Genomic DNA, 71,673 nt, shown 5'->3' with positions numbered 1-71,673 from the left:
GACAAGGAAGATAGCGACGATGGATACCCCCAAGTCAATTCCACCCCGATGATTTTTGCTGATGTTGAAAGCAAAAGTCGATTGAAAGTCATCAACCGAGAGGTGAATATGGTTGCTCCGGCGACACCAAGTTATTTGAAATGGTCTCAGACTGCCATCACGTTCGACCAGTCCGATCACCCAACGCATATTGCCACCCCTAGGAGGCAAGCTCTGGTGGTCGACTGTAACACCCCGGATGTAACTTTCCCAATTTGTACTCCAACTCTTGCCGTTTCCGGCGTTAAGTTATTTTATTTTCTCGGGTTCGGGTTTTTGTCTCCGTGTGTTGTTGTCGTTGTCATGCATCTCATATCATGTCATCATGTGCATTGCATTTGCATACGTGTTCGTCTCATGCATTCGAGCATTTTCCCCGTTGTCCGTTTTGCATTCTGGCGCTTCGTTCTCCTCCGGTGGTCATTTCTACCTTTCTTTCGTGTGTGGGGATTAAACATTTCTAGATTGGACCGAGACTTGCCAAGCGGCCTTGGTTTACTACCGGTAGACCGCCTGTCAAGTTTCGTACCATTTGGACTTCGTTTGATACTCCAACGGTTAACTGAGGGACCGAAAAGGCCTCGTGTGTATTGCAGCCCAACACCCCTCAAATTTGGCCCAAAACCCACCAAAACCCTCTCCATCTTCTAGAGCGTTCGATTACGATCGCGTGGCCGAAAACCTCACCTCATTTGGACTCTCCTAGCTCCCGCTATGCCTATAAATAGGTCCTCCTCGAAAAATCCGGATCCCCCTCGTCCAAAACCCCTAAAAAAATCATCTCCGCGCCGGCCGAACACGTCCGTCCGGGCCGGACGCTTCCGCCGCCGCCAACCAGCCGCCGCCACGTGGCCCAGGCGAGCCCCACATCACCGCCGCCGCCCGAGGCCCGCCCGAGCCCGCGGGAGGCCCTCCCGGGCCCATCGACCGCACTGCCCCGTGCCTCCTTCTCCTCCGACGCCGTCCGCCACACCCGCGCCCCTCCCCGGCCGGATCTCGCCCCGGCCACCGCGCAGCTCGCCGGCGCCAGCGCCGCCGCGCGCCCCTCGCCGCCATAGCCGGCCGGAGCCGCCACCCTCGCTGGATCGGGACGAGAGGGGGCCGGATCCGCCCCTTCCCGGCCTCCCCATCGACTTCCCTCGCCGGAGCCGCCGCCACCTCGCCGGATTTCTGCCTCGGTTCGCGCCCCATCATGAAACCCTAGATCCGGAGGTCGAGATTCTACTAAGTCCCCGATTTTTCCAGTTTCAAGTGCCTATGTTCATCATGCCGTAACTTTGCATCCGTAGCTCCGATTCATGCATATAGCATATCAAAATGTTCATCTCAGAGAGTACATCATTTCATTCCATTGCATCATTTTCATTTGAGTTCATCTTGATGCCCGAAATGCTGTTAGAAGAGTGCTACCTGAGATAATTGTCAGACCTGATGCTCCATTTAGATATTTGTCATTTTTGTCATGATTATTGTGTGCATGATGTGCCCATGAGTTCTACATATGTTTTGTTAAGGGTTTTGCCATCTTTCCAGAGGTGCAACCCATGTATTTTTCTGATGTGTATGGTGACTAGCACAAGCTTGCAAAGTGAGGCACTTGGTAATGCTGATTTCAGGGACTTAGCATTTCCACTAAGTCCTTGACCTGTTTATCTCATATGGCCATATGTTCATGTTGTTTCCTAGTGATCCGTGCCTCTTTTGAGGATGATCAGTAAGGATGTTTTGTTAATATTGTATTTCTCTATCCATCCATGCCTTTGTTTGCATTTATGGAGCACCCTAGCTTGAGTCAATTGAGCTCTACTTTTGCTACTTTGTGAATCTGGGCAGATTGCCAACTTGTTTGCAACTTTGCCGATGATGTTGTAGTTGATCCATGCATGCTATGTTATTGTTCTTGCCATGTCTAGCTTGCATTTTGTGTATTCTTGATGGGTGTATGCTTAGTTTGTCATGACTTGCTCCGTAGTGAGGGCATCGAGCTCGTAAACATGCCTACTTGAGATCTGTTTTCAGCATGCTCCAGTTTTCACTAAGTCTGTGATCTGATTATGTTTTTGCTATGTTCACATGCTTGCAATTGTACTTTCTGATCCCTTTTGGCTCAAGGTCACTAAGGGACTTTTGTTAAGCTCTTTGAGTAGCTCCATGCCATGCTTTATGTTGCCATGTTCAGGTCCTGTAGCATGTAGTTTTGATGCTCCAAAGAGTGCTACCTGATCTAAAATTCCAGACAAGTGTTGATTTCATTAAGTCTGAAATCTGTTTGCCATATGCATTTTTGCCATGCTTGTTTGAACCTGATAATGGATGAATTGGCTGTAGCTCAGTGCTAGACTTTTGTTAAGAATCTTATATGCATCCCTGCCATGTATTTTGTTGTCATGTTTGGGTGTTGTAGCATGTTCATTTCGTTGCATTTAGATGGCTACTTGCTGTAAATCGCAGACCGGTGTCATATTTGAATCGCTTGCCATTTCCAAACCGTAACTCCGATTCCGACGTTCTTTATATCGTTTTTAAGCGATTTCATCTCATCTTTCCAGTGGCACACTTGGATTCCCAAGTTGAAGCCAGGTTCATGCATCCCTTGTCAAATCTTGCATATGCATCCCGCATCGCATCCCGCATAGCATACCATCCTTGCATCACATTGTTTGATCCTTGCACGTGGTTGATTGTGTCCTTGTTGCTTGTTTGTCTTGTTTGGGTAGAGCCGGGATACGAGTTTGCTAACGAGGAGCCCGTTGAGTTTGCTTTCGAGGATCCAGTCTACTCTGACAACTGTGCAGGCAAGATGATCATACCCTCGAAATCACTACTATCTTTGCTACGCTAGATTGCTCGCTCTTTTGCTATGCCAATGATACGATGCCTACCACTTGCTTTCAAGCCTCCCAAATTGCCATGTCAAACCTCTAACCCACCATGTTCCTAGCAAACCGTTGATTGGCTATGTGACCGCTTTGCTCAGCCCCTCTTATAGCGTTGCTAGTTGCAGGTGAAGATTGGAGGCCGTTCCTTGTTGGAACATTATTTTACTTGTTGGGATATCATTATTTTGCCATGTTATCTTAATGCATCTATATACTTGGTGAAGGGTGGAAGGCTCGGCCTCTCGCCTAGTGTTTTGTTCCACTCTTGCCGCCCTAGTTTCCGTCATATCGGTGTTATGTTCCCGGATTTTGCGTTCCTTACGCGGTTGGGTTATAATGGGAACCCCTTGATAGTCCGCCTTGATTAAAGCTTTTCCAGCAATGTCCAACCTTGGTTTTACCATTTGCCACCTAGCATCTTTTCCCTTGGGTTTCTAGAGCCCGAGGGTCATCTTATTTTAGCCTCCCCCCGGGCCAGTGCTCCTCTGAGTGTTGGTCCCACCGAGCGATGTCCGGGGCTACCAGGGGCAACTCTGGGCTGGCCTACCCGACATCTGCCTCATCTGAGTGTGCCCTGAGAATGAGATATGTGCAGCTCCTATCGGGATTTGTCGGCACATTCGGGCGGTGTTGCTGTTCTTGTTTTAACCTGTCGAAGTGTCTTGAAGAACCGAGGTACCGAGTCTGATCGGAACGTCTCGGGAGGAGGTCTATTCCTTCGTTGACCGTGAGAGCTTGTCATGGGCTAAGTTGGGACTCCCCTGCAGGGATTTGAACTTTCGAAAGTCGTGCCCGCGGTTATGGGCAGATGGGAATTTGTTAATGTCCGGTTGTAGATAACTTGAACCTTAACTTAATTAAAATGAATCAACTGAGTGTGTTACCGTGATGGCCTCTTCTTGGCGGAGTCCGGGAAGTGGACACGGTGTTGGAGTAATGTTTGCGCAGGTTGCTCTCTAGTTTCTCGCTCGCGCTTTGCCTCCTCTTCTCGCTCTCTTTTGCGAATAAGTTAGCCACCATATTTTGCTAGTCGCTTGCTGCAGCTCCACCTACATTTACCCTGCCTTACCTATAAGCTTAAATAGTCTTGATCGCGAGGGTGCGAGATTGCTGAGTCCCTGTGGCTCACAGATTACTATTACTCCAGATGCAGGGCCCGATGATTCCGCTCCAGGAGACGCGTTTGAACTCAAGTGGGAGTTCGACGAAGACTCTCAACGTTACTATGTTTCCTTTCCTGATGATCAGTAGTGGTGCCCAGTTGGGGGTGATCGGGACCGTGTCGCATGTTGGGTTATCTTTTATTTTGGCACCGTAGTCGGGACATGAGTGTTTGGATGATGTAATGTTATTTATGTACTTGATTGACGTGGCGAGTGTAAGCCAACTATGTTATCTCCCCTTTTATTACATATATATTACATGGGATGTTGTGAAGATTGCCTAACTTGCGACATATGCCTTCAATGCGATTATGCCTCTAAGTCGTGCCTCGACACGTGGGAGATATAGTCGCATCGAGGGTGTTATAAGTTGGTAATCAGAGCCTTTCCCGACCTTAGGAGCCCCATTGCTTGATCGTTTTTAGCGGTCGAGTTGTGTCTAGAAAAATGTTTTGAGTCATTTAGGAATTATATATTGGAGAGTTTAGGAATTCTTTTTACTTCTCAGTCTCCTCATCGCTCTGGTAAAGCATCCTGACGTAGAGTTTTGACTCTTCTCTTCTCAAATTTCACTAAAAAAAATTTAGGATCACGCGGGTATCTTGGAATCGTTCTGATGGTTTTATGATGAGGACATTGTCTTGGTGCCTCCTGTCAGGGGTTTTGTGGAAGTGTCCCGGGGAGTTGAGCTCTGAGGTGTTGTCGTCATAATTTTATCGTTGCAGTTCTGGAATACCTGAGTTTAGTACGCCGACATCAAAAATCTCTTTTATGCAGTTCGTTGGTGAGATAACCTCGACGCCACCCAGTACTGGGGCGGGAGTTCGGGAGTATCGCCATAACTTGTGTAACGGATGCTTTTCGAAGGTTGAGGTAGATGGTTTCCAAAGTTTTTCTCGGTTATGTGTTGAAGGATGGATACAGCTGGATGTAGGATTTGCTAGATTTGGGTGAGATATTATGCTTCCCCTGTATCCCCAACACCTGATTGCATAACCGGAAAGGTTCGGGAGTTTCATAGGTGGGAATTCTCATAGCTCTAGTTCTTCTTCCACGGATATTTGTTTTGAGATTGGGATTTCTTACCGATTATTCATTCTTGATCCGTACCTTGTTGATTTATTTCTCTACCTTAATTCTACGTGGCTTCTCAATTTATGGATATGTGACCATTTCAAGAGGAATGCATTCGTTCATTTTGTTCGGATGTGAAGACTATATGTTGCAATTTTCATTTCGTTGGATTCAGCTTCTTTTATCTGTCTATGTGCTAACAGTGGTCAACCTCTTCAGGATTGCTCCCGCTAAGAGCACCAATCAGAATCAGAATCAGGATCCGCCACCACCTCCCCCTCCTCCGGAGGCATGGCAAGCTGTGATGGCCGCAACCAATGCAAACACACAGTTGATCATGCAAATTCTTCAAGAGCGCAATCAAGGCAACCAAGGGAACCAAGGCAACAATCAGAATCACTTTGCTACACTCAACCAGTTCCTTGCTAACGGGCCAAAGACTTTCAGCAATTGTGTTGAGGCAACCGATGTTGACGATTGGCTTGTGGATCTGTGCAAGCATTTCGAGTGCAGTAACGCCAGGCCTGAGGACTTTGTTAAGTTCGCTTCCTTCCAACTCATAGATCAAGCTGCAGAATGGTTCCAGCAGTACAAGGATTCCAGAGGTGGACGTGTTATCACTTGGGATGAATTCCGTCAAGATTTCCAAGCTCATCATATTCCTCAGAGTGTGATTGAAAGCAAGCGTGAGGAATTCCGCAACCTGGAGCAAGGCTCTTTATCTGTCTATGACTACAACAAGTTGTTCCAGAAGCTCGCCCGCTTTGCCAAGCAGGACGTCCCTGATGAGAAGAGCATGATATACCAGTTCAGGGGTGGTCTCAAAGAAGAAATTCAGCTAGCTCTTGTTCTCTTTGAGCCCTTGAGATACGATGAGTTCTACAACATGGCACTGAAGCAAGAGGCCGCTCAGTTGAGGTGTGATGCTTCCAAGAAGCGAGTCAGAGATGTTACTCCTTCTTCCTCTACTCAAGTGGCCAAGCAGCAGAAGTATTGGCTTCCTCCTCCTCCGTTCGGTCAGCCGTATCAGCAGAAGAGCAAAGGTGGCAGTGGTTCTTCCCACCCACCCAACCCTGGCTTTCAGAACAAGACTTCGTCTCAAGCTCCAAGATCAAGTGCTCCGTATCACCGTCCGCTTTCAGAAGTCACGTGCAACAAGTGCCAACAGAAGGGTCACTATGCCAACAAGTGTCTCAACCAGAGGCGTCTTCCCCCTCCTCCTCCTGCCAGATCGGCAAGTACAGCTGTGGTCAAGCATAACCCCAAGTCCGCCAAGGTCAACTTGATGAATGCAGCTCAGGCAGAGGATTCATCAGATGTCATCATGGGTAACCTTCCTGTTAATGATATTCCTGCAAAAGTTCTTTTTGACACGGATGCATCACATTGTTTCATCTCGAGGCCATTTGTTTCTAAGCATGAGTTGCCCTTGCAAGATTTGCCTAGACAGTTATCTGTTGTTTCTCCGGGTAAATTCATGAATGCAAGCGCTATTGCCCCAGATGTTACTATCACGTTGGGCGATTACAAATTTCTCTCTTCTCCGGTGGTTCTTGGTAACTCGGATATTGATCTTATTCTCGGAATGGATTGGCTTTCTAAGCACAAGGCTCAACTTGATTGTGCAGCCAGGCAGATTCAATTGACTCATTCGTCTGAGGATGTAATTGTCTTTGCCGCTCGTGATGATACTATCCGTCTGTTTTCTCTCAATGAGAAGGGTGAACTCGATGCCATCTCGCAAATTCCAGTCATTTGCGAATATCAAGACGTCTTTCTAGAAGAGCTTCCAGGAATGCCTCCGCACCGGCCAGTTGAATTCGTTATTGATCTTGAGCCTGGCACGGAACCTGTGTGCAAACGTCCTTACAAGCTCGGACCTGAAGAGTTGAAGGAGCTGAAGAAGCAACTCGATATTCAAGAGAAAATGGGTCTCATCCGGCCTAGTTCTTCTCCGTGGGGTTGTGGGGTTCTTTTTGTGAAGAAGAAGGATGGAACGGACCGATTTTGTGTTGATTACCGTCCATTGAACAAGAAGACCATCAAGAATAAATACCCACTTCCCAACATCAATGAGCTGTTCGAACAACTCAAAGGTGCTCAAGTATTCTCCAAGCTTGATCTCCGTATGGGTTATCATCAGATTCGAATCCGTGAGCAAGATATTCCCAAGACGGCTTTCAGGACAAGCTATGGTTCATACGAACACACTGTCATGTCTTTTGGCCTCGTCGACGCTCCTCTGATGTTCTCTCGCATGATGAACTTCATCTTCAACGCCTACACCAATGACTTTGTTTTGGTCTATCTCGACGACATTCTGGTTTTCTCGAAGAACAAGGAAGATCATGCCAAGCACTTGCGTTTGGTTCTTGATAAGCTCAGGGAACACAAGTTCTACGCCAAGTTCTCCAAGTGCGAATTTTGGCTTGATGAGGTTCTTTATCTTGGTCATATCATCTCTGCCAAGGGTATTGCCATGAATCCTGAGAAGGTGTCTGCAATTGTGAATTGGGAACCTCCTCAGAACATGAAGCAACTACGTAGCTTCCTCGGTCTCGCAAGCTATTGCCGAAGATTCGTTGAAAACTTTTCTAAGATCGCGAAGCCTCTCTCTAATCTTCTCCAGAAGCACGTCAAGTACGTTTGGTCTCCGGAGTGTGACATTGCTTTCAACACTTTGAAAGAGAAATTGATCACTGATCCAGTTCTGACTCCGCCTGATGAATCCAAGCCGTACGAGATCTTTTGTGATGCCTCTCTCCAAGGTCTTGGCGCAGTATTGATGCAAGAGAAGAAAGTTGTTGCTTATACCTCTCGCTAGTTGAAGCCTAATGAGAAGAACTACCCCACTCATGATCTCGAGTTGGCGGCAGTTGTGCATGCTCTTTTGACTTGGAGACATCTCTTATTGGGAAGAAAAGTGGACATCTTCACTGACCACAAGAGTCTCAAGTACATCTTCACTCAGCCTAATCTCAACCTCAGGCGATCTCGATGGGTCGAAATGATTCAAGAGTATAATCCGAGTATCGAGTATACTCCAGGCAAGGCCAATGTGATTGCTGATGCATTGAGCAGGAAAGCTTATTGCAACAGTCTGATTCTTAAGCCTTATCAACCCAAGCTTTGTGAAGCTTTCCGCAAACTTAATCTGCAAGTTGTTCCTCAAGGTTTCCTCGCCAACCTTCAAGTCTCTCCTACCTTGGAAGACCAAATTCGCCAAGCTCAGCTTCTTGATGCTATGGTGAAAGAGGTGAAGATTGGGATTGCCAAGAGTCAACCCAAGTACAAGTGCTACCGCCTTGATGACAAGGATACTCTCTTCTTCGAGGATCGTATTGTTGTACCCAAAGGTGACCTCCGTAAAGTGATCATGAACGAGGCTCACAATTCTCTCCTCTCCATCCACCATGGGAGCACGAAGATGTATCAGGACCTTAAGCAGGCTTATTGGTGGACAAGAATGAAGCGTGAGATTGCTCAATTCGTGAATGAATGTGATGTCTGCAGAAGGGTGAAGGCAGAACACCAAAGGCCAGCTCGTCTCCTCCAACCTCTTGCCATTCCAGAATGGAAGTTTGACCACATTGAGATGGAATTCGTGACTGGATTTCCAAAGTCCAAGCGTGGCAATGATGCTATATTCATTGTCATCGACAAACTCACTAAAGTGGCTCACTTTCTGCCTATCAAAGAGCCCCACATCGCCACCGCCGCCCGAGGCCCGCCCGAGCCCGTGGGAGGCCCTCCCGGGCCCATCGACTGCGCCGCCGCGCGCCTCCTTCTCCTCCGACGCCGTCCGCCGCACCCGCGCCCCTCGCCGGCCGGATCTCGCCCCGGCCGCCGCACAGCTCGCCGGCGCCAGCGCCGCCGCGCGCCCCTCGCCGCCATAGCCGGCCGGAGCCGCCGCCCTCGCCGGATCGGGACGAGAGGGGGCCGGATCCGCCCCTTCCCGGCCTCCCCATCGACTTCCCGCGCCGGAGCCGCCGCCACCTCGCCGGATTTCTGCCTCGGTTCGCGCGCCGTCGTGAAACCCTTGATTCGGAGGTCGAAATTCTACCAAGTCCCCGATTTTTCCAGTTTCAAGTGCCTATGTTAATCATGCCGTAACTTTGCATCCGTAGCTCCGATTCATGCATATAGCATATCAAAATGTTCATCTCAGAGAGTATATCATTTCATTCCATTGCGTAATTTTCATTTGAGTTCATCTTGATGCCCGAAATGCTGTTAGAAGAGTGCTACTTGAGATAATTGTCAGATCTGATGCTCCATTTAGATATTTGTCATTTTTGTCATGATTATTGTGTGCATGATGTGCCCATGAGTTCTACATATGTTTTGTTAAGGGTTTTGCCATCTTTCCAGAGGTGCAACCCATGTATTTTTCTGATGTGTGTGGTGACTAGCACAAGCTTGCAAAGTGAGGCACTTGGTAATGCTGATTTCAGGGACTTAGCATTTCCACTAAGTCCTTGACCTGTTTATCTCATATGGCCATATGTTCATGTTGTTTCCTAGTGATCTGTGCCTCTTTTGAGGATGATCAGTAAGGATGTTTTGTTAATATTGTATTTCTCTATCCATCCATGCCTTTGTTTGCATTTATGGAGCACCCTAGCTTGAGTCAATCGAGCTCTACTTTTACTACTTCGTGAATCTGGGCAGATTGCCAACTTGTTTGCAACTTTGCCGATGATGTTGTAGTTGATCCATGCATGCTATGTTATTGTTCTTGCCATGTCTAGCTTGCATTTTGTGTATTCTTGATGGGTGTATGCTTAGTTTGTCATGACTTGCTCCGTAGTGAGTGCATCGAGCTCGTAAACATGCCTACTTGAGATCTGTTTTCAGCATGCTCCAGTTTTCACTAAGTCTGTGATCTGATTATGTTTTTGCTATGTTCACATGCTTGCAATTGTACTTTCTGATCCCTTTTGGCTCAAGGTCACTAAGGGACTTTTGTTAAGCTCTTTGAGTAGCTCCATGCCATGCTTTACGTTGCCATGTTCAAATCCTGTAGCATGTAGTTTTGATGCTCCGAAGAGTGCTACCTGATCTGAAATTCCAGACAAGTGTTGATTTCACTAAGTCTAAAATATGTTTGCCATATGCATTTTTGCCATGCTTGTTTGAACCTGATAATCGATGAATTGGCTGTAGCTCACTGCTAGACTTTTGTTAAGCATCTTGTATGCATCCCTGCCATGTATTTTGTTGTCATGTTTGGGTGCTGTAGCATGTTCATTTTGTTGCATTTAGATGGCTACTTGCTGTAAATCGTAGACCGGTGTCATATTTGAATTGCTTGCCATTTCCAAACCGTAGCTCCGATTCCGACGTTCTTTATATCGTTTTCAAGCGATTTCATCTCATCTTTCCAGTGGCACACTTGGATTCCCAAGTTGAAGCCAGGTTCATGCATACCTTGTCAAATCTTGCATATGCATCCCGCATCGCATCCTGCATAGCATACCATCCTTGCATCACATTGTTTGATCCTTGCACGTGGTTGATTGTGTCCTTGTTGCTTGTTTGTCTTGTTTGGGTAGAGCCGGGAGACGAGTTTGCTAATGAGGAGCCCGTTGAGTTTGCTTTCGAGGATCCAGTCTACTCTGACAACTGTGCAGGCAAGATGATCATACCCTCGAAATCACTACTATCTTTGCTACGCTAGATTGCTCGCTCTTTTGCTATGCCAATGCTACAATGCCTACCACTTGTTTTCATGCCTCCCAAATTGCCATGTCAAACCTCTAACCCACCATGTTCCTAGCAAACTGTTGATTGGCTATGTGACCGCTTTGCTCAGCCCCTCTTATAGCGTTGCTAGTTGCAGGTGAATATTGGAGGCCGTTCCTTGTTGGAACATTATTTTACTTGTTGGGATATCATTATTTTGCCATGTTATCTTAATGCATCTATATACTTGGTGAAGGGTGGAAGGCCCGGCCTCTCGCCTAGTGTTTTGTTCCACTCTTGCCGCCCTAGTTTCCGTCATATCGGTGTTATGTTCCCGGATTTTGCGTTCCTTACGCGGTTGGGTTATAATGGGAACCCCTTGATAGTTCGCCTTGATTAAAGCTTTTCCAGCAATGCTCAACCTTGGTTTTACCATTTGACACCTAGCCTCTTTTCCCTTGGGTTTCCGGAGCCCGAGGGTCATCTTATTTTAGCCCCCCCCGGGCCAGTGCTCCTCTGAGTGTTGGTCCCACCGAGCGATGTCTGGGGCTACCAGGGGCAACTCTGGGCTGGCCTACCCGACGTCTGGCTCATCTGAGTGTGCCCTGAGAATGAGATATGTGCATCTCCTATCGGGATTTGTCGGCACATTCGGGCGATGTTGCTGGTCTTGTTTTAACCTGTCGAAGTGTCTTGAAGAACCGAGGTACCGAGTCTGATCGGAACGTCTCGGGAGGAGGTCTATTCCTTCGTTGACCGTGAGAGCTTGTCATGGGCTAAGTTGGGACTCCCCTGCAGGGATTTGAACTTTTGAAAGCCGTGCCCGCGGTTATGGGCAGATGGGAATTTGTTAATGTCCGGTTGTAGATAACTTGAACCTTAACTTAATTAAAATGAATCAACTGAGTGTGTTACCGTGATGGCCTCTTCTCGACGGAGTCCGGGAAGTGGACATGGTGTTGGAGTAATGTTTGCGCAGGTTGCTCTCTAGTTTCTCGCTCGCGCTTTGCCTCCTCTTCTCGCTCTCTTTTGTGAATAAGTTAGCCACCATATTTTGCTAGTCGCTTGCTGCAGCTCCACCTATATTTACCCTGCCTTACCTATAAGCTTAAATAGTCTTGATCGCGAGGGTGCGAGATTGCTGAGTCCTTGTGGCTCACAGATTACTATTACTCCAGATGCAGGGCCCGATGATTCCGCTCCAAGAGACGCGTTTGAACTCAAGTGGGAGTTCGACGAAGACTCTCAACGTTACTATGTTTCCTTTCCTGATGATCAGTAGTGGTGCCCAGTTGGGGGTGATCGGGACCATGTCGCATGTTGGGTTATCTTTTATTTTGGCGCCGTAGTTGGGCCATGAGTGTTTGGATGATGTAATGTTATTTATGTACTTGATTGACGTGGCGAGTGTAAGCCAACTATGTTATCTCCCCTTTTATTACATATATATTACATGGGATGTTGTGAAGATTGCCTAACTTGCGACATATGCCTGCAATGCGGTTATGCCTCTAAGTCATGCCTTGACACGTGGGAGATATAGTCGCATCGAGGGTGTTATATCGACCCAGTGGTTGAAGGCACTCGACTGACCAAAGTCTTGATGGATGGTGGCAGTGGTTTGAACATATTGTATGCTGAGACGTTGAAAGGGATGGGCATTCCGATATCCAGACTCAGTGCCAGCAACATGAGTTTCCATGGAGTCATTCCTGGGAAGAAGGCTGGATCACTCGGCTAGATTGCTCTTGATGTGGTTTTCGATGATTCCAAGAATTACCGCAAAGAAAAGTTGACATTTGAAGTTGTAGACTTCCAGAGTGCCTACCACGCTATTTTGGGCAGGCCGGCTTATGCACGCTTCATGGCCCGACCATGTTATGTGTATCTCAAATTGAAGATGCCTGGCCCCAAAGGTGTGATCACTATTACGGGCAATCATAAGAAAGTGGAAGAATGTTTTCAGAAAGTTTCGAAGATCGCCGATGCTCAGATGGCAGTGGTGGAGTTGCAGGAATACAAGAAGACTGCATACCCGAGTGATTTGTTGCGAGCCAAGAAGCCCGCTACAGAATCAGCTTTTCAGTCGACTGGCGATACGAAGACAGCTCACATCCACCCGACTGACCCCAGCGCTGCTCCAACTCATATCTCGACAACACTCAACTCCAAATAGGAAGAAGCGCTCATCCAGTTCCTCCGTGAGAATTGGGACATCTTCGCATGGAAGCCTTCTGAGATGTCGGGTGTTCCCAGGGAGCTGGCTGAGCATCGCCTAAGAGTCGACTCAAAAGTAAAACCTGTCAAGGAACATCTCCGACGGTCCGCTGTCCAGAAGAGAAAGGCCATTGGCGAGGAGGTGGCTCGGCTCTTAGCAGCGGAGTTCATCCGAGAAATCTACCACTTCGAGTGGCTCGCCAATGTTGTTATGGTCCCCAAGAAGGACAAGTCACTTCGCATGTGCATTGCCTTTAAACATATCAATCGGGCCTGCCCGAAAGATCATTTTCCTCTCCCCCGCATCGGTCAGATAGTCGATTCGACTGCGGGATGTGAGCGACTGTCTTTTTTAGACACCTATTCCGGGTACCATCAGATCCGTCTGTATAGACCTGACGAGATCAAAACAGCCTTCATCACTCCATTCGGGTGCTTCTGTTATGTTACCATGTCGTTCGGCCTCAAGAATGTCGGAGCCACATTCATGAGGATGATTCAGAAGTGTTTGCTCACCCAAATCAGTCGGAATGTGGAGGCGTACATGGATGATATTGTGGTCAAGTCACGGAAGGGTTCCGACCTGCTGAATGACCTTGATGAAACCTTTGCCAACCTCAGGAGGTATGATATCAAGCTTAATCCATCAAAGTGCACATTCGGAGTTCCTGGCGGAAAATTACTCGATTTTCTCGTTTCCGAACGGGTAATCGACGCCAATCTAGAAAAAGTCGGTACTATACTCCGAATGAAAAGTCCTGTGCGAGTGCACGACGTCCAGAAGCTTACTGGTTGCTTGGCCGCTTTAAGTCGATTCATATCTCGTCTCGGTGAAAAGGCATTGCCCGTTTACCGATTGATGAAGAAGTCCGACAAGTTCGAGTGGACTCCTGAAGCTGATGCAGCGTTTGCAGAGCTCAAAGCTCTGCTCTCCACCCAGCCGGTGCTTGCTGCCCCAATCAGTAAGGAGCCTTTGCTGCTTTACATTGCAGCCACGGGACAAGTCGTCAGTACGGTACTTATGGTCGAGCGGGAAGAAGAAGGAAAGGCCTTCAAAATTCAGCGCCCAGTATATTATATTTCTGAAGTTTTGACCCCGTCGAAGCAAAGATATCCTCATTATCAGAAGCTTGTATACGGGATTTATATGACCACAAAGAAAGTTGCTCATTACTTCTCTGATCATTCCATTACAGTCGTCAGCGACGCTCCATTATCAGAGATCCTGCATAACAGGGATGCAACCGGTCGAGTGGCAAAATGGGCGATTGAACTCCTTCCTCTAGATATCAAGTTTGAGGCAAAGAAAGCTATTAAGTCCCAGGCAATCGCAGATTTCGTCGCCGAGTGGATTGAACAGCAGCTGCCAACTCAGGTTCACTCGGAGCATTGGACCATGTTCTTCGACGGTTCCAAGATGCTGAATGGTTCCGGTGCCGGAGTAGTGTTGGTCTCCCCCAGAGGAGATAAACTCAGTTATGTTCTTCAAATCCACTTTGATTCCTCCAACAACGAGGCAGAATACGAAGCACTTATGTATGGGTTGCGCATGGCCATTTCACTCGGCGTCCGTCGCCTCATGGTCTATGGCGACTCAGATTTGGTGGTTAATCAGGTGATGAAGGAATGGGACGTCAGAAGTCCAGCCATGACTGGTTATTGCAATGCAGTGAGAAAGCTGGAGAAGAAATTTGAGGGGTTAGAGCTTCATCACATACCCCGACTGAAAAATCAAGCAGCTGATGATCTGGCAAAAATAGGTTCCAAAAGAGAAGCCATCCCTAGCAATGTGTTTTTGGAACACATTCACATACCATCAGTTTAGGAGGATCCATTCAGTGAAGAGGCCCCGCAGCCAAAAAGCGCCACGGATTCGACTGAAGTTGAAATTCCAGCTGTAGTCGGCCTGATCATTGAAGTCTTGGTCAGCACTCCCGACTGGACAGTACCGTACATTGCATACATCCTAAGGAAAGAGCTCCCAGAAGACGAAGAAGAGGCTCGACAGATCGTCCGACGATCCAAGGCCTTTACAGTCATAAAATGACAGTTATATAAAGAAAGCGCGACTGGAGTCAGTCAGAGGTGTATTACACCAGAAGAAGGTCGGATGATCCTTGATGATGTCCACTCGGGGACCTGTGGTCACCATGCGTCCTCTCGGACCATTGTGGCTAAAGCATACCGAGTGGGATTCTACTGGCCAAGAGCCAATGAAATGGCAAAAGAGATAGTCGACAAGTGTGAAGGATGTCAGTATTACTCCAATATGTCGCACAAGCCCGCGTCAGCTCTGAAAACCATTCCACTCGTCTGGCCCTTCGCTGTTTGGGGGCTGGACATGGTTGGACCACTGAGAACAGGCAGGAGCGGCTTCACTCATGTGCTAGTAGCAGTTGACAAGTTCACCAAATGGATTGAAGCCAAGCCTATCAAGAACCTTGACGCTTGCACTGCTATCAGTTTTGTCAGAGGGTTGATATTCAGATATGGAGTTCCGCACAACATCATCACTGACAATGGGTCAAACTTCGATTCTGACAAATTCAGGGCCTTTTGCGCCTCTCAGGGTACCCGAGTCGACTATGCTTCGGTCGCTCACCCCCAGTCGAATGGGCAAGCAGAAAGGGCAAACGGCCTAATTCTCAAAGGACTGAAACCCCGGTTGATGCGCGATCTCAAGCACGCAGCAGGTGCATGGGTCGACGAGCTTCCATCAGTCCTTTGGGGATTGAGGACAACCCCGAACCGATCGACCGGAAGAACCCCATTCTTTCTGGTCTACGGAGCCGAGGCAGTCTTGCCGAGTGACCTGCTTCACAACGCTCCCCGAGTCGAGCTCTACTCTGAAGATGAAGCAGAACAAGCCCGGCAGGATGCAGTCGACCTCCTGGAAGAAGAAAGAGAAATGGCCATGATCCGATTGACCGTCTACCAACAAGACTTGCGCCGATTCCATGCCAGAAATGTGAAGGGTCGAGCCTTCCAAGAGGGAGACTTAGTCCTCCGAGTGGATCAGCAGAAACCACACAAACTCGCCCCTACTTGGGAAGGCCCCTTCATAGTCACCAGAGTCCTTCGCAATGGAACATACCACCTCTACAATGTTGATCGCCAGATTGATGAGCCGCGAGCCTGGAATGCCGAGCTACTCCGCCCCTTTTGTACTTGAATTCTCACTCGGATGAGATGTAATAAGAAAAAACTCATGTAGTTTATTTTTCAAAGACAAGAGCGTTATAATTTTCTTAGTGATTGTTATCATTTTTTGTTTGTGAATGAAATCCCCCAGTGGGTGGCTTAGCTGCGAATCCGTTTCGCCTAAGTTTGAAAAAAAAATCCTACCGAGTGGAGAGCAGTCCTCCCACTCGGGGGCTTAGCTGCAGTCCAGTACTCGCCTAAGTTCTCTCACTTGAGGACTTAGCTGCAGTCAGGCACTCGCCTAAGTTTGAAAAAATCCTACCGAGTGGAGAGCAGTCCTCCCACTCGGGGGCTTAGCTGCAGTCCAGTACTCGCCTAAGTTCTCTCACTTGAGGACTTAGCTGCAGTCAGGCACTCGCCTAAGTTTGAAAAAATCCTACCGAGTGGAGAGCAGTCCTCCCACTCGGGGGCTTAGCTGCAGTCCAGTACTCGCCTAAGTTCTCTCACTTGAGGACTTAGCTGCAGTCAGGCACTCGCCTAAGTTTGAAAAAATCCTACCGAGTGGAGAGCAGTCCTCCCACTCGGGGGCTTAGCTGCAGTCCAGTACTCGCCTAAGTTCTCTCACTTGAGGACTTAGCTGCAGTCAGGCACTCGCCTAAGTTTGAAAAAATCCTACCGAGTGGAGAGCAGTCCTCCCACTCGGGGGCTTAGCTGCAGTCCAGTACTCGCCTAAGTTCTTCTCTTGAGGACTTAGCTGCAGTCAGGCACTCGCCTAAGTTTGAAAAAATCCTACCGAGTGGAGAGTAGCCCTCCCACTCGGGGACTTAGCTGCAGTCCAGCACTCGCCTAAGTTTGAAACACATCCTGCTTTGCAGCAACAAGGGGCAGGTCGACTACCGCCTCCTCCTTGGAGAGCTTCGCCACAAATACAACACGCACTTCATCCTGCTCTGCAGTAACAAGGGGCACGTCGACTGCCGCCTCCTCCTTGGGGAGCTTCGCCACAAATACAATGTACGATCCATCGCTGACCCGCAAAGACGACGAGGTGCAGGTCGACTGCTACCGTCTCCTTCGGAGCTGCGCCGCAAATACAAAAGTTGTCTCGAATAAAGAACGATTTCCACTCGACGGGGAACGCATAAAGATATTCGATGATAAACCAAGTTCGGATAAATCCTAAAGGTTTCCGGACCATAGATCAAAGTACTCGGGCATTCAGCCCGAAAGAGTTTAACGGTTACAAAAACCACTCGGCATTCCGAGGCAAATTTAAGGTGAGGCATAAAGTTTGTTCACTCCGCAGGAGGAGGGCTGGCAGGCTCGACGAACTCATCCAGGTCGACGCTGTCGGCTATCCGAGTGGCTGCAGCGATGAAAGTCTCCATAAAGTTCGGAAGTCATGTTTCTGGGTGTTGGCGACCTTGATTGCTGCCAGTTTGTCTTGTCGCACCTCCTTGCAGTGGACACGAACCAAAGACAGAGCCACGTCAGCGCCACACCGAGCAGCAGACTTCTTCCACTCCTGCACTCGGTCTGGGATTTCATTTAGTCGAGTCATCAGGGACTCAAGATCATTTTGGAGCACAGCCTCTGGCCAAAGTGCCGGGTCAATCCGCGACATGGCGACCTTCAGTCGAGCCAAGTAGTCCACGACACCGTCAATGCGGGATTCCAGTCGGAGCAGATTCATGGCAGTTTCATCTTTCACAGGAGAATTGATTGGATCCAAACCAGGTTCGATCCGCCCAGTCTCCTCCTCGAAGTTCTGGCAAAACTCTGCATCACGATCCAAGGATAAGTCAATTTACATACGCCGAGTCGACACAAAAAAAATCAGTCGGAACAAAATGTGCACCTTCAAGCTTGATGAACAACTTCTTGGCAAGACTCCTCAGGTAGCTCTCCAGATCGTCCCTCCTGCGAGCAATGCTTTCCATCTTCTCGCCCAGGATGAGATTCTCCTTCTTCCAGCGCGAGCACTCCTTGTTGGCGTCATTCAGAGCAGACTTCAGCCTGGTATTCTCTTCTTCCAACTGGCCGACCAAAGCCAGTTTCTGTCCAGCTAGAGCAGTTTTGTCGTCAGCCTCCTTTCGAGCAGCATCCAAATCCTGGTCCTTCTTCACCAGAGCTTCTCTCAGTTTTTCTACAAAGAAATGATGCCTGATTCAGAAAGAGCAGAAGGGAACTCAAGCTTAAGACGGACCAGTCGACAAATTCGTCTTACCAGTGGCGTCGTCCTTGACCCTTTGCAGCTCTGTCTTGGCCAGCTCCAAGTCAAGGTTCAATTGGATCTGCTGTTTCTCTAAGTCAGTAAAGTGAGCCCCAAGATCACAAGATTTCTGAAATCAAAGGGGAGAAGTTATTTTTACAGCAAAAAAAGTTACTAAGGCTACGGTCTACTGCCCGCAGTCCACCATAGCCTCGGGGACTACACCCAGCGGGTGCACTTTGCGTGCCCCCACCGGTTCTGAGCCCACTCGACCGGCCCGCCAGAGTCGAGTGCAGGGAGTAAAAAAAGAGAGCTCAGACCACAGTCGACTGCCAGCAGTCGACCACGGTCTCGGGGACTACACCCAGTGGGTGCACTTGGCGTGCCCCCACCGGTTTCGACCCCACTCGACCAGACCGAGTGGAAGAGACAAACTATCAATTCGGTTTACACTCGACAAGATACAAAGACTACAGTCGACTGCCCGCAGTCCACCGCAGTCTCGGGGACTACACCCAGTGGGTGCACTCAGCGTGCCCCCACTAATTCAAAGTTCAAGCAACGCACCCAGTGGGTGTACTAACGCAAAGATTTTCAGAAAGGAGTCTTCAGATATCATATCCCAACAGAACAAGCGGCGACCAACTAACCTGAACGTTGCTTTGGAGAGCCGAGCTGGCGTCGTAGGCAGCCTGACTGGCGTCTCGCACCATCTTCATCTTCTCCATCATGACACCCGCCTGGCGTATAGCTTCCCTGGCAGCATTCACTTCGTCTTCTGGGACATGATGGGTCGCAAAAACCGAAGGTGGGTCGACAGGGGCCTGAGCAGTCGACGAAGAAGGCAAGGCACTCGACAGTGGCACGGCGAAGGTAACAGAACCCCGATTGGCGTCGCCAGCGTCCTGAACGACTGGTTCCGCCCTCTGTGTCGACTGTAGCGCCTCGCTTGTAGGAGCTTGCCTACTCTTCCTCGTCAAAGGCCTCGCAGGCTCTTCATCATCATCAGGGAGGTCAATAACGTTGGGAGCTGTGTAGGGTGCAATTGCCAAAGTCACATCACCCAATGATGCACATTGCAATTGGATCGACCAAACAAAGACAGTACGGCAGAAATCATACCCAGATTAGAAGTGACCGCATCCTCCATCACCTCGTCCTCATCCCTGTAAGCTGAGGTTCCGGAAGTGGCAGCACTGACAATCCCAAAATCCGACCAGTTAAAACAAGAAAAACAAACAACATGAAGTGTCGAGTGAATACGAAAGGAGACACTCACGCGGAAGCAACGGGGATGTCAATCTTAATCTTCGGCAACGCCTTCCGAGTCTTCAGCTCTGCAACTTTGGGGTGCTTTGGCGCTTTCTCAGTCGGGGTTGGTGAAGAGACCCGAGGACGCTTTGAAGACTGACCAGCCTGAGCAGTTACCTTTTCACGGGCACTCGGTCGTTCTTGGTCGAGCTTGGATCGCCTCTCCCGGCGAGGAGGTGACTCGACTTCTTCTCCATCACTTGAGTCGTCGCTTCCTCCACCCCCTTCACCGTTGGAAGTCCACTCGCCACTGTCGCCGCCGCTCGCCTCGCCTTCTAGAGCTTGCTCTTGCTCTCCGTTGGGCATTGAATACATTTCAATAATGGCCTGAAAGAAAGCAGAGAGAACAAAGTCAGTCGACGCAGTGTATGCAGGAGCGAATTCAAATTACAAAGCAAAAACTCAGAATCAGACCTTCCCTGGTGCATGAGACTGGTCGAATGGAGGGACTCTCCTGGCTCCCCTGGGGTTGTCCTTGTTCCCGGTAATGCCCGACAGCCACTTCTCCAGTGTGTCGTCGTCGACCTCCTCCGGGTGGATCCGAGTGGAGTCTTCAAGACCCGAATACATCCACATCGGATGGTCTCGGGCTTGAAGAGGCTGGATGCGCCGCTGAAGGAAGACCTCCAAGAGATCCATACCAGTGACCCCGTCATGGATAAGCTGGACCACTCGATCGACCAGCACCCTCACCTGCGCCTTCTCCTCCGGGAGCACCTTCAAAGGGGAGGGTTTCCTCACTCGGTCCATGGTAAAGGGAGGGAGGCCAGTCGACTGCCCTGGCGTCGACTGGTCCTTACAGTAAAACCAGGTCGACTGCCATTCGTGGACTGAGTCGGGAAGAATCATGGCTGGAAAAGAACTTTTTCCTCTCATCTGGATACCAAGACCCCCACACATCTGAATCACTTGTGTCCTCTCGTCACTCAGATTAGCCTTTTTCACCGTCTGGGAGCGACAAGTGAAAATGTGCTTGAAAAGACCCCAGTGAGGCCGGCAACCCAGGAAGTTCTCACACAAAGAAATGAAAGTGGCGAGATAAACGATTGTGTTGGGAGTAAAGTGGTGGAGTTGTGCCCCAAAGAAGTTCAGAAACCCTCGAAAGAAAGGGTGAGGAGGCAAGGAAAATCCACGATCGACGTGGGTGGCAAGAAGAACACACTCACCCTCCCGAGGTTGCGGCTCAGATTCCTTCCCCGGAAGCCGCGCCGAGTCATAGGGGATCAGCCCCCCTTTGGCCAGGTCGTCGAGGTCTTCTTGGGCGATCCTCGAGTGGATCCAGTCGCCCTGGATCCAGCCCTTCGGCAGGGCGGTTCGCGAGGAAGATCCGCCCCGGCTGGTCGCCTTCCCCTTCGACCTCGCCGTCGCCTTCTTTGCCCGCTCCAGAGCCGCCGTCTTCTCCTTCCCCATTGTCGCCAGCGAGATGCGTACGGAGCGGTGGCGCTAGGGCGAGAGCGAGCGCAGCGGAGGGGCGTGAAGAGGAGAAGAGGTAATGGGAACGCACTGTTCGGGAGACTCCGGTTCAACACCTTCTATGAGGCCGCTTCCGAGTGGCTGACGGGTAGGCCCAGGCGGCTCTGTCAAATCTTGTAACAATCGCGCGCGCGATACGTGGCGAAAAAGGTGGCGCGGGGATCGAGGCGGCTCCGCTCCATCCCATCCGATTACTGCGGCCTCCCCCGTCCCGCGCGCTTCCCAAAATTCGGATCCCACGAAATCCGCGGGCAGCAGAACAACTTGTCAAACCAAAGATCTCCTCCGCACCGTCACTCGGAGCCTTTCGAGTAAAGAAACTCACTCGACGAAGAATTAAGAATGGATCAAGGCGACTGGAAAGGAAGTCGTTGTCAACACTCGGGTTCATTGGTCCGAAACAAGGTATGCTCGCGGCATGAAAAACGAGTCAGAAAAATGCTCAAACCCTGTCCCGCTCAAACCTCGATCCATTCGGGGGCTAATGATGAAGCTATGTACCTAGGGTAGGGTCATGGACCTGTCCAAACTGACCTACCCAAGGACATCTCCAAAAGAAATCATCTTTCAATCGACTTGAAGGTGTCTCACTCGACAGACTTGAAGATACTCGACCAAGAAGCAATCACTCGACCAAGACCAAGCCACTCGACAATCAAGTGACCTAAAGGCGCTCCGCATGCTAACGGTTGGTCATTAAGTAGCCTTTATGGTCATCATAGCACTTTATTAGGGGCGTTACCAGTAACGCCCCACCTTAATGTATTTAAAACCCTGGATAACTGAGGGCCAGAGGGGTCGGGCGAACTCTATATAAGCCACCCCCTCCTTAGTGTAAAGGGTTCGCATGCCTGTAATTCACACACGCATAATCCAGTCGACCGCCTCCGGGCTCCAAGACGTAGGGCTATTACTTCCTCCGAGAAGGGCCTGAACTCGTAAATCTTGCGTTCCTACAACTCCTCTATAGCTAAGATCTTGCCTCTCCATACTTACCCCCCTACATCACTGTCAGACTTAGAACCATGACACCCACCGTGATCGATTCCCCGTCCGGCGGAGCTCCGGAAAAGACCCCAATATGGGATCTCTTGCGTACAGAAAGTTGCGGCGGTGGAAATAGGGTTTCATGGTGCTCCTGGATGTTTTCGGGGTATATGAATATATATAGGAGGAAGAAGTAGGTCGGTGGTACCACGAGGGGCCCACGAGGGGGAGGGCGCTCCCAGGGGTAGGCGCGCCCCCTACCTCGTGGCCTCCTTGTTGGTTGCTTGATGTCCACTCCAAGTCCCCTGGATCATGTTTGTTCCAAAAATAACTCTCCCAAAGGTTTTATTCCATTTGGATTCCGTTTGATATTCCTTTTCTGCGAAACACTAAAATAGGCAAAAAAACAACAATTTGCACTGGGCCTTGGGTTAATAGGTTAGTCCCAAAAATAATATAAAAGTGTATAAATAAGCCCATTAACATCCAAAACAGATAATATAATAGCATGGAACAATAAAAAATTATAGATACGTTGGAGACGTATCAGGGGCACGAGCGCGCTTGGAGAGGAGCCACCCGTAGCGTCAGGAACTCCCTCAGGAGCATGGCCCCGTCAAAGGGGGGCATGGCGGCCGCGACCACCGCCCCGTCCTTCCAAAGGAACAAGGGAGTATGGACACTCGACGGATACTCTTGGTCGTCCCCGACCAAGAGGTGGAGAGCCACGGACAGCTCCCCTTCAGATAGGCCTCCGGGCTCAGGCGAAGCTTGTCCTCTCTGTTCCCGAGCGTGCACAAGGGGCGCAAGCGCGCTTGGAGAGGGGCCACCCACAGTGTCAGGAACTCCCTAAGGAGCATGGCCCCTGTTAGCTTCGCCGCCTTCGCATTGCCCGGCCTTAGGTCGGCGGTCATCTTCTCCAGCACCGCCTTCGCCCGATCGTTAGCACTACAACAAAACAAACTTTAAGTAACACAATCATGTAACAGGTTGAAAAATGTGTGACAAGGGAAATTACAGTAACACAACATTTTGTGTCGAACGACAGGCAGTAACACATACTATATAAGGCCTCAAAATGTGTTACCGGATATTGTAATAGTAACATGTAAATATGTGTTGGTCAAGTGTGTTACATAGATCTTGACGTGGTAACATATGAATATGTGTTACCGAAATGTGTTACTTAGTTCAACAATGTTAGTAACACATAATCATGGTTGATACATAGTGTTACAAGCTCTATTATAGGGGGGGACTAGAAAAACTAAAATCAAGTGCATGCATAGATCACAAATACCTTGACACATAGGGCCCATGTGTCAATGATAATACGTTCTTGTTTTGGTAAATAGTGTTTTCATTCTTTGGTAATATGGTACGAAAAAGAATACATTTTGGTTGGTAAATACCAAACTATTTTCGGTCTGGTTGCATTGAATATCATATTAACTATATTTGTACATGAATTTTAGGATAACTCAACAGCCATAAATGTGAAATGCAAACTTTAAAATGATCATATGAAATTAAGTATTTGACGTGAATACTCACAAAGGAGTGGAAGACCAACATCGAATGAGAGCTTAAATTTGAAGGTAGTTTTAAGAACCGGACTGGTGGTTCGACTGGAGAAAAGGGAACCAAGTCCTCGTTCGGTTAAGGTGTGTTGGTCTGATAGGTCTTTAGCACGAAAAATTCCCGACTGTCTACTACAACAAGTTGTGCCCAACTCCGGCGAGGGAGGAGCGATGACAGCGGCACACCTTGGGCTCGCTTCAGTGCTTGTAATCATCGCTAGGTGGTCTATGAATCTAGATGTAATTTTTTATTTCTGGTGTCCGTTGTACCGCCATGATTGAAGTTGAATAGATTTAATAGTTTCTCGTGAAAAAAATATCAAGGGGAGCCACACTTTCACAGAGAGAGAGAGATAAGGGTAAGAGCGAGAAGGAAGGGAATGTCACGTGACCAAGGCTACTTTGCTACTATTTTTCTTGAACACCTCAACCTCTGCTGCTCTTCTTTGAGCGCCTCTTCTGTGGTGCGTCCCCATGGCTCCTCTACTACTGGCCATTGCATCAGCTGTTCAAATGCATATCATCAATAGTTAGGCACCCGATCTGAGCGGCAAGATGGCTAGCAACCAGTTGCAAGTGTAAGCAACAGGCACAACAGCTAGCACCTAGCTGCAAGTGGAAGCAACAGAAGTAACACGTGCAACGGTTGGTTCACAACAACAAAGAAAATATCGAATCAGGTTTTGACAGCAAACAAGCATCCCACATAAATTAGAACGCCAATTTCAAACAGACGTAAACTAAGTTTACAAGATGGTAAATCTGACATAATACTTCTTCAACAAAAGTGTATCTATTTCCAATGACAATATCTCGTACAATTTTCTGAATTTTTCCAAGCTTCATGTTTGAGGAGCAAATACTATGCAAACATATAAAAGCCCGCTAAAAGAACACATTGCTTCATCCACCAGTTTAGAACAATCCTTGTAATCTTAACTTGCAAAAATTTCTGAAAAAGAAGATTCACTGAAGCGCATGAGAAAAAGTTCATAACAAATCAACAAGAGTCAAGTTAAATTCAATGCATATAGGGATCCACAATGGCAACATCTATGGAAAATCGGACGAGAAACTGAAAAGCAATAAAGAAAAAGAAAAATTGGGTTTATATGTTGAGTGAAAGACCTCATTCCTTCGAATTTTTTGAAGGGTGTAAGCTCAGCCAACAATCTGCAAGAACATATAATGGTTATTAATGTCCTGCAAACTCAGCTTTGACTTTAGCTAAAACTACAATGTATATATAATCAAGAAAATGTTGGTTGAACAGAGAAATACCTTTATATGATGTACCATCACCGTTCTTCATCGATCAAAGAATTATCATTAGCATCCACAATTGTTCCCTCAATATCAGACCTTACCCAATGTTGATCTTTCCTTTTCGTTTTAAACATATCCGTGAGGTGAGAAACATGGAATGGCTCAGCTTCTACGTCTCGTGTGAATTCATCATTTCCAGTGTCATATCTATCTCTAGGTAGTTTATTCTGCATCACCACTGACCAACCTGGGTTCAGTTCGTCTTCTAGGTAAAACACTTGATCGACTTGGTTAGGCAAAATAAAAGGCTCATGCTCAATCTTGTCTCCTTTGTGCATCAAATGTGAGAAGTTAACAGGTGTGTAGCCATACTTGTCCTTTTTAATTCCTTTTTCAGAAATATCAACCCATTCACACTTAAATAAATCCACCAAAAATTGTCCAGAGTAGTTCAACTGAATAATATCAATTATCCTGCCATAGTAAGTCACATCACCTAAAACAGGGGTCGCATCACCTGGTGCAGCATATGAAGATGTTTTGGCATGTACCACCACTCCACTATTTTGACTCACCCTGTCTAACCGTTTAGGCCTAAACCGATATCCTCTGGAGTTGTAAGCGCGGTACCTTTTTGCTGCATCTACTGGGCCACGTGCTAGCCATCTAATATCATTATTAATACTACCAATACCATTTTCCTTCTCCAATTTAATTATCTGTAGATTAAGAAGTTGTTTAGTAAATGGCTTTAGTTGTACATACAAAGAATATGAAATACGGACTTACATGAGCTTTGAACCACTCATTGAACTTATCATGTTGGATCGACTCGACCATGTTTGAGACACCACGCTTGCTAGTGATCTCATCGGCGTGAGCTCTGCAAAGTAATTTTATAATTAGTTTTGAAGTCAGAGAATGAGTTGTGAAAACATGTCAAAAAAACTGATATTATTTAGAGGATTGAGGTACTACCGAAGGACTGGGTTGACATCTGAGCAGTTGAACAACACATATCTATGTGCTTGGAATTTAGTCATCCCTCTAAGAACATAATTGCCAGGCTTTCCAAGTGGTTTTCCTACCGAAGGAAACAAAGTTGATCCTTGTTCAACATCAACCGCCTCATCATCATCGTCATTCCTTGAAGGCCGATTATGCTTGGTGGCAAAACCATCAATATATCTTGAACAAAATGTCATGCACTCGTCTGCAAGATGTGCTTCAGTGATAGATCCTTCTGGATGTGCTCTGTTACGAACATATGACTTCAGGACACAGAGATACCTGCATAAATAAAAAATGAAAAAAAAGACAAAAAATGTTAATGAATGTAGTACAGTAATAATTAGAAAATATATATGTCTCATTTTTGACAAAATACCTTTCCAGAAACCACATTGAACGGTAGGCCACAGGGCCACCTATTTTTGCCTCTGTTGCTAGATGAAGAACCAAATGCACCATAAGAGTAAAAAATCCGGGCGGAAATATCATCTCCATACGGCATAATGTTATCTTTATTCTTTGCTCTAACTTCTCAAGATCTCTCACATGAAGAACCTTTGCACTAACTTCTCTAAAATATGCACATAGATCAAACAAGACAGATGTGACATTATCTGGAAGTAAGCCTCTCAATGCAACAGGCAATAGTTGTTGCATCAGAATATGACAATCATGGCTTTTAAGGCCTAAAATTCTCCCTTCAGAAACATTTACACATCTTGAGATGTTCCCCGAATACCCATCTGGTACTCTTATATCATGAAGTACTTTGCAAAACTGTTGCTTCTGTTTCTTTGACAACGTATAAGAAGCAGGAGGAAGAAAATACTTGTCATTGTTTTTTTTGAGGATGTAGCTCTGGCCTGATTTTCATGTCCTGCAGGTCAAGTCATGCCTTTAAATTATCCTTTGACTTGCCCTCTATTCCTAGAAATGTCCCATATATATTTTCACATACATTCTTTTCAATGTGCATAATATCTAGATTGTGGCGGAGCAAACTGTAGTCCCAATAAGTCAAATGAGAGAAAAACCCGTTAACAAACTTCCAAGTTTTGGAATCATTGAAGTTCTTAATTGATTTTATCTTATCTAAAACTCCAACTTTATAATAAAGAGTTGGTTCTGTTTTGTGTTCCTCCAATCCATCAAACAAGTCAGATTCATGGCGGAACTCATGGTTTGGGTGCAGAAATCGGCGATGTCCCATGAAACAGAACTCCCCCCCCCCATGTTTCAAGTGCAAAGACCAAGTTTCATCACTACACGGGAAACAACCGGACTCAAAACTGGTGCTATGTCCTGAAGCAATTGCAAGCCCAGGGTAGTCACTCACAGTACACAACACAACCGCATAAAGTTGGAACGTCTCATCTCGAGATGCATCATATGTTAACATTCCAACTTCAAACAACTCAGCTAGTTCCTCATAAACTAGTTCCATGAATACATGGAAGTTCTTTCCAGGGTAACCTGGAATAATCAAAGTAAGCAGAAGAGAGGAGGCTTTCATGCATAACCATGGAGGAAGATTATAGGGCACTAAGACCATGGGCCAACAGCTATGTTTGGACTCATCTTCCCAAATGGATTGAACCCATCAGCTCCTACTCCAAACCTCATGTTCCGGGGGTCTGATGCAATGTGTTTATACTTAGAATCAACGGCCTTCCAAACCTCTGAATCAGCTATATGACGCGATGCTCCATCCTTTGTGCGCTCTTCGTCATGCCATCTTAAAGCTGTAGCTGTATCTTTGTGCATGAAAAGCCTCTTAAGCCTTGGCTTAATTGGAAAGTACCATAACATCTTCCATGGGATTGCCTTCCTTCTTTCCTTCTTAGCCAAATTAGTTTTATCTGGTATGTTCTTCCACCTTGAAGTTCCACACACTGAACAAAAATCATCACTCGCTTTCTATTTCCTATAAAGCTGGCAGTTATTTTCACAAGAATGAATTCTCACATAACTAAGCCCAAGCTTTCCAACGATCTTCTTCGCCTCAGAAAATGTACTAGGTAAATTCTTACCATTAGGAATTGCTTTCTGCAGAACTGCTAGCAAATCATTTAAAGATTTATTGCTCCACTTGTTAGTGGCTTTTATGTGGAAGAGAATAACAAGAGAAAGGATGGATAGTTCACAGCCTGGCCATAAAGGTTGATCTGCATCTCTCAAAAGGTCATAGAAAGCTTGTGATTCAGGGTCTGGTCCTGGTTTAGACGTATTTTGGGCTTCGGGTTCTATCGTTGGAGGTCCACAGAAAACATCTTCCACTAACTGACGCATATTAGATTTTGTTCCTTCAAACTGTGATCGTGACCTTTTGTTACTCCTCATGTGTGTTGGAGTTTCACCTTGTTTATTAGCAGAGATGAATGATGTTGTTTCCCCATGGCAACCCCAAACAGTATATCCAGGTGAAAATCCGCTACAAACCAAGTGATCGTACACGTCCTCCCGCTTCTGTAACGATCCATTGACACATATGACGCATGGGCAACAGATCTTGGCATCAGAACTTTTCCCGATGTACGCAAAGTCAAGAAAACCAGCAACACCAGCCAACTATTCCTCACTTGGTCTAGGAGAAAGCAATAGCTCCTTTATAGATTCTAAATCCATTGATACACTGTAACAAAAGGAAATGTAGTTAATGCGCTGAGTGACAAGGGACAAAACTAACATGAACATGTCTTCCTATAATTCCTTAAACAGACTTGGTTTGGTCTTTATTACAACAACAGACATTGATGGGTCGGATGGTCTAGTAGTACTAGTTTACTTCTACAAGGGTCCTATTTAGAACTTAAAAAAGAAGCACATCAGCAAGCCATGAAGCTGCCACTCTGAAACCTGATCTAGCTCGGTCTCAAGACATTGGAGAAGCCGGTTCGATGTCCAGTTTTTTAAGCCATATTACTAATAGACACTCCAATCAATAGATAAACAAATTGTAATAAAATACAAAGCAACCAGCAACTACAAATATACTATCAATTAGCAAGCACAAGATCCAGATATACGCAACTAGCAAACAACAGCTGCAATCGGACAATCAAGACAATGTGAACAACGGCATCATTTATCATATACACTAATAATTTCTAGTTCCTTTCCCTAATATTTCTAATTCTAGTAGTTCACAATCTTCACAAGTTGAAGTATGACATAAAGATGCTTCTATTACCAGCGTCCTGGTCAGGAGCGGAGGGAGGCATTGTCCTAGTCGGCTGGTCGTCCTGCCTGGAGTTCTGAGAGGAGGGAGGCAACCGGAGGACGGCTGGAGTACCTGGAATTTTGAGACCAGGCGGCGGCGATGGCGTCCCCTGGACGGCGGGGGTCGCTGGACCAGCTTGCAGCAGCGCTGCAGCAGTGCTCGCGCGGTCGTACTGGGAGGCGCCGACGTGCTGGTCCTGGGCTCCTTGTGGCGTGCGGCGGCGTCGCCTCACCGGGCAAGGGCGGCGGCGGAAGGGGCGGTTGCGCCCTGTTGGAAGCGGCGATGGGGGGGGGGTAGTGGGGAACCGGATCCTCTGCCGGCACAGGTACCGTGCCTTCTTACGACGACCCCAGCGAGCCTAGCAAACGCATTGACATGGCCCAAGAAAGCCCATCTACCCAGCCGTTGTCTAATGCAATCAGCCGTTCACAGCTGCCGCAAAACTTTTCTTAAAAAAAAGCTGCCGCAAAACTGAAGAAAAAAGCTACTGCAAAACTGAAGAATCACACTCTTCTGAACTGAACCTGCTACGAAACTGAAGAATCAACCTGTGCAGTTACAACCAAGTGAATTCCACTTAATAGTCTTAACCAACTGTTGGTCTCGCATTGACAAATTCAAGAGCAGTACAAACGTTAAAATACTAGAATTTCCACATGCTTTCCCTAGGGCAGATTTAACTAATTAGTACATGACCAACATTATAAGAAAATGAATGCATGACCAGCAGCATCCATCCAATCTTTAGCATTCACCACTCTTCAAGTCCTCCTGTGATAAAATGGATCTTCAAGTCTACTGATGACAAAAGGGATCTGATAGAAACATGCCATTTATGTACAGTTGTTCGACACTAGAACCCTGCATCATTAAAGGATTGCTCATATTAGAAAAAAACATTGATTTGGTGAAACCGTAAGTTAAGCACAATGGTAAATGGGATGAAGCATACCATCAATAATTCTGTGTAACTCTTAATACATCCATAACCATGAAAATCATTCTCAATGCTCCCAGTAGTTATTTTGATTCTAGGTAGTTTCTCTCTGGACACATACTCCAAGTTCAACTCATTGTCTCGTTTCCCTTTCACAACCCTTTCAAAATGCTTGAAAAAACGAACAAGGTTAAGGTCTAATTTCAGGTGGAGTTTCAAGTCATTGTTTAGGCTCTCGCTTAGTTGCGTGCTTCGCATCCCTAAGGTGAAAGCATCCCTCATATAACATTCAGCCCACTTTTCTCTTACTTTATAGATGCTATCAAACCAAGTTTGCTTCTCTACCAACATGAGCATAGTCAATGATCATTTTAGCATCAAGGTCGCAGGTTTCCTTCTCTAGTACAACTGCAAGTTCGCTCGGTTTTTTAAACCGTGCGTGCAGCTGGTATCCCTCCCCTTATTCTCTATCGCCATGAAGGTGGAAGGAATGAGGAGGCTAGATTGATCTGTCAGCCTCTCGGACATGTCGTTACAACACCGCTGGCGGTCGGTCATAGCTGACGCATATCGTCGTCGCCAATTTCGTAGCACCACCCCATGCGCTCTCAACACAGGTCAAAAGTCGTCGGCCTCGCGGGTTACAACATGCTCTCGGGCTGATTGCAACTTCTAGCATTGTCGGCCTTAGCTTTCTCCCACACCGGTCATAGCTTCCATGGGTAGTCGTATGGGGATGACGTGATCTTGGTTGAGGCGACCGATCAGGAGTCATATCGGTCGATCGAGTTACAATGTTTTTCTTTAACCAGCCATCGAGGTTGCAAGTTTCCTTTTTCTGATATGACTGCAAGTATGGTTGGTTTTTTGAACCGTGGTGTAGCTGGGATACCCTCCCCTTATGCTCTATCACCATGGATATGTCGTTACAACACCGTCGACGGGCGGTGGCAGCTGACGCATATCAGCGTCGCCACTTTGTAGCACCACCACTTGTGCTCTCAGCACCGATCAAAAGTTGCCAGCCTCGTTGGTCACAACATGTTCCTAGACGGGTCGCAACTTCTACCATTGATGTTAGTCGTAGTTTTGTCCCACACCGGTCATAGCCTCCATTGGAAGGCGTGTGGGAATGATACTATCTTGGTCGAGACGACCGATCAGGAGTAGGATCTGCCAGCTGATCGCCGCTGTTAGAGCGAGAACCCATGTTATAGGTTATTTAGCACATGTTACGTAAATCAATTTTATAAAGCCATTACTATTTATCTATATCTAATTTCCCTTCAATCAATAAAATAATAAATACAATATACTCTATTTTTCCATGCCAAAAACATTTTTTGGAAAATTTATATTCCAAACATATTAATATATGTAACAATGTCCCGGTTCTTCCAAAACAATTTCCCTCCAGTTCTCTTTGATAAAAAAATATATCCAAATTTCCCTCCAGTTCTCCACCTTGGCGCTTATTTTTCCCTCCAACTAACTAGAAAACGGTAGATAAATTGGGTCTCAAACCCATCCACATCCAGCCCAGCCGCCCACCGTTCGGCGGCTACCTCGCCGCACTCCAACGCCCAGCACACCGCCAGCGCCCAGTGCGGCCACCACCTGCAACCCCCCCCCCCCTCCCCACCCCCATCTCAACCCCCGTAGGATCTGCCGCTTCCTCGACCTGCATCGGCGCCGCTTCCTCGATCTGTCCCGGCGCCGTTTGGATCGTTGCGGCGACGGCTTCGTCGGTCTTCAGCTCCGCCACCTACATCCTGAAGGGGTATGATCTCGTGGCTGGTATGGATCTGAACGCCCACCCTTTCCCTGATCAGGCTGGTACGAATTCTCTGAGGTATGCTAGGAGAAACACCACTGTAGTGATGCAGGGGCGGGGACGGGGAGAGGCCAGCAAGGGTGCCCCTGCCAATCGCTCGCTCCCTCAACAATTCGTAGCACAGTGTGTACTGTAGATGCCCAATGGCCACGGCTAATTGCATAATTAGCCCTTACATAGACAAATAATTAAGCAATCACATACGTAGACAAATAAAATATGCACATAGGTTGTGTCTGACTATAGTTTTGCGATGTGCCAATGCCTAATCCACTAATCAGGTCGATCCATTGATATACGTGCGTGTTCTACATTTCTGCTAGATCGATCCATTGACTATTGTTTAAATTTGATCAGACTTTTTGAGAAACTAGAAGCAAACGGCGCGCTTTGCTGCACCCGCTCCAAGCTTTTTAACATGTCTAGTTTGCAATCTGGGCACACGAAACAAATTTGGGCTCATTTGGCTCCTTTGTCATTTTCTTTGATTCCCTAAGACTATCATGATCAAACCCAACTCTGCTTTTCGATTCGATGCAGCCGATCTACTGTAACAGTTTCGCCTGCGAAAATTGAACCATTAGGATAAAAAATGATTGAAATTACTAACAGAGAAAATGCTTAAGATTTGCACCATCACCTGATGATCCTATGTACTTTCAATTTCCCTTCTGTTTAGGGAAGCAGTGAAGATCATCAGGTCCTGTACACTTTTCAACTTAAACCTGTCCTGAATCCTTATGTCGACAGCGTTATATCTTAGTGTGGGTGTGGCTGGACCCATGGTCTTGTACCTCATCTCTCTGTTTTAAGTTATGATAAGCTGATAGTGCATTGACGTGCTACTGTGTACTTCTCTGCCCTCTCCATTCACATGTCTATTGGCAAATTAAATTGTCCCTGTAGTCATTAGTTAATTTGTCTTTACTTGTAATGATTTAATTGACATTTTTATATATAACTTAGGATGGCGACGGACATGTTGACCATATACCTGCACTATGAAGATACAAATTAGGAAGCCAAAATTTTACAAAGATCCATGATGAGACGTGATGTCTCGTATTACGACTTAATCTTGATGATCGAAGAAGTTGGCTTTCAGGCAATTGACTTTCTGTACTATGCGAAAAAAACCCGTCTAGGCAGCTCCTACTTAGTTCACATTTATGATGAAGGTCTTGTGATGAAAATGTTGTCCGACCCTGAGATTGTGAAAGCTGTCCATCTGTATGTGTCTAAGGAGAAGGCTGACGATCATATTGCTCCGCCTAGCAAGCAAATTGATGTTGCTCCATCTAACCATCCAAATGAGAGTGTTCTCTTACAGGACGGTGGTGTCTCTGCTGAAGGGGCAGGGCAACTTACTATGCAAGGGCCGCAAAGTATCCCTCTTGAACCATGCTTATTACATATCTGTATCTACTGTTGTAATTATTGGAATAAAAGATGTATGGTTGTTCTGCAGGACCACCACGTAGGTCAAAAAGGTTGAATGTGATTCAGGTTACGGACCAACGTGATGATGAAGATGGAGACTGCAACAATGGTGAGCAATTCCCACAAGGTCATGAATCACAAGCATTGGTCGATGAAGAGGGTCAAGTTCACAATCAAGGTAACAACCTATTACATTTTGTGCTTCTATTAATTAACTTGTATATGCTTAGTATCGAAAGAATAATCGGCGGGCGTCATTTCATTAGTACTTTTCTTAATTAATCTTGTAGTAGACAAGGAAGTACGCAAGCGCAAGAGAACAAGCTTGCCAATTGTCTGGAACATGCCAAAGGGGCAGAGAATAGTTGTGAAATGCAATGAAGATAGCCAGCCTATAGGAGATGAAGGTGCAATCTTGGGGAAGTTTCTGGGCACGATTGCTAGAAATGGAGGATTTTGCCCACTAAACATAAATGATTGGCGTCATGTCAAAAAGAATAGTGGTGAGGAAACAATATTGCAGTGCGTGCAGGTACTTCACAATTAACAAGAAAACAAAATATGTTATTTGCTGCCCTTCTATTTATATCTAATTTGTGTACATGAGATGTAGTGTGGCCTGCATGTCTATTTACATCCATTCATTATTTTGTCCTTTCAGACAAAGTTCGTGTATCCTCGATCATGTGAAAAATGGATACTCAAATCAATTGGAAGAGACTGGAGGAAATTTAAGTCTAGTTTGAAAGATGCTTTCTTCAAACCCGCCATCGAAAAAAATCCAAACATCAAGCGAAAGGCTTTGTATAAGCTCTGTCCAGAAGATGTGGATAACGATCAATGGCGTGGGCTTGTTAAATATTGGAAGTCCAAAAAAGGAAGGGTAATGAATGAGATACTGTACTTTCCTGTTTTGACATTTAAATGTGAGTTCTTGGGCTTATCTTAAAAGTTGCATTTACGATATGATTACATCATAACAGGCCCTTCCTGAGAAGAACATAATTAGTCGTTCCCTCGTGAAGGATTCACATAATGATGGCACAAAGAGTTATGCTTGTTGGGGTGAAGACATGGTGAGTAATCTTGATTCCTGAAGTGTTTTCCTGTGTCTCTTTTGTCATATGGGTGTTGTTTCTGTTTTGTAGAGGCAAGCTGATCCTGAAAAGAAACGACCACACAGATCAAAGGTTTATTTAGCAACTCACAAGAAGAAGGACGATGCTGATGCTAAAAATAAAGATAGAAATAAGCGCCTGGTAGGCAATTAATATAGAAATTGTCTAATTGTTCTCGGGATCAAGTTATGGTTCAATCTAACTAGTGTATGCATGATTCTTTTCTTATAGGATCGATTGGAGAATCTAATAACCGAACAACCAGAGTTGGCACAAAATTTGAATGGAAGAGTCGCATGGGAAGGTGATGCCCTGCAGGAAGTGTTAGGGAAATAAAAGATTGGACAAGTGCATGGCATGGGTTTGCTTCCAACTCCTAAGCAAGTCTACGGTCGGACGCCACGGTATCTAAAGAACATCAATATGACTAGAACTGATGGATCACCATATGAAGTTGAACATGACGTTTGGGAGGCAATAGCAAAGATGCAGGAGCATATAAAAAAGCAAGACCAGATTATTAAAGATATGAATAACAAAGAAGGCCATGTCAATAATGGCATAGAAGAGGTAAAGGACTTCTTTATCCCACCCTTTGCATGCATTTCTATCAATAGTTTACTCAGATTTGTTAGTTCTGTAGGAAAACCTCCAATCAAATGATAATGGTATTTCTCGCTCACCACTACTGCTTGGTAAAACAAAGGTAATGTTAATAAATGCCTATATCATTGCTTGTCACTTGAAACCTTCATATTAATATTTCAGTTTGCAGAGAATCCAGTGCAATGGACCCGTTGAGGCATGCTCGTCTATGCAACATGACATTCCTAAGGATACTAATTTATCACGTTCGCATGAAAAGGTTATGCCTGTAGTTACTCTTACTCATGTCACAAAGATAGAATATAAAATAATTGCTTTCTTACCATTGTTGTGTCATGGAACTAGGTTGGCGACCATGATGTCAACCAATTACAAATTCTACAAAATTCATCATCACCACAAGACCTTGTTATTGATTCTGTGCTAGAGGTAATTTTCGTGCCTTTTGAGTTTTGAAGTTGTAGCTTTATGTAGCTTCAAGGTATGAATATCATTCCATCTAATATTATTGTATCTTGGTAGGTGATGGAAACGAGGAATATTACGGGTGAATCTGTTTCAAGACCAAACCAGCAAAGGACTAGAACTGAACACCCACACCGCTCAAAAAGAAGGCGTTCTTCTTCCATCAAGGTAAAGATTCACCAAGTAGCATGGTTTACTGCACCCAGATTACCAACCCAAACCCTCATTATCATGCCTGCTTGAAAGATGGATTTTTTTTACAATTTTTGCTCAATCTGCTGTATGCAAGTAACGATAAATTTAACCAAGCATGAGCTAGCGAGGTGACCTTGGGCATTAGACTTCGTTGCCGGGTCCAGTTTATTTAGTTTCTTAGGGCACCTTACTGGGTTGATATTAAAAAGATCTCATATTATTCATGCAAATTATATTATCATGTCATAGAATGCTAATATTGATCATAATATAGGTTGCTTCCAAAGTAGTCTTAAAGACTTCAACATATCCCAACAAGCGGAATGTTGCGTATGGTACTATTCGGAGTACTGATCCAAGAACAAAGGCTGGTGGTATTGAGTTAGGTGTTGAATTTGCTCTTGTGCGCATAGACGAACCTATTCTTGATAATGAGGAGTTGGTAAGGGAAGTTTCTGATTGCAAGACAATTGGCGAGGCTTTCACTTCAGGATACTTAATTGACTGGCCTTCAGCTTTTGTACGTTACAATCTTCCCTTCCACATTCTGAAATCATATTTGTGTACATTTAATCACACATATCTAAGGTGCAATTTTCTTCTACAGATTCGAGAGAAGGATGGTTGATTTGCAGTTGAATTCTTGGATCAAGAAGCAAATAAAATTTGAAGATTTTAGCTACCAATAGTTGTAGTTTACATTGATAGATTTGAAAGTGTAATATCATCCAAAAGATCTTTTTCTTTCATCGAATTGATGCAAATGCGACAGTGTAATATTCCCCATAGTTGTGTTTTCTATCCTCAAAATTATATGACTGATATCTTTATTGTAATGCATATGTATCATATACTCTTCTATATTTGTAACTAGTAAGCATGCACGTGCACGCACGTATAACCGTGAGAAAAAAATCTCATGTATAAACATATTTTTGCTTGTATTACGTAGTACATGGATTATGCAAAAAGGAAGTTAAGTACTTTTGGGGAATGGAGAGAAGGGATTCCAGCATGATATAGTAATGCTAACAAATATGGTGAAGAATTACATTTGTTATCAACCTGAAACTACAAAAGAATTGTGGACTAAGATGGAGCACGTGGACTAACATGGAGCAGGGCGGCCTAAAACCAAACATAGTTCTCTGGCAAAAAAAACATAGTTACCTGCTAGTTGTGGCTTATTCATAGAGATCTTGCACGCCTTCTTATGAAGAATGAAGTCAGTAAACAAGTGAAAATAGAAAATGTAGGAGTGGTGATTTTGGAATAGATAGTTTTTTTTTCATATTAAGGTCCGGCACAAAATGTGGTCAGGAAAATCACCTCATTCATGTTTGCTTTGTTTTGCAGACATGTAATTCATCGCATTCTTATTTGGTCAGCTTTGCAGACATGTAACTAATTCATGCACAAATGCCGGTGACAAGGAACACATGAAACAAATAAATAAATGCATATCACCATATCACATATCATCTGAAAATTGCATTATCTAATTGGACTATAAGAACTGTCTGTAGTGGGCCTATTGTCAAAATGACACATCAGAACCGTCATCTAATCTCACGGAACCTAGTAACCTTTTAAAAAGTACATATCACCATAGAATATATAATTTGAAAATTGTATTATTTCATTTTACTATAGAAACTGCGAATAGTAGGATGCTACTGGATTTATAAAACTAACATGACACTCATCCCCAATTATGATGATCTGTTAGCATAAACACCTTTTACTTTTGTTTCATCATTCATATCCCTCGCATGAATGATGAACCTGCATATATTGCTTTAAGAGCGATGCTTGGAAATGAAGGGAACATGAAATCTTGAATATTGTTGACGATGCCATGACTCGTTTGAGAAGATGTGCCATGGTCAATCCAGTTCTGGTATGACTCCATAGTCCACACTTTTCCCTATGATCCCAAGTCTGAAACAGACAAAATAAGGAATTCATGGTCCACACCAGCACATTAGTTTTTACACAGGACTAACTGGAGCTTGTGTCTGATTCTATTTGATTGCTAAAGTAACATAGCAAATAATATGAATACAAGATGAGAAAAAAAATACCCAAGCTTGCAGTTGTTTACCGTATATTGAGGTGCTAGAGATTACAGTGAAAATTGTCCAAGAAAATAGCATAGAGAGGTTGCTCAAAATAAATAGTATGGCACGATGGCATAGAGGAATGTCACATAAAAATATAGAAAGCCCCGCAGTTCAGTTTCCATGCTTCTCTAATACTGAAAGCAATAGCCAAATATCATTGTATAGTTCTTTCAGAGTAATAAAATGGCGGGCTTGGTTCAATATCCAATCCAAATGCACGCGTCTGACTCAGAATTGGTACATGATTAGGTAATTATGCATGTAACCTTAGTTGTCCAGAACACAAGGGGCTCATGCCTATTAGAAATGGAATTGGCAAGATCGATGTAGAGCCGCTTACTTGCCAACACATTCAAATGTGACATAAAAAAATTACAGAATTCAATCTAGTGTTAAGGCCTCTAGGGCATTTATATTTGGTCTTAGTTAAGTGTAGTCCAAAATGATGCCCCATTGATGAATTCAAGATGAAATTCTGTTAATTTAGAAGTCCGATAATTCATAATATGCATATGTAGGACACAGATTCATATAATGAAATGGGGAGTACAAAAAAATGTAGTTGATTACTCCACAAATTAGGTATAGAGCAGTTACCATCTCTCGAGTAAAACCAAGCCGTAGGATCGTCATAAATGGTTTTCTAAACAATAATCTTTTTCTTCACTTCCTCCTCTCTTGACAGCACATGCTTCAAGATTTGTTGTGCTTTGCGAAGGAAGACAAACGTGGGTTCGACACCCTGGTCATTTGCACGGCATGATGTCTCTGGAAGCAAAGGAATGCCAGGGTGTTTAACAGAGCTGAGCAACAGGTGGTTGCACAGGAACTCGCGAAGAAGATACTTGATGAACTTAGAGATTGGAAGATGGCGGCCCGGGGAGGAGGTAGCTTACAACGCTTTGTGAGAGATTAGTTTTGGGTTCCTTGTAGGAGTGGTGGTGGGTGTTAGTCTTGGAGTGTTCCGCACTCGCTAGACCTCTTGTAAATTGTTTTGCTCTCTTCTATAAAAGTAAGGCACGTGCTTTGAGTGCTCTCGAAAGAAAAGATTTGTTGTGCTCATAATCGCTAGAAATATAAATATACAAAGATAATTAATAAATATTCGTTCAAAACTTGTTTTTTTTAATATATGTTTGGGTAAAGGTAGAAAGAGATATACAAGGGGAACCTGTTTCTGCTGCTTCTAAAAGTATCTCTTCTTGTGTCATACAATTTTCTTCCCAGTTTCCGCTGCTTCTAAAGAGATACAATACAAGGTAGATATATAGTCACATGGAGTACATGAGCAAACCATCAGTGAATCCCTAATTTACCGTTTATTTTGTCGTTACAATTGAATGAATTAATATGAGATAACGGAGGATCACTCTTTTTCTAACCTGTAATGTTCAATGCTGTGAGATGCAAACTATTGAAGGAAAATCGATAGTACCTTTGCTATTTCTCTTGTTATGCTTTTCGTTTATTTGTATTGTATAGGATCCCATTCGGGGACATACAAAAAAATATCTGAGTACACATCATCATCATTTTATTAAAGCAAAAACCAACCCTGCAACTTAAAAATAACTTTGAAAAATATACCTCAAAGTGTGACAGGGATCTATTTTCTGATTCGATTGATTCATCAATATCTTCCTTGGCCAGATCAAAAAGATCCCTCAAAGATGCAGCTGAAACCGGTGATGCGCTCTCGGATTGTTAAAAGGTGTGGACTGCATAAATATCAGCAACATACAATTCCCATGATCATGTCGTCCAATAGTTACTACCCAATGGATTAAATGATACACAGAGGTTGGTGATATGGTGGAATACCTGGAATAGCAGCCGACAGTTTATGCTTGCTCCCTCATGATATTAGACAGGAACGCGGCAGTTGAACATTTTCCCTTAGTCCCGGTGATATGGACAGCCTACGAACACAATAACTTGCAGCCAAACACCTTTCTCTTCTTCTGGCAGGCATTCATATATGTATCCACAACACCTTTCTCCTGCTCTCCCTACCAGCAAAAAGACAACAAGTACTTGATCATATTTATGTGCAGTTTGACATAAAACTGATTTGCAGCCAAACACCTTTCTCTTCTTCTGGCGGGCATTCATATATGTATCCACAACACCTTTCTCATGCTCTCCCTACCAGTAAAAAACAACAAGGACTTAATCATATTTATGTCAGTTTGACATAAAATCGCTTAGCCAAGTCTGTACTTATCATGTGAAGAGGACATGCGGTGGTATGCTCTTGCTGACCCGTGGTAGAGCCGTAGAGGACACGGCAGAGGTGGTCGTGGTGACGGAAGATGGCGACGACCCTGTGGTAGAGGACAAGCAGGAGGATGCGATGCCCGGACAACGAACCCTCCTCAACTTCGCAGGGGAACACGATGGAGGCGGCTGAGTTGCAGGCAACAGCGACTTCCGCGTACTCAGCTGTGCGGAAGAATGGCGGCGGCATCTGCATCCCAGACTGCCCGGGAGAATTAAGAATGGGGCAGGCATGTGTTCATCACCGGTCGTCGCCGTCGCCGATCTGGTCGGGAAGAGGGCCGTCACTCGCGAGGGAAGGTCCGACGGAGCCATGGTGTCCTGCAGTGAGGGAATGGAGAGAGGGAGAAAGATTAGTGAGGAGAGGGAGAGAGAAGGGAGGAGGGCTCTGGGCATGGCTGACCGGCAGAGGAGCTCGGCGGCGGCGATCGGAGGCAGGGTCGGCTCGGGGCGGATCGGGGGTGGGGAGCGCACGGCAGGAGCGGCAGCGCAACGTTGTTTCTGCGGATCTGTTCTCTCGCCGTTCTTCTTGGGGCCTAAAGACAGGGCCGGGACTCAATCGGGAGGCACTTTCGCGTGGACCAAACCGAAAATCAGGGATTCCTCAAAAAACCCGAAAATCAAGGAGTTATCGCTGGCCCGCGGGGATCGGCGGAAGCGGAGCGCTCGCACGATTGGCAGACGCGTCTGCTGGGCAGAACAATTAATCTGAGACATTGATTCTGGATGACAGACTATTGATGTAATATAGGCGGTAGGATGTGTTTAAGTCAATTTGATCGGATGGTTCTGCTTATTCCGTGTACATTTTGTTGTGTGGCTTTTGACAAACACATGTTTGCTCTTTTGATAGTAGTATAGATAAATATCTTCGTACGAATTTTTGTATGTGTTCTGCTTCAGTTTAAATAAATATCATTTTGATATGCTGCCACGCATAAAATGATTAAAAATTTATGCAATTGCATTGATTTTATTAAATAAATTTATATTCCATAAAATGGCTTTCCAATTTTGTGGTTACTAATAAAAAACAAATACATTAATTATGTTACCATATTGATATAGTAGTGTTACTGATGATGTTACTATAGCTACAAAATTTGTTACTAGAGTAGTTGACAACTATAATTATAGTGTTACGATACATGGATATTATGTTACTAGTTGTGTTTCGATGCTAAAAAAATGTGTTACCAGTTGTGTTACGATAGTTACAGAAACATGTTACCACCGATGTTCTATGTCTATCAAAATATGTTACTACAATGTTACTATAATTACAAAAGTGTGTTACCGGTGTGTTCGGTAACACATAACACATGTGTTACTATAATGCAACTGTAACACATTTTTTAACATATGGTAACAATTATTATGTGTGACAGTTGACACCACTTAGTAACACGGTCTAATGGAACACATTTGAAACGGTGTTACTATATGGCCTAGTAACACACTTTTGGACCTGTAGTAACACAACACGGTGTTACCAAAGGTCTGTCCTCTTGTAGTGTAGTAAGCTTCGCGCGGGACTACCCCTCGTCAGACTGGGGCATCTCCGTCGGCAGCTTCAACCGTGGGTGGATGCACTTGGCATCCATCATGACCCACTTGCTCCTGAAGCCGTCGGCCTTCTTTCCGGTCTTCGAGATCACGTTGGCCTTGCCGGCCGCGACAAAGTTGGCGCACCCGAGGTGTGGCCGTCGTTGATTCAGAGGAAGAAGAAGTGGTGCAACAGTGCCATGGACAGCATCACCCTGACATACGCCTCATGGTAGAATGCAAAGATCGACAAAAGAAGAACGGAGTTGGGATGGAGATGGAGGGCCTGCAACCTGTAATGTTGGAGGACTGCATAGAAGAAGTCAGAGAAGGGGGGAACCAGGCCAGCGATGACGCTGCTCATAAAGAAGGGGTAGAAAGCTCTTCGAAGCCTCCGGCACGACGGAGCCAGCCCGGAGCTCGGTCTTCTCCTTCTCGTTGTTTTCCCCTGCTGTCAGCAGGCGCGTGGCGGCGAGGTTCTTCTCCGAGACATTGGGCGCGTCCAGAGCCGGCTCGTACCAGGCGGGCGGCAAAACGACCTTGGGCTTTCGGGGCACCATTGGTCGGAAGCTCGGAAGGGTATTGAAGTAGATCTAGAGATTTCGGAAGCAAGGAGCAAGAGAGGGGATCTAGAGCAAGGAGAAGGAAAGCAATGAAGGCAAGCATTGCCCGCACTGGCCTTTTTGTCAGTCTGGCAGCTGCCGAGGCAGCATGGAAAAGCGGAGATGCCCACGTCCAATCAGTCGCCACGTGCCAACCGTGGCCGCAGGCTGTTGGGGCACGCGGCGCTCCGCACTTGCCCTTTGGCTTCACCTCAAATCCAAGCCCGAGCGCGCCTTGGGCCCGGGGACTACTGTTGGCGTTCTGGGAATGGGGATCCCCAGACTTGCGTGCTGCAGCCTGTGGCGTGGCTCCATCAGCGGCCCTGTACGACCCATCTTCACCAGCAAACACTCAAGACCCATGCGAGGGGCCAAGCCTCGCGAGGCCGATGACGCAAGACCTCCTCAGGGATGGCCTCACCAGGCCGGCTCGTGAGGGGTAGAGAGATCGAGGCAAGGGACACCTCGCGAGGTTTGTGTGACGCAAGCCATGACGACTGGAGCCAGGCGGGCGCCAGCGCGCACAGTGTCCTCGTTTCCTCTTTGGTGATAAAGAGGCAAGCGCAGGCGAGGAGTCCCGAGGCATCAGGCAAAGGTTTCCATATCGGTGCAACGAGACCAAAACCAGCAGGACAATAGGACGGAGGTCACCGTGGAGCCCAAGACGGTGTCACCACCAGAGCCTTTGGCAGGCGAAGACTACTTTTGTTAGGATAGCTTGTACTAGCTGTCCCCCTTCAAATTGGCCGCTGTGGGATCCCTTCCCACCTAATATTTGGGAAGAGGACCCGGGCCTCTGTATATAGGACTAGCCACCACCGTAGGGAGGCATTCTGATTCTGATTCTGATGTTGATCGGATCTTGGACCGGATTCATCCCATCAAAGCCACCACACTCACCAAGCACAAGAACACCTCTCCTCAGGAGCCTGTTCTTCCCTTGTAATTGTTCATCCTCAGCCCGGAGGCACTCCACCACACCACACTGGAGTAGGGTATTACACCACATCGGTGGCCCGAACCAGTATAAACGCTTGTGTCTCTTGTTCTTTGGGTTCGTGGAGCTAGGCCGTGAGATCATGATGTGTGTGAGCTAGAGAGGGGGAGATCTTTGTGCGCACCCCAGTGTTCGAACCTCAAGGGTTTTGCCAGAACCTGAAATCCGACAAATTATGTTGGATGCGATTCCTCATGCAACAATTATAACATAGGGTGACACAGAACTAGCTCCAGTTCATCAATGTAATGTAGGCATGTATTCCGAATATAGTCATACGTGCTTATGGAAAATAACTTGCAAGACATCTTTTGTCCTACCCTCCCGTGGCAGGAGGGTCCTATTGGAAACTAAGGGATATTAAGGCCTCATTTTAATAGAGTACCGGAACAAAGCATTAACACTTAGTGAATACATGAACTCCTCGAACTATGGTCATCACCGGGAGTGGTCCCGATTATTGTCACTTTGGGGTTACCGGATCATAACACATAGTAGGTGACAATTGACTTGCAAAATAGGATCAAGAACTCATATGTATTCATGAAAACATAATAGGTTCAGATCTGAAATCATGGCATTCGGGCCCTAGTGACAAGCATTAAGCATAGCAAAGTCATAGCAACATCAATCTTAGAACATAATGGATACTAGGGATCAAACCCTAACAAAACTAACTTGATTACATGGTAAATCTCATCCAACCCAACACCGTCCAGCAATCCTACGATGGAATTACTCACGCATGGCTGTGAGCATCATGAAATTGGTGATGGAGGAAGGTTGATGATGACGATGGCGACGGATTCCCCTCTCCGGAGCCCCAAACGGACTCCAGATCAGCCCTCCCCGTGAAGATTAGTGCTTGGCGGCGGCTCCATATCGTAAAACGCGATGAATCCTTTTCGCTTATTTTTTCTCCCCGAACGTGAATATATAGAGTTGGAGTTGACGTCGGTGGAGCTTCAGGGGGCCCACGAGGCAGGGGGTGCGCCCCAGGGGGGCGCGCCCTGCACCCTCGTGGACAGGGTGTGGGACCCCTGGTGTTGATTCTTTCGCCAATATTTTTTATAAATTCCAAAACGTGTCTCCATAAATTTCCAGGTCATTCCGAGAACTTTTATTTCTGCACAAAAATAACACCATGGCAATTTTGCTGAAAATAGCGTCAGTCCGGGTTAGTTCCATTCAAATCATTCAAGTTAGAGTCCAAAACAAGGTCAAAAGTGTTTGGAAAAGTAGATACGATGGAGACGTATCAGGTGCCCCGCGGACCGCCTCTTTGCTCTATAAATACCCCAATATTCCAAAAACCCTAGGGGAGTCGATGAAAAGCAATTCTAGTCGCCACAGAGTCCAGAACCACCAGATCCAATCTAGATACAATCACGGATGGGGTTCACCACCTGCATTGGTGCCTCTCCGATGATGCGTGAGTAGTTCTTTGTAGACCTTCGGGTCCGTAGTTAGTAGCTAGATGACTTCCTCTCTCTCATTTGATTCTCAATACAATGGTCTCTTGGAGATCCATATGATGTAACTCTTTTTGCGGTGTGTTTGTTATGATAGGATGAACTTTGAGTTTATGATCAGATCTATATTTTTATATCCATGAAAGTATTTGAGTTTCTTTGATCTCTTTTATGCATGATTTCTTATAGCCTCGTATTTCTTCTCTGATATTTTGGTTTTGTTTGGCCAACTTGATCTATTTATCTTGCAATGGGAAGAGGTGCCCGGTAGTGGGTTCTATCTTACGGTGCTTGATCCCAGTGACAGAAAGGGAACCGACACATATGTATCATTGTTACTAAGGATAAAAAGACGAGATCTATATCTACCGCCATATAGATAAACAGATCTTGTCTACATTATTTCATTGTTCTTATTGCATTACCCCGTTTTTCCATGAACTTAATATACTAGATGCATGCTAGATAGCGGTCGATGTGTGGAGTAATAGTAGTAGATGCAGGAAGGAGTCGGTCTACTAATTTTGGACGTGATGCCTATGTAATGATCATTGCCTGGATATCGTCATGAGTATTTGAAGTTCTATCAATTGCCAAACAGTAATTTGTTTACCCACCATTTGCTATTTTTCTCAAGAGAAGCCACTAGTGAAACCTACGGCCCCTGGGTCTCTTTCTCATATTTTTTGCCTTCACGGTCTATTTTATTTGCCTTTTATTTTCATATCTACTAAACCAAAAATACAAAAATATCTTGCTGCAATTTATTTTACTTGGCTTTTGATCTATCAATGTTTACAAATATCACACGTCCATTCGCCAATTTCTGGCGCCGCTACCCGAAAGGGATTAACAACCCCTTTTACAAGTCGGGTTGCAAGTAGTTGTTATTTGTGTGCATGTGATGTTTACGTTGTGTTGTAGTCCGTAGAGGCCATCCATACACCCATTCATACATTCATTATACCCCTAGGGTTTAGACCACAACTCATGATCTCGAGGTAGATCAACTCTGTACCTTGATTCTTACCTAATATAAGCAAGAGCAGTATGTAGGGTTTTACCTCCATAGAGAGGCCCCGAACCTGGGTAAACTTCATGTGTGTGTGTGTGTGATAATCCGATCTAACAGCTCAGGCTCCCCTACCCGAGACTTGCTGGTTCTGACACCGATACCAGGGCTCGGCCCGGGACCCTACTCGTCCCACCAGCGGGTCGAAGGAACTCATCAGTATCTTTGAGTCAGCCATCGACATTCCCAAGTATGTTATAGGGAATGAGGCCGATCTGCAGTTTAAGTTGTCCAGAATCCGTTGTTGTTCCTCCGCTGGAGATCCCAAGGTGACGACCTCACTCTTATCAATGTTGATCTTTAGTCTCGACATAGCCTCAAAACAGAGTAGCGAGAACTTAAAATTCACGATGTCCAGGTTTGACCCTCCACCATAATCATGGTGTCGTCAGCATATTGTAAGTTGATGACCCCTCCACCAGGGATCAGGTGACCCACTACCCTGAAGGGGTGACCTGCCATCCTAGCTTTATCCAGGATGTCCGCTAGCGCATCCACAATGAGGTTGAAGAGAAGTGGGGAAATAGGACCCCCTTGCTTCTCTCCTACAATGGACGTAAAGAATGGTCCCACCTCACCTTTAATATTAATCGCCATCTTACCAGAGCGAACCAACTGCATGATCCAAGAACACCATCTGTCATCAAAGCCCCGACGCTAAAGGACTAACAACAAGAAGGACCAGTCCATATGATCATAGGACTTCTGGAAGTCCAACTTGAGGAAAACGCCCTTATGTCCATGTGTCCTAACCTCATGGATAATCTCATGAAGGGCCAGGATCCTGTCATGGATCTGCCGTCCCTTCAGAAATGTTGTTTGGAGGGGGTGATCCAGCCGCTCCGCTATAGGGGCTAGTCGTCTCGCGTAGACTTTTGAGAAGATGCGTTCAAGTACGTTGATCACCGTGATAGGTCTGAAGTGTCCAATGTCCGTAGCCCAACTATTTTGGGGATCAGGGTAGTGACACCAAAATTTATTGGAGACATGTCAAAAGTCCCAATATAGAATTAATGGAACATTGGCATGATCACACGTTTTAGGACATTCCAAAATTTCTGGAATAAGGGTACCGTCATGTCGTTTAGGACCGATGCCGACCCGCCTTCATAGAGGCATAGCCCTACCCACCTCTTCCGACAAGTATGGGAGAGTTAGTTTCGCATTCTCAAGGTCAAAGACCCTGTCCGCAAGCGGCCCTGCCAAGGAAACCCCACCATGGGGTTCCACCATAAAGATCCCCTTAAAGGAGTAAATGTGGGACCTAATATCATCCGGGTTTTCCAGGAGGGCGACTCCCTCCTAGAGACACGGGATAGAGTACTTCCGATGTCACCCATTGGCAATCACATGGAAGTATGAGGTATTAGCATCGCCTTGAAGGAGCCACTTCTATCACTCCCCTGGCGTTTCAAGAACAATTCTTCACCCTTGAAGATCTACATCAATGAGGACTCAAGGGAATACCGCCTAAGCCAATCATCAGCTGATTAGGCCGACCGTATCAGCAGCCACATCTAGCGCCTTAATCTGGGCCAACATGGCCCCTTTACGATCCCTGAGGTTAGCTCCCAGGTTGGCTCCCCACCCCCGCATAAACTGGCGGGTGGTCTTAGAGTAATGGTGCCATATATCAGTAGCACAAAAGGTTCGTGGCGGATTGGCTGAAGCTTGTACGCAGCGGTCTTGAACCATCTCAAAGAACCCCAGCTGTAGTAGCCATGATGGTTCAAAGTTGAAGCATCAGGCTCGCGACGGGGACCCCTCCCTAGATGAAAACAATAGGGGAACATGGTCAGAACTGGTCTGGGTGACCGTCCTAAGAGAGCATCATGGGAACATAATCTCCCACTGGGCAGACACCAGGACCCTATCCAGCACACTCTGGATAGGGTCCACCTATTTATTAGTCCACGTGAACCTAGCCCTACACTAGCTATCTCACGTAGGGCCATATCAGGGATGCAATCGTTGAACATGTGCATACACATCCGGTCGACATTAGGAGAGCTCTTGTTAGCCTATTGCCGAATAAGGTTGAAGTCACCAACTACTACTACCGGAGTAGTGCATCGCTCCACCTTACCCTTTAAGTTAGCCAAGAAGTCCACTGACCGCCCGTGATCAGCCCAGCCATAGACAATGGTCACCTCCTAACTAAGGTTTACTCGTCGGCCAGTGACGAACATACTAAGGAAAAATTCCCCTTGGTCCATATCCTCGGTCGAGAAGAAGTCCTCCCTGACCCCCAACAAGATACCCCCAGAGAGGCCAACCACAGGTAGCCATTGCCAGGCAAACAGGTGCCAGGATAACCCCTAGAGTTCCTGAATGGAAGTCATGGCGAATCATCTCTTGCAGACCCACAATATCGACATCTTTTGGTCGAATGTAGTCAATCAACTGGCCCGCCAACCCAAGTTGCCAAAGCCCCTAATGTTCCATCATAGTAGCTTCATATAGGAACCGAGGTAGTATTACTAGGCCCCTCTGGGGGGTGAACTAGTCCGGCCACCATTTTTAGGCGGGGGCAACTGTTTAAGCGTCGACTTACTACGTGGTCGATTTTATGTTCGATCGATCGACTTGAGTTGGGATAATGGGCTGAAGCCTTATACGTGAAGCCTGGGGCTAATCTTCTATCTATCTCAAATTTTGAAAATTTTGCTTCTATAAGTATAGGTGCTAGTTGGGCCACGCCTGGAGCTACAACCCTAGTTGCCCCAGGCCCAATTTTGTCCCTGCCTGTTCTGTTGGGTGGCAGCGGAGCCCTGCTTAACGGGGGCATCTGCGGCCGTGTCTTCCCTAGAGGGGATCCCGACACTAGCCCCACAAACCACCATCTGCTGCTCAGTGGAATGGAGGTGTGTAGGTAGCCTTCCCCTCATGGCCCTTCCTACTGAAGGGCCACCAAGGGTACGAGGCTCAGTGGATGTGCGACTGGGCCCCGACACATCCCTAGGCTCTCTATGCCCAGGGATGCTGGGTGTCGGATCGCACATGGACCTCTGCCAGCACCCCATCAAGCCTCTCTCCTTGGAACAGATGGCAGAAATCTGCTCCAGGCAGGGGCCCTTCTATCCATGAAGCACAATTTCACAATCTATGGCTACATCACCAAGGTGTGCAAGGGGAACAGAACCAAGAACGACGAAACATGAACCAGAACAGAGGGGACCAGAAGGAGACGGTATTATACCAGGAGTGAGATCACGAGTAGCCATGCGCATGGCCGCTTTCGCCGGGACCATTGGAACCCGATCGTCTGGCAGAGTCCAAGACTGGCCGAGATGGGCACTCTACCTGGGCGCCATCACCAGAGAAGGCACTTGTTGGGGACCGAGGCTAGCCACTGGATAGTCAATGTGTGCCCATGGGCAATCCTAGTCCCAACGGAGGTGGCACAGCAGGCACCATCGTCGGGGACCCCAAGGCTGTGGAAGGTGGGGTCCAAGGCAAGCAAGAGTAGCACACCACCCTAGGGGAGCGTGGCGAGGATGGCGGGCAGACATCCAACCCGGCGCTCAGAGCATCCTCCTCCACCTCAAAAACCGGGGACAATGATGTGGCAGCAACTAGGGTGAGGGAGGAATTTCCTGGCAGGCCGGCATCCTTCGCACCGGACGAGGCCGGCGCATGATAGCTCTAAGGCAACAACGACGATGGGAGCCCGTCCCCCAAGTCCGTGGAATTGTCCTCAGACTGGATGTCCTCACCGTCTTGCCCCTCCACAAGGGGGGGTGCTGGCAGGTCAATCTCCGGCTGCCCCTCCGAACCGTGCATGTCAAGCTCGTAGGTGATACACTTGCCCTTGTTCTTGCCAAAGTAGAAGATCAGGGACAAGCCTTCCACATCAGCTAGAGCCTAACAAAAGATCTCGATGCGCGCTAGGCCATCACCCTGCAAGGAGTCCAGATCTATCGTCAGGAGCTTGCCCACCGGCTTCGAGATGGCCTTGCGGATGTGGTCGCACTTGCCCCCACTCGAGAGCCCATAGACAAGCATCCACACCTGGGCAAGGGTGGCAACCATGTTTGGCTCAGCATCAACCTTCTGGATCGATATCATGAACTTATGTGATCACGAGTGTAGACATTGAGCATCTCAGCAGAGGGGAAGCGCACCAAGAGCACCATCAGGGCTATCTCGGTGACCTCCCATGAGAAAGAGCTATCACTGTAGTCACCAATGAATGCTGACAACTCCACCTGAATGATCTTAGTGGTAACCACAACCGCTGGCGGTGGCTGCTGGTCCGAGATGAGGGTGATCATGGCCAGGTGGGGCCGGACAGGCTCATCCTCCAGAGCTGCATCCACATAGTAGAAGACACACCCTCCACCCTATACCCTAGGTAGGAAAGAGTGGTGGGGCCCCGAGGGGCCATCAAACACTCTGAACGAAAGTGTCCGGCACACCCACAATTGATGCACATCGTCTCCTCTTGGGTCCAGGCGCATCCCGCTTTGGTTGGTGGGATGGCCGGAGCCTCCTGCTCCGCCCCCACAGCTGCCCTCTCAGATCAATCCCCGATGGAAGGACCACCTACCCACCAGAGTGCTTCTTCTTACTCTTCTTCCGCTTTGCCATCAACCCCGATGGAGCCGCGGCCTCCTGTCGGTGTCAAAACCGGCGGATCTCGGGTAGGGGGTCCCGAACTATGCGTCTAGGCCAGATGGTAACAGGAGGCAAGGGACACGAAGTTTTACCCAGGTTCGGGCCCTCTTGATGGAGGTAAAACCCTACGTCCTTCTTGATTAATATTGATGATATGGGTAGTACAAGAGTAGATCTACCACGAGATCGGAGAGGCTAAACCCTAGAAGCTAGCCTATGGTATGATTGTTGTTCTGTATGTTGTCCTACGGACTAAAACCCTCCGGTTTAGATAGACACCGGAGAGGGTTAGGGTCACACAAAGTTGGTTACAATGGTAGGAGATCTGCATATCCGTATCGCCAAGCTTGCCTTCCACGCCAAGGAAAGTCCCTTCCGGACACGGGACAAAGTCTTCAATCTTGTATCTTCATAGTCCAGGAGTCCGGCTGAAGGTATAGTCCGGCCATCCAGACACCCCCTAATCCAGGACTCCCTCAGTAGCCCCTGAACCAAGCTTCAATGACGACGAGTCCGGCGCGCAGTTTGTCTTCGGCATTGCAAGGCGGGTTCCTCCTCCAAGTACTTCATAGAAGATTTTGAACACAAAGATAGTGTCCGGCTCTGCAAAATAAGTTTCCACATATTGCCATAGAGAGAATAATATTTACACAAATCTAATCTGCTGACGTATTCCGTAGTGTGACGCGCCACAGCCAAGCCTTTATTCGAATCGTTTTACTATCCCACCTCAGCGCGTCATGCGAGGCGGTTTCCTTGGCACGTCTTGTTAAAGCAGAGATCGTGTCCCCTTATTCCGGGATTCTCATCAATACGGGCGTGGGTAACCCAACCGCGCCATTGATTACGACGCTTGGAGATAAGCGAGTTTTACCAGGCTGGTGGGGACACGTAGTTGCGTCCACCCATATAAGGGGATAAGGATCCACCTTTTCACCTACGCCTTCTTCCTCCTTCGCCTATCCATTTTCGTGCACTCGAGCTCCAGCGCCCAAATCCGCACTCCCCACCTCAACCTTCTCCATCCATGTCCGGAGCGGGAGGCAAGTGGATGGTCTCCTCCGTCATGGAGGGACACATCAAAAAACTGAGGAAGGCCGGATACTTGTCTAACGACATCGTGTACAGGCTTCCCGAAGAGGGGCAGCTCCTCCCCACCCCAAGGCCCCATGAGAGGGTAGTGTTCCTTCCCCACTTCCTCCGCGGACTGGGCTTTCCTATCCACCCATTCGTCCGGGGACTCATGTTCTACTACGGCCTGGATTTCCATGATCTGACCCTGAATTTCATCCTCAACATCTTGGCGTTTATCGTCGTGTGCGAGGCTTTCCTCTGCATCCGCCCCCATTTCAGCCTATGGCTCAAGACTTTTAATGTCAAGCCGAAGGTGGTGCACGACAACCAGGAGGAGTGCGGAGGCGCCATGGTGGGAAAGATGCCCAACGTCTTATGGCTCAAGGGCTCCTTTGTGGAGACCCTGAAGGGGTGGCAATCGGGGTGGTTTTACATCACCGAGCCGCGCGACCCTGAGTGGGTCGCAGCCCCCGAGTTTCGGTCTGGACCCCCAACGCGACTCACGTCCTGGAAAGAGAAGGGCCTGTCATGGGGTAGCAAAGGAGAGGTGACTGGACTGCAAACATGCATCCAATCCCTGGTGAACAAGCAGCTCAGGCTTGTCAACATAGTCCAGGTCATGCTCATCCACCGGATCCTCCCGTGTCAACAACGGGCCTTCAATCTGTGGGAGTTCAACCCAGCGCAGCACCGAACTCTGAGCAGGCTCTTCGACACGACGTACGAAGATGTCTGGAAGGTGCTTTTCAAGGGCGCCGAGGCTCCCGCATCCGCTACCGAGGATCGCGGATTCAGCGCGCAGCGTCACGCCAGCGTGGTAAGTTGTTTGTGCCTTTTCCAGGGTATTAGTTTTTCATAGTTTAACTCTTTGCGGGATCTAAGCTCCCTTACCTTTGACAGGTTTGGCAGGCGAAGTCCGCACAGATCGACTGTCCGGCTCCTTGGCCCGAAGACCCAGCCAATGCCCGCTTGGCGAAGTTGCTGGCTCCGGCACCCTATGTGGTGCCGGAGAAGAAGGCCACGAAGAGGGCCACAGGGACTCGAAAAAGTGCCCGGCGCCAGGAGGTGTCGGGTTCATCATCCGACAGCTCTAGGGCACATTCCTCCCATGAAGACGAGGAGGAGGAAGAAGAGACCTCTCCCCCTCTAGCGGGGGGAGAGAAGAAAAGGAAGGCCGCCCTCACTGGGGAGGCCGAAGGGTCCAAGAAGGGGAAAACCCTTCCTCTGGACTACTCCACTGACGCCGACGATGGCGGACAGGAGTGGCCACTCAGGGCCAAGCCCCTGGCGAAATCGTAAGTATCCGGATACCAGAGTAATTCATAGTATTCCTTTATTGCACAGCTTTCCCTTATGTCGAATATGTTTATGCAGCCCACCCAAAGACCGGCTCGATGCATCGTCGAGCGGTTCCCTGGACTCGTCGGATGTGAATTCGCTTCCGACGGCTTCCTCCCCCCGCCCTACAGACGACGGCGCGCGTGTTGTCCCAACAGGTTCCAAGCCAGGAGGAGGTGGTCCTGGAGGCGCCGCAAGGCGACCTCCCGGACTCCAGGAGTAAAGGGGATAAAACCCCCCAGGGCAAGTCCGGCTCTAGGCCGGACACCGCTCCGGAACCTTCAAAGGTTCCAGAGTCTGGCGGTGTAAGTGCATCTAGTGCCACCCCTAGTTGGTTTTGGAGTATTGACGACAAACCTAGTTGAGGGACTAATGTGTTTGTGAGAATTGCAGGATAACACAGGTAGAAGTCCCTCATTGATTCGGTTTTCCTACCAGAGATGACCCCTAAAAATGTATGAAGACATTGAAGTCAAAGGTGGTATATGAAGATATTCACATTGAAGACTATGACAAGAGAAGACATTGCATGAAGCCTATGGAGCTTGAAGACTTAGATCTTTCGTAGTTCTTTTTCTTCTTCTTTGTTGAGTCATAGGAACCACCGTACTGTTAAGTGGGGACCAAGAGAACCAGTCAGAATGACTGAAGTGATGCTTAACCAAAACCTATGTCTTCGAGTGAAGACTATGAGAGTGAATCTTGTCCAGAGTCGGACAAGTCAGCTTTGCTTGTAGCCCAAGTATGGTTGCCGTGTGAGTTTGAAATCTAACCGTTGGAACATGTGTCAGTTCCTTAGTGACCCAGGGTCATTTCGGACAAATCAGGTCGGGTTGCCTAGTGGCTATAAATAGCCCACCCCCTACAACCAAAAATGGTTGGCTGCTCAGAGTTAGTATACGGCTTTTGTCGTTTGAGAGCAACCCACCTCGAAGCCTTTGAGAGAGAATTCCTTGCGAGGATAAAGCCCTAACCACCCAGAGTCAAAGAGAATTAGGCATCACTTAAGTCTGCTTGTCTGTGTGATCTGAAGACGTATTACACTTGAGGACTGTGAATCCTCCAGCCGGTTAGGCGTCGCGTTCTGAGCATCCAAGAGACATTGTGGATTGCCGGTGAACGAAGTCTGTGAAGGTTTGGGAGTCTACCTTGAAGACTTACCAGAGTGATTGGGCGAGGTCTGTGTGACCTTAGCTCAAGGGGAATACGGTGAGGACTGGGTGTCCTGAGCTGCGTGTTCAGGACTGGGTGTCCGAGACTGTGTGTCCTCAGGTTTAAATACCTAGCCGCCCTAACCAGATGTACAGTTGTCACAGCAACTGGAACTGGTCCAACACATCATTGTCTTCAACGAGTCACTGGTTTCATCCTTCCCTTCTCTTTACGTACTGTTACTCCTTGTGAAGTCATTGTATGATTGCACTATCTTTTATCTTCACTGAGTGACTGCGTGTTCTGTTTGGCTTCATAATATCTTCCTACCTGATCCTTACTACATTGCTGCTATTAGTCATTGTGCTTTCACTCTATTGAATACTTGACTATGGCTTGCCTAGTGTAGTCTACCTTCTGCTGCAGGGTAATAGGTTTATTTCTATCGTTTGTCTTCATAACTTCCACGTTTTGAAGACTTTCATAAAAATCGCCTATTCACCCCCCTCTAGTCGATATAACGCACTTTCAATTGGTATCAGAGTGAGGTACTCCCTTGTTCTGTGTGATTTGGTTTAACCACCTGGAGTTTTAGCTATGTCGACTGCAGGGATAATCAAAGTCTCCGCTGCGTGCCCCGTCTTCGATGGAACTGAATATCCGTACTGGAAGAATAAGATGCGCATGCATCTTGAAGCCATTGACGTCGACCTATGGTATGTTGTCAAGAACGGCGTTCCCAAGGCTGGAGAAGGTGTCACTGCTGCTGACGTCAAGAAGTTCGTTCAACTGGACTCTACTGCCAAGAATATCATCTGTAGTCATCTGACCAAAGGACAGTATGGCCGCGTGAGTGCTTTGGAAACATCTAAGCTAGTCTGGGACTGGCTCTCCAAGGTCAACGAAGGCGTCTCAACCCAGAGAGATCAGAGAATCAGTGTCCTTCGCAACCTCTTCAACCGCTTCAAGAGAAATGACAATGAGAATGTCCAGCTCACATTTGATCGACTCACTGACATCACGAATGAGCTTCAAGCCCTTGGCGCTACTGAGATCACCAAGCATGAAGTCGTCAAGACACTATTGAGATCACTTGACAGTTCGTTTGACACCCTAGCTCTGATGATTCAAGAACGTCCTGATTTCAAGACACTCGATCCGTCTGACATACTTGAGAGGTTCAACACACATGAGTTTCAGCTTTCTGAGAAAAGAGATATCTATGGTCCAAACTATGGGCAAACTCGTGCCTTGAAGGAAAAAGCTGTCTCCTCGTCTGAAGAAGAATCTAACAGCAGTTCTGATGATCCTGAAGACATTGGAAGGGAACTTGCTATGCTTGTGAAGAAGTTCCAAAAATTCACCAAGAAGAAAGGCTTCAGAAAGTCTTCCCGATCAAGCTCAAGGAATGATGAAGCTTCTGCTCATGACTACAAGAACAAAACATGTCACAAGTGCAAGAAACCTGGCCACTTCATCTCTGAGTGTCCACAGTGGGACAATGAGAACAAAAAGAAGAAGAAGAGCAAGGAATATGACTCTGACGACAAGAAGAAGAAGAAATACTCAAAGTCTTCTTCCAAGTCTTCTTCAAAGTCTTCATCACACAAGAAGAGCACATCTGGCAAGGCACGTGCGTTTGTTGGCAAGGAAATGGATTCAGAGGAGGAGTCCGCTTCTGAGGAGGCGGAGGTGGAGGCTGAGGAGGAGTCCGATTCTGGCGTCGCAAGTCTGGCTACAACATACGTTGCCAAGTCCATCTTCAACATTGAAGACAATGACTCCATCACCAACACCGATGCAATGACAAGGACTACTCCGCTCCTACCTACTGCTTCATGGCACGCGGTGCCAAGGTAAACACATGCACTACTCACTATCAAACATCTAGTGACGATGACTCTGATTGTGGTTCAAAACCCAGCTACAAAACACTTGCTAAAATTGCAACTGAACAACAGAAAGCCATGGAACATATTCAAAAACTGTTAGACAAAAGCGATGATCTGTTAGGCGCTGAAATGACTCGATCTGAGTCCTTAATTGAAGACATAAAAAATCTTCATGTTAAGTATGAGGAACTTGAAAGTCGTCATGAAACGCTCTCAACAACTCATGAAAAGCTTTCCTATGATTATCTTCAAAGGAAGCAAGATCTTGAGAAATTGAGAGCGGCTCATGAAGATCTTCAAAAGGAAAATGAGTCACTTCACGCCAAACAGATCAGTTCCGCTCAGGAAGGATTTGAAACCACCATGTCTTAAATGCATTGAGCGTGATAATGCTACTACTATTGCTGAATGTTCTACTACTGCTACTATTGCAATATCTTCAACTGTTGATGTGGGAACTAACCCCTCTGCTAAGGATTCCACTGCTATTGCTGATGAGAATGCTAGGTTGAAGACATTGCTTGAAACAGGGATGTACAAAAGTCTTAAAGGGCATCAGACACTATGTGATGTCCTCAAAAAGCAGATCTTGAACCGAAACCCGAGGAAAGAGGGTGTTGGGTTCGTAAGGAAAATGAATGCTAATGGCTCTTACTGGAAACCCGAGCAGTACCCCAAAACCACATGGGTTGCTGCAAAGGAATCTTCAGCAGATCTATCCAATCTATCTGGCTTCTCTTATGCAAATCCCATTGTCATTGATGAATCCTTTGATGCAAACTATAAACTGTTTAAGAATCAGAATGGTGAAGTGTTTGACACGTACATTGGTACTAACTGCAGGAATGGACCGCCTATGAAGAAGATCTGGGTTCCAAAAAAGTGTCTGGAGAATCTTCCCGTGAATGTCATCATGACACCACACGTGAAGAAGACGAACCTCAGACCACATGCTTCATACGGTCCAAAGGCTTCATACAGACAAAGGACTCACCTGAGTCGCACTAACGCAAATGTTTTGCAGGGAAACCATACTCAGGCCTATGAATATGAGTGCGGTTCATTAAACCGCCATGTTCATAAGACCAAGAACTATTCTGCTTATTCTTATGAGTACTATTGTCCGCCTGCAAGACTTTTTGCTAGGGCTCCAAAGCCAAAGTTCTCAGATGTTGCACTTAGACTTATTGCTTCTAAGCCACCCTTGAAGATGTGGGTGGCTAAGAAAGCTTAACTCTCTTTTGCAGGGAAAGGTCTCCAGCAGAAAACCAAAATCGTCTAACGCTATTGCCGGGGACCTTAAACATCTTGTAGGGCGCAAGATCAAATGCCTGAATGGTCTTACTTTGTACTTCGTTCCTGAATCGCTTGCTGCTCTCCCTATTAGTCCTAATCTGGATCTAAGCTTTCATAACCCACTGGTTCGTCAAATGTTTTTGCTTCACAATTCTCTTCGTGAAGCCTATCCCCCTAACTGCACTGTAGGGTACGACACCAGCGTCTTCAGAATGGATTATTGATAGTGGGTGTACCAACCACATGACTGGCAAAAGAAGCCTTCTTATGGACTCAACCTTACGTCCATCCGACAAGAGTCACATCACATTTGCTGACACTGGTAAAAGTAAGGTATTGGGTCTAGGTAGAGTTGCAATCTCAAAGGATCAACACATGGATAAAGTCATGCTTGTTGAATCCCTTGGCTTTAACTTAATGTCTGTCTCAATGCTTTGCGGTTTGAACATGATCGTAATATTTCGAAAATATCGCTGCCTTGTACTAATGGAATCTGACAAGTCTCTAGTGTTTGAAGGGTATCGGAAAGATGATTTGTACATGGTAGATTTTTCGGCAAGACCATAGCTTGCCGTATGTCTTCTAGCAAAGGCTTCAGAATGCTGGCTCTGGCATCGGAGGCTAGGGCATGCTGGCATGAGGAACCTCCACACCCTTGCAAAGAAGAAGCATGTCATAGGCATCGAGGGCGTCATGTTCAAGAAAGATCACTTATGCGGTGCCTGTGAAGCAGGGAAGATGATGAGGGCCAAACATCCCTCGAAGACAATCATGACAACCACTCGACCCTTCGAACTGCTCCACATGGATCTTTTCGGTCCCACTCATTACTCAACTCTTACTACTACTGCTTGCCTCTATGGCTTTGTTATTGTTGATGATTATTCTAGATATACTTGGGTGCACATAATCCTCTACAAGACTGAAGTGCAGGATGTCTTCAGACGCTTCACCAATCGAGCAATGAACAACTATGGCGCCAAGATAAAGCACATCAGAAGTGACAATGGCACTGAATTCAAGAATACTGGCCTTGATACATATCTTGATACCTTGGGCATCACACATGAATTCTCAGCCCCATACACGCCACAGCAGAATGGCGTCGTCGAACGCAAGAACAGAACACTCATTGAGATGGCCCGAACGATGCTTGATGAATACAAGACTCCAAGAAAATTCTGGCCTGAAGCCATTGATACTGCATGCCATACAATCAATCGTGTTTATCTTCACAAGCTTCTGAACAAGACATCTTATGAGCTCCTTACTGGCAAGAAGCCAAATGTCAGTTACTTCAGAGTATTTGGTGCCAGGTGCTGGATCAAGGATCCACATCACACTTCAAAATTTGCACCAAAAGCACATGAGGGTTTTATGCTTGGATATGGAAAGGATTCGCACTCCTACAGAGTCTTCAATCTCTTTCATTATAAAGTGGTTGAAACAATGGATGTGCGGTTTGATGAGACTAACGGTTCACAAAGAGAGCACCTCCCAAATATGCTAGATGAAGTTCCATCCAGCGAATCAATCAAGCTTATGGGAACCGGAGAAATCATACCCTCTGAAGCTCAACCTAAAGAGGAACTTATCATCTCTGCACCTGATCAACTTGAAGACAATGCTCAGCCTGAAGACAATCCCACTAACAATGACAATGATCAGCAAGAGCAAAACCTTCGCCCTGTACATCCTCGTGTTGCCAATGAAGTGCAGATTGAGAGAATAATTGACAACATCAATGCACCCGGTCTGCTCACTCGATCAAGGGCAACTCAGCTGGCAAATTTCTATGGGCACTTCGCATTCGTCTCAATAACAGAACCCAAGAAAGTTGAAGAAGCCTTCATGGAACCTGAATGGATTCAAGCTGTGCAAGAAGAGCTTCAACAGTTTGAGCTGAATAATGTATGGGAACTGGTTAAGCGTCCTGATCCTCGGAAGCACAACATAATAGGCACCAAATGGATATACAACAACAAGCAAGATGAGCATGGACAAGTTGTCAGAAACAAAGCTCGTCTCGTTGCTCAAGGATATACTCAAGTGGAAGGCATTGACTTCGATGAAACATTTGCTCCTGTGGCTAGACTTGAAGCCATACACATACTGCTGGCCTATGCCAATCATCACAACATACTTCTATATCAAATGGATGTGAAGAGCGCCTTTCTCAATGGCAAGATTGAAGAAGAAGTGTATGTTGCACAACCGCCTGGCTTTGAAGATCCAAAACATCCTGACATGGTATCCAAGCTCAACAAGGCACTGTATGGCCTCAAACAAGCCCCTCGGGCCTGGTATGACACACTCAAATACTTCCTGAAGAGCAAAGGCTTCATACCTGGTTCCCTAGACCCCACTCTCTTCACGAAGACATATGATGGTGAACTGTTTGTGTGCCAAATATATGTGGATGACATTATCTTTGGCTGCACCAATCAGAAGTACAGTGAAGAGTTTGGATATATGATGCAAGAGCAATATTAAATGTCCATGATGGGAGAGCTAAAGTTCTTCCTCGGTCTCCAAATACGACATCAACACAACGGCATCTTCATATCTCAAGAGAAGTATCTCAAAGATTGTCTGAAGAAGTTCGGTATGCAAGACTGCAAAGGCTTCACGACGCCAATGCCAGCCAAGCATCATTTGGGTCCTGATGAAAATGGTAAAGGGTTCGACCAAAAGGTATACCGCTCCATGATTGGTTCTTTGCTTTATCTATGTGCATCTAGGCCAGATATTATGCTTAGTGTTTGCATGTGTGCTCGATTCCAAGCGGCACCAAAGGAGTCGCATCACTTAGCTGTGAAGCGAATTCTTTGATATTTGGCTCACACCCCAACTCTAGGATTATGGTATCCAAAGGGCTCAGAGTTTGATCTGGTTGGATTCTCGGATGCTGATTATGCTGGTGGCAAAGTAGATCGCAAATCTACATCAGGCACATGTCACTTTCTGGGACGATCATTTGTATGTTGGTCTTCAAAGAAGCAGAACTGTGTATCTCTCTCCACTGTTGAATCTGAATACATTGCTGCTGGATCTTGCTGCGCTCAGCTTCTGTGGATGAAGCAAACACTCAAGGACTATGGCATTCATCTGAAGCAAGTGCCACTCTACTGTGACAACAAAAGCGCCATCAAGATTGCCAACAACCCAGTTCAGCACTCGAAGACAAAGCACATTGAGATTCGTCATCACTTTCTCAGAGATCATGTTGTGAAGGAAGATATTGATATCATACACGTCAACACTGAAGAGCAATTGGCAGATATCTTCACCAAGCCCTTGGATGAGAAGATATTTTGCAAGTTACGGTGTGAGCTAAATATCCTGGAGTCCTCAAATGTCCTGTGATTAGGCACACATCCTAACACTTATGCATATTGATGACTTAGATGTGCAACACACGAAGTAAAGTATATCTTCAATCAATGAAGACATACATTCTAAGTGTGAATACATTAATGTGGAATTTGACTTCGGAGCGCCACGATAATTGTGCACCATGTCTGGGTCTAATACTTCCTATACGGTGGGTAACGCCACCACCAAATGTTCTGTTTGAAGTGTTTCACTCATGGCGTTACATTTGCTATGTCTTCACATTTGGTTTGGCTTCAATCTCAACATATCTTCATGATTATCTTCACTATGTTGATTATATATATATATATATATATATATATATATATATATATATATATATATATATACTAGTGTTCTATCCTCTACATCATTCACTTATAGCTATGTCTTCTTGTTGAATCTTTTGAACTAAGTGAATGTGATCGGACCCTAACCTCTCTATGCTTTCTATCTCAAACTCTATCTCTCCAAATCATATGCATTCTATTGAAACTGTCGAATGTCTTCTCTGCATCCTTGTCAGTAGAAGATACAGAGACAACCATTAAGTCCGTTTCCAATGCTCATTCCTCCACCTGAATCTCGGAGAAGTGGGAACGACCACCCGACAATCCAGGCGTGCGTGGGACGTGGAACAAACCCCAATATGCTGCATGATGGCCACGTGTTCCTCAGATGCGAATCGCCAGGGGCACCTGTGTAATAACGCAGTGCCGCCCCTGTACCTATAAATACACACCTCACAGCAGTCATTATCTCTTCTTCCACTCTCACACGAACCCTAGCGCCACCGCTAGCCCTCGACGATGCCGGCGACGAAGCGCTTCACTGCCGCAACCTCTGCGACGCCGTCTTCACGCCGACCACGGACATCGCCTTCTCCGCCGTTGCCGTAGGTGTCCTCCATCGCCAAGTTAGGGCACGGACGATCAAACTGCTCGGCCTCCTCTTCCACTCCGTCTAGCAGTTCTTCGTGTGGTAAATAAAACCTCCTTTTTTACGGCCTCTTTGATCCTATAGCTTTATCACTTTCTACCACAAGCAGTTTCTATTCACACAAGTTGGATCTCTTTCATACTGCATCTCATAACATGCCTAGTATATTCACTTATGCTTCACAAAGTAGATAGATTCCTCACTTGTACTGATCCGTGGATTCGTACAAATCTGGAACCAACTCCTTATCTATGAGTGAATGTCTTCGCACGATGAGGTCAATGTCTTCTAAACTGATTTATCTTCAAAATCTTCTGAGAATGCATATGACCTCTTCCCCTTCCCTCGCACCTTAATGTTGTCACAGGTACATGTCCATGGGAGAATCCCTTGGTTCTCATAGTCTGCATTCATTTGCAAATTCTTACAGCATCACATAAATTCTCCCGAAGCCAGTTCCTGTTTGTCCAGCAAGCGAAAACCTTTGATGCCTCTGAACGTATTGAAGCCTTTCAGATTAAGGTTCATGGCTTCAGAAAAATCAGCAAGGAAGGGTGGTAGAAAGCGCCAAGGAGAAACATCAAGAGATCTGCCCGATGACCTCTCAGAGCTGTACAAGACAGATCCTGAAGAGGATTACAATCAGCGCAAGACGCGAATCCAATGGATTCAACGCTATTGGGCAGAACAATGGTTCAAGTACATATTTGTGACCAAGGAATATGGTAAAAAGAATGTCATCAAGCAACCATGGGGAGATATCCTCTACAAAAATCTTCAACCCAGGACCAGAGATGAAGCCATTGAACGAGGCTTCTATCCTTGCATGGTCCGTGGACCACAGCCTGCGGATGCTGACCCATCGTCCCTGCTATGGTGTCGTGATGACAATCTGTTTAAGCGCAACTTCCAGTTTGCCCAGAACTCAGCGAAGCAGAACAAGAAGACTTTGGGTTTAGATTTCAACCCTGGTCCCTCTGCTCCCCGTGCCGATGGAACTCGCGAAGCTGAACCCAATCTTCTTGGGACCTTCTACAATCTTGAAGGCCTCATCACTCACATCGTGGTTCAAGGGACAGCCGTGAATGAGCCTGCAGATGACGCTGAATCAGATGAAGCGCCTGCAGCGCCGAAGCCAAAGAAGCTGAAGCAGCCAAAAGCTTCAAAACCGGCCTCTGCACCAAAAATCTCATGGGCGAAGCCACTGGCAACTGCACCTCCTGAAGATAGTGTGCAATCTGAAGATTTGTCACGCATCTCCAAGCCCCAGAAGGTCAAGATGCCTCTGCCACACACCGGCCAAGAGCTAACAGCTGCTGCCATTCTGCGCAATGATGCCATTGATCTGTCAAGTGATGAAGATCTTGCAGATGACACTCTTGAGCAACTCATCAAGAGCAAAGAAGAAGCAGAAATCTTCAATGATCTGTCTCTCTTTGATGTAACAATCATCCACAACTTCATTGATGAGTGGTTTGACACGCCAAACATCAGCTTCGAAGATCTGCAACTACCCATTGGCCTCAGTGTCGCCTTCCATGGCGCCATTGCTTCAGAGCTAGCCCTCGCTCAGTGTATCGTCGAACTGAAGCAAAAGATTGACTATGAAAAGGCTCAGTTCAAGAAGTATATGGCCAAGCTCAGCGTGCAAGAGGTGAAAAACTTCAAGATTATGCTGCACGAGCTCAAAGAAGCCTTTCTCAAGAAACGCGCAGAAGCTCAGGGTTCTCGGGAGCGCATGAAGAGCCTGGCTGACAAATGTGTGCAAGGCTACAACGAAGCTGAGAAGCGCAAGGCCCTTGGGCGTCCGGGCATTGATCCCAGGATGGCTGCTAAGCAAAAGAAGAAGCCCATTGTGACCGAACCTCTCGCACCAAGGCAGGAAGCAGATCCCATTGTCTTCCCAACTAGAATGACTGACTCGAAGCCAAAAGGCCGGTCAACCACTTCAGAGCTGAAGAAGATGAGGACTGCTGAGGCTGAAGCCAGGAAGAGGAAACATCCTGAAGCCTCTCCTACTGCCCCCTCCAAGAAGAAGAGGAAGACGAAGAAAGAATGGGCTGCTCCCATAGAGCCTTTGATTGTTGAACCCATTTTCATGGTTCGTCCTAACGCTGAACGCCAACTGACAATCCATGAGCCTGCTTTCAAAGAGGCTCATGAAGCTGAAAACTTTCCAGCAGCTGATCCCATCGCTGCTGAAGACATTGGTCACCATGACCATGTAGAAGATGGTGCAGTCCTTCCTCAGCTCGAGCACAACGAACTCATCAGCATTGGTCGTCCTCTGACGCCAATTGCTCAAGATGCTTCATGGGCTGATTGCCCACAAGAGGAAGAAGACTTTGAGGCCCAGCCAACTCCAACTACACAGGCGTCGCTTGTGTTGCGCAGGCTTCGCAAAGGACCAAGGCCTCCAGTCTCTGTGTCTGAAGCTGAAACTGCTGAAGACATTCCGGCTGCATCAGCCGATGAAGAAGAAGTCCCACCAGCTGCTACTCCCCTATCCCACCAAGAAGCGGTTCTCGAGGAGAACGTGGTTGTGACCGACCCTCCAGCTCATCAAGTGGAGGTTGAAAATCATGAGGCTGCCACCACCAACACCAATGAAGCCACTGACGTTGTCATGGCTGAAGCTAATGTGGAGTCCTCACCAACAAAAGCACCAGAAGTCAGCAAAGCCAGTGATCCCACTGCTTCTGTTCCCGCACCTACTGCCGGTCCTTAGTTCGACTATCATGTTGAGCACATGCCTCAGGTACAGAAGCCAATCCCAAGATTGCCCAGGTTCCCAGGTCCTGCATTAGCACCTGGATCCTTCACAATCAATGGCTTCAGAGCAGACAACACATTCTTCAATAGCTCTAGGAACCCCTACTCAAGGGAAAGAATATCATCTGATCGGTTCTGGAGCTATCCGCAGCGAAGCTATTACTCCTGCAATCTTTACAATCAAGGTCGCATCTTCCCACACAAGCGTCTTGACATTGAAGCAATAGCTGGTCTGCCCTGTCTAGAAGAAGCTCTGGATTGCTTCAAAGAGGTCGGGTTGCTGCCGTTCGTCACTGATCAAGAGCATTGGAATGAAGAGTTGCTACTCCAATTCTATGCCACACTTCACATCCGCGGGTATAACAGAGATCCGAAGACTTGGGTCCTGGAGTGGATGACAGGAAACGTTCATCATGAAGCCAAAGCCTTTGACATCATTGAGCTCACTGGTCTACCCACTCCCGGCGATCTCTATGAATCTGGCTGTCAACTTCACAGTGAAGCTATGGAGAGCATCTTTCAGAAGCCTGAACCTAACATGAGTCAGATGCTCAGTATGATGAAGCCATTACCCCAAGATGCTGCATATCCCAAAGAGTTCTTTGTTGAAGACCTAGAGTATCTGCCAAGGACTATTTATCACATCATAAGGCGAACTCTCTGGCCCATCAAAGGGCACTCTCCACATGCCAAGCTGGAAGGTGCAATGAAGACTTTGGTCTTCTATATTCTTCATGGAAAATGCTTCAATGCACAGGACTTCTTCATTCGCCAACTTGCTGCATCAGGCTCTGATCTGTTTGGCTTGAAGTTCTATGCCCCATGGGTAATGCGGCTGATCAAACTTCACTCCGCTATCTCATATCAGCCATCTGCTTGCAATCATCAGATTTTTCTGCCTGATGTGGATATGTCTATTGAAGCCATCTATCCTGAGCCTGCCAAGGAACCTCTAAGTCTTCAAAATGCAGAGCATCAAAGTTTTTCTTAGAACATTGAAGGAGTTGAAGCAGTCACTCGTGTGTATCCTTTGGCTGGCACTACACGTGCACCGCATCCTGCTCTCACTGAAGCCACTGACAGTACAACTGCCCCATGACCCAAGAAGCGCACTCGTGTTCTCAATGACCGAGAGCTTCTTGTGGCTCTTCATCAGAAACAGGATAGGCATCATGACTGGCTGAAGCGTCAAATGCAAAGCCTCTTGGTGGATGTTAATCGCATTCGCAATCTTGCCACCAAGAATGCCTTTGTTGCTCATGAAACCTCTCGACTCACATGGAAAGGGCCGACGCTGATGTGTTCTGAAGATGATCTTCAAGAGGATGGCTTCTATGAGTGCTTCAAGTTTGACTCCACACCTCCTCGAAGGGCAGTGCTGCGACGAACTCCATCTCTTGAAGACTCTCAGTTCTCTTCCTCTGCTGCAACTGTAAATGCCAGAGTGATCGAGGATGACAACGATGCTACTTCACCACCGCCCCCTTCAGCACGCTTTGACACCGCTCCAAGCTCTTCTGCACCGCCGAACACCACCAACGACCCTGCTGCTTCACCTACTCTTCATGGGAACGAGTAGAGGCTCTATGTCTTCAAACCTTTTTGGTCCTTACTAACAAAAGGGGGAGAAGCATATGAGTTTAATAGTCTTCAAGCGGGTCCATATGGGCGGGTGCTTCATATTTTGCTTCGTGTTTACAACTCTCGTCTTGATACATTTGGTTCTTTGAGTTGTAACACTTAAACTCGATGGTCGTCTGCTACCTATTTGTCATTTTGTGATGCGATGATAAATTCCGCATGTGCGACGATAAATTCCGCACTTAGATCATTTTGCAGATGTCCAGTTTCCATTATGCATGTCATTATCTTCACATACCTTCACATGCATAGTGGATTGTCATCATAAGTTGAAGAGTATCTCCACAAGCACAACCTGCCATGTGCATTTGCATTTCAAAAGCAAACTACTTATATGCACATCTTCAGGGGGAGCCCTTGCAACTTATGAAGACAATTCCTTATCCTTTACAATTTCACATATTATATTCCCCATTGAAAACTTCAACTAGTTTGTCATCAATCACCAAAAAGGGGGAGATTGTAAGTGCATCTAATGCCACCCCTAGTTGGTTTTGGAGTATTGACGACAAACCTAGTTGAGGGACTAATGTGTTTGTGAGAATTGCAGGATAACACAGGTAGAAGTCCCTCATTGATTCGGTTTTCCTACCAGAGATGACCCCTAAAAATGTATGAAGACATTGAAGTCAAAGGTGGTATATGAAGATATTCACATTGAAGACTATGACAAGAGAAGACATCGCATGAAGCCTATGGAGCTCGAAGACTTAGATCGTTCGTAGTTCCTTTTCTTTTCTTTGTTGAGTCATAGGAACCATCGTGCTGTTAAGTGGGGTCCAAGAGAACCAGTCAGAATGACTGAAGTGATGCTTAACTAAAACCTATGTCTTCGAGTGAAGACTATGAGAGCGAATCTTGTCCAGAGTCAGACAAGTCAGCTTTGCTTGTAGCCCAAGTAAAGTTGCCGTGTGAGTTTGAAATCTGACCGTTGGAACACGTGTCAGTTCCTTAGTGACCCAAGGTCATTTTGGACAAATCAGGTCGGGTTGCCTAGTGGCTATAAATAGCCCACCCCCTACAACCAAAAACGGTTGGCTGCTCAGAGTTAGTATACGGCTTTTGTCGTTTGAGAGCAACCCACCTTGAAGCCTTTGAGAGAGAATTCCTTGCGAGGATAAAGCCCTAACCACCCAGAGCCAAAGAGAATTAGGCATCACTTAAGTCTTCTTGTCTGTGTGATTTGAAGACTTATTACACTTGAGGACTATGAATCCTCCAGCCGGTTAGGCGTTGCGTTCTGAGCATCCAAGAGATATTGTGGATCGCCGGTGAACGAAGTCTATGAAGGTTTGGGAGTCTACCTTGAAGACTTACCAGAGTGATTGGGCGAGGTCTGTGTGACCTTAGCTCAAGGGGAATACGGTGAGGACTGGGTGTCCTGAGCTGCGTGTTCAGGACTGGGTGTCCGGGACTGTGTGTCCTCAGGTTTAAATACCTAGCCGCCCTAACCAGACGTACAGTTGTCACAGCAACTAGAACTGGTCCAACACATCATTGTCTTCAACGAGTCACTGGTTTCATCCTTCCCTTCTCTTTACGTACTGTTACTCCTTGTGAAGTCATTGTATGATTGCACTATCTTTTATCTTCACTGAGTGACTGCGTGTTCTGTTTGGCTTCATAATATCTTCCTACCTGATCCTTACTACATTGCTGCTATTAGTCATTGTGCTTTCACTCTATTGAATACTTGACTATGGCTTGCCTAGTGTAGTCTACCTTCCGCTGCAGGGTAATAGGTTTATTTCTATCGTTTGTCTTCATAACTTCCACGTTTTGAAGACTTTAATAAAAATCGCCTATTCACCCCCCCTCTAGTCGATATAACGCACTTCCAGGCGGGTGACCTCCTTCTAAGAGGAGCAAGCCCACCGTGCCGGTGACCCCCGTCCAACCGGAGGCACCGGACAATCTGTTGGAGGTGCTCAAAGGTGCCTCCCTCGACGAGGAGCACCGCACCATTATGAGTGCGGTGGTCCAGAAGGTTCAGTCCGCCAAGAGCAGACTGACTGAAGCTTGTACTAGCCTTTTAACAGGCTTTGAGGTAAGTAAACAATGTGTAAATAATATTACCGCATAGACAGTAGCCCCTGATGCTCTGTTTGGCGTTCGGGAAGAAAAGCCGAAGAGAGGATCAAATAAAATTCGCAGGAGTCTAACAAAAAGGAGTCAATATGCGTATGCAGGCTTCTCTGCTGGTGTCCGCCGCACTGACTGCAGAAGTGGACACGCTAAAGCAGAACCTTGAGCAGTCCAAGCAAGAGCTCGGGCGTGCCAAGAAGCAGCTTGAGGACAAGGAAGGTAAGAAATACCTTGTTTAAATATATATAAAAAAGGTGCAATTGCAAAAAATGACAGGATTATCGTGGCTATTGCAGGGGCCATGTCTGAGGTGGCGACCCTTAAGCAAGCGCTGGTCGAGGCCGAGAAGAGGGCGGCCACGGAGCGCACCGAGCGGGAGAAGTATGAGGCCCAGGTTGGCAAGGTGTAGCAAGAGCTCCAGGTTCTCATGAAAAAACATGAGAGTTTGGAGCTTGACTCAAAGACGCGAGCGTCCGAGCTCGTGGCGGCTATTGAAAATGCCAAGTCTGCCAAGGCCGAATCCCAGAAGACCCTCCAGGAGTTGGATGCAGTGAAAAAGATAGCGGCGGGTAAGGCATTCTTTATGCAAAGCAAACACATAAGCGTGAGTTACTTGTTACTTACCCGAATTCGGAGCTCTCCAGGAGCATTCGCAGATCTTCCCCGTAGTGTGTCCGATGCCGCCGCATTCTATCGAGACGAGGAGGGCAGCTCGATAGAGAAGGTGTTCTGATCTCAGTATGCTGAGGCCGGACACCCCGTGCCCCTGAGCGACCAGCTGAAGCAACTGGTCGAGCTCCACAAGGTAGCCGAACAGGCCATGAAGGGCCTCATAGTTTGGCTGTGGCCTGGAGAGGCTCTGCCTGGGAGCTATTTCGGGCTGGTGCGGCGGCTGGTGGGGGCCTGTCCAAGGCTCTAAGTCATCAAGCGCTCCATCTGCATTGAAGGTGCCCGTAGGGCCCTTGCCCGTGCTAAGGTGCACTGGGGCAAGCTGGATGCTGAGAAGCTTGTGAAGGACGGGCCACCGCCAGGGAAAGAGCATCGCAAGCCCAAGAATTATTATAAGGATGTTCTGAAGGGTGCCTGCCTTATGGCGGATGAATGTTCCAGGGATGTAATTTTTGAGTAAAACTCGCTCGTTTTGTCCTGTGCACTGAAAACTTGTTCATATGCGCTAAGCAATGCTGTTGGAATTTAAAATATTACCTTCTGTGTGGCTGTTTATCAATTCTGAGAGATGGCGAGTCGTCGGCTTCTTCCCCAGTGCCGCTAGTGCTGGGGTGTTCGGGGATAAACCTGAGCGCTCTTTTTCCCATGTTTGGGTCCTTTGAGGGAGGCGCTCAGCACAACGAACAAGGCAATCAGACTATAATGCGTGAACACTCTCACTTAGCCATAGAATTCTATAATTTTAAATTTCGGTGAAGCCCCTGGTATTCGGAAGACCGAGTTCGGGGCACTATCCACGCCTTGGCCGGACAAAGCCGACTCCTCGCTCTAAGCGGCATAAGTCTTTAGGGACTCGAAAAACCTCTCGAACAGCGACCAGCTCTCGCTTCATCATGACAGTCAGTTTTAGCTTTCTCTACTGAGGTGCTTGACCCAGCTCAACTGGGGCACAATCGCAGTAGTTCTCCTAGTGCTACCTTAGCCGATATAGCGGAACGTAAGGCACCAAAACATAGGAGCCTGGCAAACCCAACTATTGACCCAAGACATGATTCGGAGCTGATGCATATAATGCTATAAGTTCGGGGTGCCGCACTTGTTAAAGTGTTCGGACTTCTCACACCATACTGAGGGGTACTAAAGCCCCTGGCGTATTTTGGCCGTACCAAAGTGTACGGGTGCAACATATCGTTAAGGAACATATATTTGTAAAAAAAAGTAATGCAAAAATAGACAAAAGCTATGCATTGTTTATTAAAAAGGGCTACGATCAAAGCAGAACGATACAAAATAATGCGATAAGCAAAAGGTTGGACTATTTAACATGTCCATTCCAGGGGCAGGCTGCGGAATGGTATGCGAAACAGGTATACTGCTCGTAATAGAGACCACCTGGGAGTTCCGTAATGCGGCATGGCTTGTCTGCTTCCCTGGTTGTTGCATCATTTGTGCGGCAATTGAACTGCCGAACAGGCCTTCCGAAGAATGGAGTCCTGAAAGTAAGAGGAAATTAAAAATCGGCAGCCCTGGTGCGGTTTAAGCCGTGTTTCGGCCGTGCCGTGATGGTGCCCCTCCCCCTGTACCCATGGCATTTCTAAAGCGTAGTTATGTATGCGAAGCACTGGTGTCGCATTTTTGTGAGGGCTGGGGTTGGGGCCGCATTGCTATGCCTGCTCGGAACATGCCAGGCGGTCTTGTTGTAGGTTACTCCGGGTGCGCTTGACGATGTCCGGACGTTTAATGGCCGGACTGGAGAACTGCCTGGAGAGGCTGCTTTGTACTTCCGCTGCAAGGGCCGCCGTGTGCTCCTCCGTTCGGAGGGAGCGTTCGGTGTTTCCATTGACCGTAATTACTCCTCGAGGGCCTGGCATCTTGAGCTTAAGGTATGTGTAGTGCGGTACTGCATTGAACTTGGCGAATGCGGTTCGCCCGAGCAGTGCGTGATAGCCACTGCGGAATGGGACTATGTCGAAGATTAACTCCTCGCTTCGGAAATTATCCGGAGATCCGAAGACCACTTCAAGTGTGACTGAGCCTGTACAGTTGGCCTCTACACCTGGTATTACGCCTTTAAAGGTCGTTTTGGTGGGCTTAATCCTCGAGGGATCTATCCCCATTTTCCGCACTGTATCCTGGTAAAGCAGGTTCAGGCTGCTGCCGCCGTCCATAAGGATTCTAGTGAGATGAAATCCGTCAATAATTGGGTCTAGAACCAATGCGGCGAATCCGCCATGACGAGTGCTAGTGGGATGGTCCCTTCGATCAAAGGTGATCGGGCAGGAGGACCATGGGTTGAACTTTGGGGCGACTGGCTCTACCACGTATACGTCCCTTAACGCGCGCTTCCGCTCCCTCTTGGGGATGTGGGTTGCGTATATCATGTTCACCGTCCACACTTGTGGGGGAAAACCCTTCTGTCCACTGTTGTTTGGCGGCCGGGGCTCTTTGTCGTCATCGCTATGCAGCCCCTTGTCGGTATTTTCGGCATTTAACTTGCCTGCCTGCTTGAACACCCAACAATCCCTGTTGGTGTGATTGGCTGGCTTTTCGGGGGTGCCATGTATCTGGCACAAGCGGTCGAGTATTCGGTCCAAACTGGACGGGCCCCTAGGATTTCTTTTGAATGGCTTTTTCCGCTGACCGGATTTATAGCCTCTGAATCCTGCATTAACTGTCGTATCCTCAGTGTTGTCGCCGTTAATGTGGCACTTCTGCTTGTTGCAACGCGACCTACCACTACTGTCCCTGGTATCCGAATTACCAAGGTTCTTGGTCATATTGTTGCTACGAGCAAGCCTGTTGTCTTCTCCCGCGCAAAAGCGGGTCATGAGTGTCGTGAGTGCTGCCATAGATTTTGGCTTTTCCTGTCCAAGGTGCCGGGC

At 46.9% G+C, this 71,673-nt stretch overlaps 1 protein-coding gene and 1 long non-coding RNA gene across 20 annotated transcripts; one reads left to right on the top strand and one right to left on the bottom strand.

Annotated features, from left to right (window-relative positions):
* Positions 1 to 31,820: 31,820 nt before the first annotated feature.
* Positions 31,821 to 36,730, top strand: LOC123147784 (uncharacterized). 6 transcript variants are annotated; one of them, XM_044567097.1, is made up of 14 exons: positions 31,821 to 31,992; positions 32,996 to 33,414; positions 33,498 to 33,647; positions 33,763 to 34,001; positions 34,131 to 34,352; positions 34,453 to 34,545; positions 34,618 to 34,728; positions 34,819 to 35,157; positions 35,231 to 35,293; positions 35,363 to 35,452; positions 35,539 to 35,622; positions 35,716 to 35,826; positions 36,128 to 36,373; positions 36,461 to 36,730. In XM_044567097.1, the coding sequence occupies exons 2-8, from the start codon at positions 33,072 to 33,074 to the stop codon at positions 34,921 to 34,923; spliced, it is 1,263 nt and encodes a 420-aa protein (XP_044423032.1). In that variant the 5' UTR covers positions 31,821 to 31,992; positions 32,996 to 33,071; the 3' UTR covers positions 34,924 to 35,157; positions 35,231 to 35,293; positions 35,363 to 35,452; positions 35,539 to 35,622; positions 35,716 to 35,826; positions 36,128 to 36,373; positions 36,461 to 36,730. The 6 variants fall into 6 exon arrangements, with proteins under 6 accessions (XP_044423032.1, XP_044423030.1, XP_044423034.1 ...); XM_044567095.1 differs by having other exon boundaries at positions 33,760 to 34,001; XM_044567099.1 differs by having other exon boundaries at positions 31,821 to 33,414; positions 33,763 to 33,876; positions 33,922 to 34,001.
* Positions 34,295 to 40,850, bottom strand: LOC123147785 (uncharacterized). 14 transcript variants are annotated; one of them, XR_006473433.1, is made up of 8 exons: positions 40,657 to 40,850; positions 40,239 to 40,574; positions 39,798 to 40,121; positions 39,564 to 39,694; positions 38,873 to 39,488; positions 38,574 to 38,744; positions 37,592 to 37,794; positions 34,295 to 34,630 (listed from the first exon to the last, which is right to left on the bottom strand). It is a non-coding gene; the product is annotated as an uncharacterized lncRNA (long non-coding RNA). The 14 variants fall into 14 exon arrangements; XR_006473430.1 differs by having other exon boundaries at positions 38,574 to 39,488; XR_006473441.1 differs by lacking the exons at positions 34,295 to 34,630; positions 37,592 to 37,794 and having other exon boundaries at positions 37,802 to 38,744; positions 38,873 to 39,044; positions 39,148 to 39,488.
* Positions 40,851 to 71,673: the final 30,823 nt, after the last annotated feature.

The sequence above is a fragment of the Triticum aestivum genome, chromosome 7A, assembly GCF_018294505.1.
Source record: "Triticum aestivum cultivar Chinese Spring chromosome 7A, IWGSC CS RefSeq v2.1, whole genome shotgun sequence".
Lineage (NCBI taxonomy): Eukaryota > Viridiplantae > Streptophyta > Magnoliopsida > Poales > Poaceae > Triticum > Triticum aestivum.
This window is presented reverse-complemented; position numbering and strand designations above follow the sequence as displayed.

What these genes read in the sequence shown, in the direction of transcription:
- LOC123147784 (XM_044567095.1), top strand. Translation starts at nt 33,072, where the DNA reads ATGATGAGACGTGATGTCTCGTATTACGACTTAATCTTGATGATCGAA. An exon ending in CAATATTGCAGTGCGTGCAG is followed by an intron (nt 34,002 to 34,130) that starts GTACTTCACAAT and finishes TTGTCCTTTCAG; the next exon opens with ACAAAGTTCGTGTATCCTCG. An exon ending in CTTGTTGGGGTGAAGACATG is followed by an intron (nt 34,546 to 34,617) that starts GTGAGTAATCTT and finishes TCTGTTTTGTAG; the next exon opens with AGGCAAGCTGATCCTGAAAA.